The 60,031-nt window shown below is 46.7% G+C and overlaps 1 protein-coding gene and 1 long non-coding RNA gene across 2 annotated transcripts; one reads left to right on the top strand and one right to left on the bottom strand.

The window, feature by feature from the left end:
- Window positions 1-258: 258 nt before the first annotated feature.
- LOC137537788 (piggyBac transposable element-derived protein 4-like) lies at window positions 259-2,082 on the top strand. The gene has a single exon (XM_068259751.1). It carries the CDS (start codon window positions 259-261, stop codon window positions 2,080-2,082), a length of 1,824 nt encoding a protein of 607 aa, XP_068115852.1.
- Window positions 2,083-7,451: 5,369 nt separating this feature from the next.
- On the bottom strand, window positions 7,452-44,290 carry LOC137538262 (uncharacterized). The gene is made up of 5 exons (XR_011024727.1): window positions 44,222-44,290; window positions 43,644-43,679; window positions 43,542-43,570; window positions 10,023-10,099; window positions 7,452-7,968 (listed from the first exon to the last, which is right to left on the bottom strand). It is a non-coding gene; the product is annotated as an uncharacterized lncRNA (long non-coding RNA).
- Between the last annotated feature and the right edge of the window lie 15,741 nt (window positions 44,291-60,031).

Here is a 60,031-nt window from a genome sequence, read left to right as displayed (position 1 = left end):
TCTCTGTATACATTATCGTATACATCTCCGTATACGTCCCTCCCTAAGCTCCACACTTTCTAAAAAAAAAAAAAAAAAAAACTAAAGAAAAAAAAAAAAAACAACCCTATCCATCTATCTATCTATCTATCGATCGATCAATCTATCGATCGATCAATCTATCGATCAATCAATCTATCGATCAATCAATCTATCGATCAATCAATCTATCGATCAATCAATCTATCGATCCATCTGTCTGTCTATCCAGGTGGCACAATGGCGAAAAGGCTTTACACCGTTGAAGAGGCCTGTGCCTATTTGCAGCAAAGCAGTGAGAGTGAGGAGGGGTCATCAGGCAGCGAGTGGATACCTTTCACTGACTCCGAGCTTGAGTCGCTGTCGGACAGTTACTCAGAGTCAGAGGAGTCAGAGCCGCCAACTCGCAGGGTGAGGGTAGAAGGAGAGGCACAGCTTGGGGACAGTAGTTTGGCTAGTGAGCAGCAGCCAGGTCCCAGCAATGAGGCTAGTGGCAGTGGTCAGGGGTCAGCCAGGAGGAGGCCAAGGGTAAGCCAATTACCACCAGAGATGATTAACGCCCAGTGGTCGCCTCCATGTATGGTGCTGCCAGACATCCCTGCTTTCACAGCAGCAAGCGGTATTTTAGTGCCCACCGAAAATCTGCAGCCTGCTGACTTTTTTGCTCTTTTTATAGATGAGAGCATTTTACAGCATATTGTGCAGCAATCTAACCTATATGCTACACAGTATATCTCTGACAATCCTACCACTCGTTTTGCTGCGAGATGGACCCCCACGAATGTGCCTGAGCTGAAGGTATTCATTGGCCTGACGTTAAACATGGGCCTAGAAAAAAAACCTCAGCTTTGTGACTATTGGGCAAGAAACCCCATCATCTGCATGCCCGTTTACGCAGCAACTATGAAGAGGGAACGCTATGAAATGCTGATAAAATGTTTGCATTTCAATGACAACACACAACATCTGTCCAGGGACGATCCAGCGCATGACCGCCTTTTCAAATTGAGGCCTCTTTTATCCCATCTAAGTGATAAATTCAAAGAGGTTTACATGCCTGGAAAGAATATAGTGGTAGATGAGTCCCTTATGTCATTTCATGGCAGGCTTGGCTTCAGGCAATATATCCCCAGCAAACGTGCCCGGTATGGGATTAAGTTTTATAAACTGTGTGAAAGCGGTACAGGCTACACATTTGACTTAAGGGTTTATGAAGGCAAGGACTCTCATCTGGAAGTTGCTGGGTGCCCACCGTACATGTGTAGTACTGGCAAAATTGTTATTGACTTGATAAGTCCCCTGCTGAATAAAGGGTACCATTTGTACATTGACAATTTTTATGTCAGTGTTCCGCTGTTTAAATTTTTATATGCAGCACAAACCGTAGCCTGTGGAACCGCAAGGCCAAATCGCCAAGGTCTGCCCCCGGAGGTCGTCAACAAAAAATTGAAAAAGGGAGAGGTGTGTAGTCTCCGCAGCAATGAGCTCCTTGCTCTAAAGTTTAGGGAGAAGAGGGATGTGTTGATGCTGACAACCATCCACAATGAGGCTACCACGACAGCACTGTCACGGAGAGAGGAGATCCAGAAGCCCGTGGCTATTGTGGAATACACCAAAAATATGGGAGGTGTTGATTTGGCAGACAAAATGTTGGCTTTATACCAAATGCAGAGGAAGCGAAAGGCATGGTACAAGAAGGTGGCAATGTACCTGTTCCAGATAGCCATGCATAACTCTTTTGTGGTTTACAAAAAATCTGGCAATAAAGCCTCATATCTAAAATTTCAACGAGCTGTGATAGCATCCCTAATTTATGAATCAGGATATACATCTCAGCGCACAGGCCAACAGGATTCGGAAGAGGTAATGCGACTTTGCGACAAACATTTTATTGCCCCACTGCCCCCAAATCCTGGAAAACAGAACCCCCAAAAAAGGTGCAGAGTGTGCGCAAGACACCAAATAAGGAGAGACTCACGATATTACTGCCCAACATGCCCATCACGACCAGGACTGTGCCTTATTGGGTGTTTTGAGGCCTACCATTCAGTGCTGAACTATTAGACTTTTTTTTTATTTTATTTTTATTTTTTTATTATAATTATTACTTATTATCCCTGACATCTCCTAAATATTTGCATAGAAGAACAGAACCTGAGAGAACATACAAACTCCTTGCAAATAATTTATTTGCAATAACTGAACCATTGCCCTAACATTGCAAAGCAAGACTACTAGTTTCTTAGCCTCTTTCTGCTGACCATAATCTGGACTTCTGACCTTGGCTGATTATTTTCCTTGGCTACCACTGGCTACCACTACCTCCTGCGACTGGCTTTTGGATCGACTCCACTACTCCTCTACTACTGAATTCGCTGCATGTCAGACCTCCAAGGGTGAGTCCCAATATGTTTGTCATGCTTGTTATAGGGAAATAACATAGGCCTTGCTGTAATCATCCTTTGGTGAAAGCTGAGAGAATGAACTTCATTTAGAGTGGGCCTAATGCTAACAGCAAATACATGCCCTCAGTATATTTTGCAGAATTGCTCATTAAAAACAAATGCACACCTTAGAGCTAACAATCTACTACAGGCCCAACTAGTTTTGAAATTAGCCATATGTGGCACCATTTTAACCATGAGTATCACGTTAATATATTTTTGGGCGATATAAAGCTTAGGCCTATGTCATATAAAAATATATTTAGTAACAAAGTCAATCTAACATTTTGCAAAATGTGATTTTTAATTTAATGGTCAAGTTTGGGAAAATGTTAGGAATACTACACGAGTCGGCAGCTTACTAAACACCCATATTTGAATAGCCCTGGTTGTTAGCTTTCCACAATGGTGACATGTGTGGCCTTTTTCTCATGTACTGACTCTTCTGGGGCTATGGAAAGAAAGTATGGCGCTATAACAATTCTTGCAAAAAATGAACTGCAAAAACGCCATTGATGCACCTTGAGAATAATTGCCTGCTGTGCATCCAGATTGTTTTCAAATAATGCATATGTGGTCTCATTTTTATCATAACGAGTTGTCGAATACATTTTGATGTGTCTTATAGCTTGAACCCATGTTACATAGAAAATAGGTAGGGACATACTCAATGCATCAAGAAAAATAATGTAATTTTCAATATTATGATCAAATGTGGGAAAGTTTCAGCAAAACTACACGAGTCGGCAGCTTACAAAACACCCATATTTAAATAGCCCTGGTTGTTAGCTTTCCACAATGGTGACATGTGTGGCCTTTTTCTCATGTACTGACTCTTCTGGAGCTATGGAAATAAAGTATGGCGCTAAAATATTTTGTAGAAAAATTGCCCTGTACAAAGCCACAAGGACACTTCGTCGTTAATGGCATGCTAGATGCCCAGATAGTTATCAGATGACACATATGGGGTATCCTTTTAAGCATGACAAGTTGTAGAATAGATTTTAGGTTTTTTTTGGGTTGAGGCATGTGTCTTGTGAATTACTTTTAGTCACATTCTGAGCCAAAAGCAATATTTTTTTTATTTTCGTATGTTCGGTACCAAAATATAAAGCTTGTAAAAATAAGGCAAAGTTACAGAATCTAAAACAGACTACATAAATAGTTACCTTAGGGTCTCAGCTTTTTAAATATGTATGCCATGAAGGTATATTACTGTTATATTTGCATATAAAGTCTTGCAGTTATTGCAAGGAAACAATGAGAGAACAAAAAACACAATGTAGAAAAAATACACCCTTACTTCCAAATAATATATTATACTCATACATTGCACTAGGGACATAATGTAAATGTTGAGTTTACCAGGACAAATGGGCAAATAAAATGTGTGTGTTTTATGTACAGTATCATTATTTATTTTCAAACCATAGTGGTTGGAAATGATGAAATAGCGTATTTTTTCATTTTTTTCCTATTTTTTCCCTTTAAAATGCATAAAGAATAACATCATTACAAAAAAAAAATATCAACCACAAAAAGCCTAATTGGTGGTGAAAAAAACAAGGTAGAGATTATTTTGTTATGATAAGTAGTGATAAAGTTATTAGGGACTGAATAGGAGGAGTGCTGAAATGTGAAAATTCTCCTCGTGCATAAGGTGAAAACAGCCTGCGGGCTGAAATGGTTAAACCCCCCAGGCAGCAGCAGAGCGAGATCGGAACAAAACAGGAATCCCCGGAATACCTTAGGCTGTGTGGCTGTTTAACCTCTTGGGTACCTGTTAGAAACTAGTGGGAAAAATCACCCAAGCAAGACGTGTGAAGTTTGTTGGAAGTTAATCTAAGTTGTGGAAATGAAATAGAATGTTAAGAAAGACTAAAATACAGATTCAGAGCAAGCAGAGGCAGTATAACAAAATCTGTACATCTAATTGGATGTCCGGATGCCTCACAATGCCCACACTGCACGGAACAGCTTGTAATGAGCTTTTACCGCAAAGGTGTTTGTCAAAGGGCTTCGGTAATTTACCCCATATTCTATCCCACCTGTGAACATTTTTATAAATTAAGACGTTTTGAATCAGGATGATACCATTTATTGGCTAACTTAAAAGAATAAGAGTAAGCAAGCTTTCGGCTGTATAGCCTTTGTCGGGTTTCAATCCTGTTTGGCTATACAGCCGAAAGCTTGCTTACTCTTATTCTTTTAAGTTAGCCAAAAAATGGTATCATCCTGATTCAAAACTTCTTGCCTATACTGATGGCCAACACGGTACAATACCCTACTGCTACTTTTATGAATGAACACACAAAAGTCTAAAATACCGAATACTGAATGCGGTATTTTCCCGACAAAACTTTTCTTTCACACAGCCTTTTATGAATTGACTCCAATGTAAAGAGGTTCACAGACAGCAAACTATCAGGACCTTGGTCATGACATCACACTGTGGGAGGGGTTTCACCTCAATATCAGCCACACAGACCCACTTGATGATCTATTTGAGAAAAGGTAAATATTTCTCTCGGGAAAGGGGGTATCAGCTACTGATTGGGATGAAGTTGTTTAATGCTTGCTGGGTTTAAGTTCCTCTTTAAATGTTATGTATATACCACTATGCCCCATAATTGTGGCAGTAAATAGTGGAAATTCCATTTGCTATCTCTTATATTTCTTCCTTTACGTTTTCAGACGGGCGAGGCTGCATATATTTCTTGAAATGGACATTCTATGCTTTTATTTTGCAGTGGATCTATCTCTTTGTGAATTTCCATTTGTAGTTTTCCTGTGGAACACGGAGGCGGCGTGCCTTGACGCACAGCGGACATACATTCCTTGTGATAAATGCTATTTTCTTGCCTATGTCTTCCTGCTGGGAAGTGGCTGAGGGCCAGCTGAGTACATGCAGCTCCGCGCAGAGATCTTCCTCATTACCCCGTATTCAAGCTGAGGGGCTCCGAATCCAGCCCGTCGCACTCCCGTCTCCCTCCGCCTCGCTTCTGGGTGGCAGCGGTAATGAGGGTAGTTTGTGCTCATAACATATCAAAAGGAATAATAACAATAAAACTCAGCACTGCTGATCCAGACAGGAGATCTTTGAAAGAAAAATGCTTTTCTGTCAGAGTTCAGCGAAACTAAAAGCATTACTTTTACAGTTGGCCAGCTATACAAAAATATATAAAGATTGTGAAGTATGGAGCGATGGAATAACATCACATGGCATTTGCTGAATAAAACACCGTCTCCACAGCATATACGCTTCAGGAACTGAACGGGCCTTATTTCTTAAAGCAGGAGGATTAGCCATACTATGCCAGGGAAAAAAACACATATATAAGTAGATAAACACTTGATCTACTTCCATAACACTTGTATGTACTGTCCACATTTTGATTTCAGTGAATTTTATATAGCAAATGAAGAGAATTCTGTTCCTGGTGGTAACCATGTCTTTTGCCCACAGTTTGAGGCTAAATACTGATGTCATTTCCACCCTTAACTTTTATTATTTTTTCCTCCAATCGCTGAGTCACCTCAGCCTTGCTTGTAAACACAAGTGAGCAGAGGATCATGTTTCAGATAAGCAGCTAGGCAGGGAAATAAAGACAAGAGGAGGAATATATTATAGATAAAAAAGAACCTCCAGCATGCAACTGAATGGCAATGGCTATTAAAGGGCCAGTGCTCCTAAGGTATGTGATAACTCCAAACCATAACAGCAGAAAAAGGTTTGAATGCAGGATTAGCACCTTAATCACTTAATACACTCAAAACAGTTGCTGTTGAAATTTGATTTTTATGGTGACAATCTGCAGAGGTCTCCCAGCATCTTCAATAGAAATATCATAAGTCTTACAGCAAATCTGCTCTGGATTAAGTAACAGTTATCTATTACCCCCTGCATCGTCACAGCAGCAGCGCCGGGCGCGCTGCTGTGATCACTTATACACAACATGAGAGGGACATCACGGATTAAGAAGCGGCTGCCTAAGGAGGTAATAGCAGCGGCGGCCGCGGGGGGGGGGGGGGAGGGGGGGCACGGACCACCAGGAAAGACTCTCATACAAGCCGACCCCTAACTCTTGACCCCCTTTTTGGGGGTCAAAAATTTGGCTTGTATGCGAGTATATACGGTAGTTTTAAAAAAGTATTTTTTTAACAGAAGATGGACAATTGTCTCCTAGGAAAAAACTAAGAAGAAAAGGTGAATTGCATAAGGCCCCTTGTCAATAAAATTCCTTTTAAACCCCCCAGCAATCAATAAAATGCAATTAACAGTATTTTTTCTAGTACTTGTGGTACTTTTTAATTGCAAAATGCTGATGAAAAGTCATTTTAAAGAACAAATTAAAAATGATCATTTAGGAGAAAACTTAGGAGTAAAAGTGAATTGCATACGGGCCCCTGTATCTGTAGGGCCCCTGTATCTGTAAAGGGAGCTGTGAATAAAACGTGTTTGTATTCTTGGGCTCATATGCAATTAACTTTTTCTCCTGAGTTTTTTTTTTCCTAGGTAATATTTTCAAACCTTGTCATTAAAGGAGTCATTAAAGGATACCCGAAGTGACATGTGACATGATGAGATAGACATGGGTATGTACAGTGCTTAGCACACAAATAACTAGGCTGTGTTCCTTTATTTCTTTCTCTGCCTGAAAGAGTTAAATATCAGGTATGTAAGTGGCTGACTCAGTCCTGACTCAGACAGGAAGTGACTACAGTGTGACCCTCACTGATAAGAAATTCCCCTTTTTATCTCTTTCTTGCTCTCAGAAGCCATTTTCTGCTAGGAAAATGTTTTCTAGTTGGAATTTCTCATCAGTGAGGGGCACACTGTAGTCACTTCCTGTCTGAGTCAGGACTGAGTCAGCCACTTACATACCAGATATTTAACTCTTTCAGGCAGAGAAAGAAAAAAAGGAACACAGCCTAGTTATTTGTGTGCTAGGCACTGTACATACACATGTCTATCTCATCATGTCACATGTCACTTCGGGTATCCATTAACCATGAGGCTGATTAATTTCTGTTTCTCCTGCATTCTACATTGCTGCACACTAAGAATCTTGATCATATTAGCCTTCTAACTGTTACCTATGTGCATTTATGGCTGTATTATTTTATCCACTTAAGCTTTGTAATAATAATACTTATTGTGAGTGGGACCTGAATTAGGAAGGAATCATAGACATTGGCATCCATTGGCAAAGATTTTCTCCTGCCTATATTAAAGATGAACTGTAACAACATACAGTAGAATGCAGTGAATATTAGTATTCAGGATACCCACTTGTACATTAAATAACCTGGTTTCAGCATCAGAAACCCTGCCTGTAGCTATATATTGCTGTATATCGGTATGTAGCCCTGTCCTCCCGGCTGTGGCTTAGCATAGGCTGTTTAATATTCAGAATCCCTCCCGGCATCTTTTCAACTGGCTTTAGAACTCTCAGTAAACCATCATTCCGCAGAGGTAACTTGCCAGTGCTAAAGGTGTTGGAACCTGTGATAAATCAGGGAGAAAAAAGATTTATAAATAGATACTGTATAAAAAAACAACAACAATTTTATTCATTATGTCATTTAGACTATAGGTCTTCTTGTTATCAGATTGGCGATAAATGTTGTATTCACTAAATGATTTACTGCATGCCCCCCAAAGCTTAGGATTTGTTGATAAGAGAACCCCGGGGCGGATGTATCAAACCTTAAGAGGACCCAGAGGCATCATCATGTGTGCAATGACATGCCTCTGTGTCTCTCTATTGCACAGCAGCCCCCCCCCCCCCCCCATTGAATGTATCGATAAAACCTTCAATAAATCTGTAACACCTTAGTGAATTCAAAATTAGATTTTACCCATGAGGTAAATTATCAAACGTTCGGTAAAGTGTTTGGTAAATCTTAGTGAATTGAGGCCACAGTGTGTGGAAAATACAAAAAGATGCTTTTTTAGGATTGTGTTTTTCTATGCTAGGAAGACATTTAACTCCAGATGGAAACAACCCTCCATTCCTACAGTAAATTATTGGATAAATATGGTTAACAGTACTCTACCACTATATAAGGTAATTTATCAATCCAGGTCACAATTTACTATGGAAAATTTAATATGGAATATCTAGGTAGAATCATCAGACATGGTCATCCCACATCTGGACATTACCGCCATGGTGCAGGATCTCTATTTGTAAAGTATTGCTTACACCATATACTGTTTGGATTGTACTTTTACTGTCTATCTCATGATGCCTTGCACTTCTGCTGTATTGACTAAGATGGGCCTATTATGCCATTGTATATCTACTGAGGATCTTATGATTGTAATTTTCTACATTTGTTGATAGTTGATTGATGGTTATGGGCGGTATGCTAACAGTTTTCCATCTTAAATATAACCCATTACCACCACTCTTTGCGAGGTGTCAAAAAGGGGTTAATATTAAGGGGGGGGGGGGTGTAAGGGTTAGGCACCAGGAAGGAGTTAATGATGGTGGGAGGTTATGATTAGGTTGGAGGGAGGTTTGTAGACATTAACCAATTAAGTACCAGCGGTCTCTGCCCCCTTAAGGACCAGAGACCGCTGGTACAAGAAACGACAGAATAACAAGAATACCGATGATTTTCTGCACATACCCGCCACAATCACCATCCACGCCGCACGTCGGGAACCTCAGCCACCCACTCTGCCATCTCTATGACGGCAGAGTTCCTGTGAGCCAGTCAGGAGCTGCTTTCATTGACTCCTGACCCTACCTATCAATGTAAGCCAATGGGAGCTTCTTACGTTGGTAGACACGGCCAGGAGCCAATGAAATCGTCTCCTGACCCGCTCACATGGATCTGCTGTTATAGAGATGGCAGAGCCAGTGAGCTGCGGTAGGGAGACATCGGCGAGATCATCGGGAGCGACAAAAGCGGAGAGAACGCGCAGCGTCGGTGTATTAAAATCTACGCACTGGCAGCCAGATAGCCATCAAAACAGGGCGTAGATTTCAATTAGTGCAGTCCTTATCTAGGTAAGGGGAGATTAGGGTAAGGTGTTATGAAGTCAATTTAAGGTAACAGGGATTGGTTAGCATTTGGTGCCTTGTGGGGGGTTCTAGCCCTGAAGCACTGATGTGAGTTGCTAGAGCACCATTACCTATCTGCAGAGGAACAGTGGCTGCTAGGAGTCTTGTCAGGTGGGAGAGACAAAGGGAAAATGAGTATCCCTGTTCCATCAGTTAACAGACAAGAGTTCTCAGACATTGATAAAGCGGCATTTCTGGGCATTTTATTTACACATAGTTGGATTGTGAGTTTTATTCTGCTGCTGGTATATGTGAATGTGTATTGCAGTAGCAGATTTTCTGTAATGATAATTTCAGTAGATATTTGTACCTGGCTGCTGGCTGCTGCAGCTGTTCACTATCATTTCCAGCAGAAGTGATGCCAGATCCTCACCAGAGCCATATTCCAGACAAAACACTGCACAGCGGCCAGAACCAGCCTGAGTCCCAGCACGGGAGTGTGTCACATGGTAAATAGGATTATATCTGTTTGCTGTCCGCTCACCTGCCAGCCAACCCGTTGGATGCCATCCAAAATGGCCGCCGTTAGGGACCCGCAGCCAGCCCCTGCACACGTCTCATCTGTGGGAGCGCAGGAAGTTTACTACACGGCTCTAAATTTCTAGACAGAGCACATTTCTTATAATTGCATTTCATTGAAAAGCAGCGGTGAACAGTTATGCACTCAAAATTATATTGTGCAAGCATTTTGTTTTTACAGTATAGAATTGTAAACTTGCTGCAGATGTTTGTGCTGGCAGTGGCTGCGTCTGAAGTGCAGCTGCTCATGTGTAATCATGTGATCAATGTGATGGCTTTCTATGTCTCTGATTGGCCGAGATAACTTCCTGCTGTAGGCCATACAGGAAATAGAAGCGAGGCGTGATTGTCACTAGCAGGGGTGTAACTAGAAATCACTGCCCCCCCCCCCCCCCCCCATACACACACACACAAAACTTTGGATAACCCCGATACAGGAATTGGAAAAGCAAGCAAGGTGGGATATAAAAAAATAAATAAAACAAAAAACATAAAAAAACATACTTACAGTAAAGGTAGCCAGCTATAGGTGCCCCCAGTATAGGTAGCCAAGCTTAGTTGCCCCAGTATGGGTAGCCAGGCATAGGTGTCCCCAGTATAGATAGCTAGGCATAGGTGCCTCCAGTATAGGTAGCCAATATAGGTAGGCAGGCATAGGTGCCCCAGTATAGGTAGCCAGCTATAGGTTCCCCCAGTATAGGTAGCCAGCCATAGGTGCCCCCCAGTATAGGTAGACAGGCATAGGTGCCCCCAGTATAGATAGCCACATATAGGTACCCCAGTATAAGTTATAAGTTGGCCAACTATAGATGCCCCCCAGTATAGGTTAGTCAGGTGTAGGTGCTTCAGTATAGGTTAGCCAGCTATAGGTGACCCCAGTATAGGTTAGTCAGGTATAAGTGCTCCAGTATAGGTAAGCTAGGCATAGGTGCCCCCAGTATAGGTTAGCCATCTATAGATGCCCCCAGCATAGGTTAGTCAGGTCTATAGGTGCCCCCAGCATAGATTACACAGGTCTATAGGTGCCCCCAACGTAGGTTAGTAAGGTCTATAGCTGCCCTCAGTATAGGTAGCCTGGAGGGGGAACAATCGGCACACAGCAGCGGGGCCCAACTCCCCTCCTTCCTCACCTCGGATCCCCCCCCTCAGTGCTCCCGGCTCCCCCCTCCAGAAATTTTAGCGGTGGCAGTGGGCAGGGAACTCACCTCTTTCTGGTTCCAGGTAGTGAGAGGAGCTCTGCGTGCTGCTGACTTGTACATCTCTAACGCCGCTGACAGGAAGTGAAGTCAGCAGTGTTGGAGCCATACAAGACGGCATTGCGCAGAGCTCTGTTGCTGCCTGGAACGCAGAAGAGATGAGTACCCCATCTGCTGAAAACATTTCCGGAGAGAGGAGCTGGTTAGGCTGAAGGGAGGGTCCGACATGAGGGGGGGAGCTGGGCCCTCCTTCCCACTGCTGTGTGCCCGCTGCCCCCCCTTACTGCACTTACCTCCTGCCTCTTAAAATGGCCCTGGTTTGTGCTGCTCACCCCTTGATAATTGATTATAATTTTCACCTTGTGAGCCTGCATAACCACGCCCACCTCTAGCACAGTTAAGCATATAAATGAGTGCATTGCACATGTCCAGAGAGTTCGTTTGGTAGCTAGTGGAAGGTGAGGTGTTTTTCATTTCCTTTTCTCCCATTTAGTTGACTCTTGGGTTTTTGGATTAGTTCCCACTAGACTGCTGATAAAAACTAGCATTGTATGGTTAGAGTAGGACTCACCAGATCGGGGACACTTTGGCGCAGTTGGTGAGCTTAAGCACGTTAAAGCGTAACCAAGAGCCCCTGTTACTGTTTTTCCTGTTGTGTGCTGCAGCCCCCCTGTATGTTATATATATTTTTTGTGGGGATTGGGGTCTCCACTGCTGCGTGCATACTTTGCAAAAAATTGCATTAAAAGATGGTTTGTGCTGCTCACCCCTTGATAATTGATTAAAATGGCCCTGGGGCGCCCCTTACCAGGCTTCAACCCCCACGGGCCCCCCTGAGCCTGCATCCTTTGCAGGTGTGATTATTACGCCCCTGGTCGGAGGCTAACAAATCAGTCACCTGATGGGACTGATCACCTGCTTTTCTGTGACTTCTGCTACACACAAGTGATTCTGATCTGCTACTTCTCTGTGACTTCTGCTACACACCAGTGGCTCTGATCAGCTGCTTCTCTGTGACTTCTGCTACACACATGTGACTCTGCTCTGCTGCATCTCTGTGAATTCTGCTACACACGTGTGACTCTGATCTGCTGCTTTTCTGTGACTTCTGCTACACACGAGTGACTCTGTTCTGCTACTTCTATGTGACTTCTGCTACACACGAGTGACTCTGATCTGCTGCTTCTCTGTGGCCTCTGCTACCCTCTGCTCTGCTGCTTCTCTGTGAATTCTGCTACACACGAGTGACTCTGCTCTGCTACTTCTTTGTGACTTCTGCTACGCATGTGTGGCTTTGATCTGCTGCTTCTCTGGGACTTCTGCTACACACGTGTGGCTCTGATCTGCTACTTCTCTGTGACTTCTGCTACACACGAGTGACTCTGATCTGCTACTTTTCTGTGACTTCTGCTACACACGAGTGGCTCTGATCTGCTACTTCTCTGTGACTTCTGCTACACAATTGTGACTCTGATCTGCTACTTCTCTGTGACTTCTGTTACACACGAGTGACTCTGCTCTGCTACTTCTCTGTAACTTCTGCTACGCATGTGTGGCTCTGATCTGATGTTTCTCTGTGATTTCTGCTACACACGAGTGACTCTGATCTGCTGTTTCTCTGTGGCTTCTGCTACACACGAGTGACTCTGCTCTGCTGCTTCTCTGTGAATTCTGCTACACACGAGTGACTCTGCTCTGCTACTTCTCTGTGACTTCTGCTACACACGAGTGACTCTGATCTGCTACTTCTCTGTGACTTCTGCTACACACGAGTGCCTCTGATCTGCTACTTCTCTGTGACTTCTGCTACACACGAGTGCCTCTGAAATGCTACTTCTCTGTGACTTCTTCTACACATGAGTGGCTCTGATCTGCTACTTCTCTGTGACTTCTGCTACACACAAATTTGACTCTGCTCTGCTGCATCTCTGTGACTTCTGCTACACACGTGTGACTCCGCTCTGCTGCATCTCTGTGACTTCTGCTATACACGTGTGTCTCCGCTCTGCTGCATCTCTGTGACTTCTGCTACACACATGTGGCTCTGATCTGCTACTTCTCTGTGACTTCTGCTACACACTTGTGACTCTGATCTGCTACTTCTCTGTGACTTCTGCTACACACGAGTGGCTCTGATCTGCAGCTTCTCTGTGACTTCTGCTACCCACGAGTGACTCTGATATGCTGCTTCTTTGTGACTGCTGCTACACATGAGTGGCGATCTGCTGCTTCTCTGTGACTTCTGCTACACATGAGTGACTCTGATCTGCTACTTTTCTGTGACTTATGCTACACACGAGTGACTCTGATCTGCTGCTTTTCTGTGACTTCTACTACACACGAGTGACTCTGATCTGCTACTTCTCTGTGACTTCTGCTACACACGAGTGGCTCTGATCTGCTACTTCTCTCTGACTTCTGCTACACACGAGTGACTCTGATCTGCTACTTTTCTGTGACTTCTGCTACACACGAGTGACTCTGATCTGCTACTTCTCTGTGACTTCTGCTACACACGAGTGGCTCTGATCTGCTACTTCTCTGTGACTTCTGCTACACAATTGTGACTCTGATCTGCTACTTCTCTGTGACTTCTGTTACACACGAGTGACTCTGCTCTGCTACTTCTCTGTAACTTCTGCTACGCATGTGTGGCTCTGATCTGATGCTTCTCTGTGATTTCTGCTACACACGAGTGACTCTGATCTGCTGCTTCTCTGTGGCCTCTGCTACACACGAGTGACTCTGCTCTGCTGCTTCTCTGTGAATTCTGCTACACACGAGTGACTCTGCTCTGCTACTTCTCTGTGACTTCTGCTTTGCATGTGTGGCTCTGATCTGCTGCTTCTCTGTGATTTCTGCTACACACGAGTGACTCTGATCTGCTGCTTCTCTGTGGCCTCTGCTACACACGAGTGACTCTGCTATGCTGCTTCTCTGTGACTTCTGCTACACACGAGTGACTCTGATATGCTACTTCTCTGTGACTTCTGCTACACACGAGTGCCTCACGATCTGCTACTTCTCTGTGACTTCTGCTACACATGAGTGCCTCTGAAATGCTACTTCTCTGTGACTTCTTCTACACATGAGTGGCTCTGATCTGCTACTTCTCTGTGACTTCTGCTACACACAAATGTGACTCTGCTCTGCTGCATCTCTGTGACTTCTGCTACACACGTGTGACTCTGCTCTGCTGCATCTCTGTGACTTCTGCTACACACATGTGGCTCTGATCTGCTACTTCTCTGTGACTTCTGCTACACACTTGTGACTCTGATCCGCTACTTCTCTGTGACTTCTGCTACACACGAGTGGCTCTGATCTGCAGCTTCTCTGTGACTTCTGCTACCCACGAGTGACTCTGATCTGCTACTTCTTTGTGACTTCTGCTACACACGAGTGGCTCTGATCTGCTACTTCTCTGTGACTTATGCTACACACTTGTGACTCTGATCTGCTACTTCTCTGTGACTTTTGTTACACAATACTGACTCTGCTCTGCTACTTCTCTGTAACTTCTGCTACGCATGTGTGGCTCTAATCTGCTGCTTCTCTGTGATTTCTGCTAAACACGAGTGACTCTGATCTGCTGCTTCTCTGTGGCCTCTGCTACACACGAGTGACTCTGCTCTGCTGCTTCTCTGTGAATTCTGCTACACACGAATGACTCTGCTCTGCTACTTCTCTGTGACTTCTGCTTTTCATGTGTGGCTCTGATCTGCTGCTTCTCTGTGATTTCTGCTCCACACAAGTGACTCTGATCTGCTGCTTCTCTGTGGCCTCTGCAACACACGAGTGACTCTGCTATGCTTCTTCTCAGTGACTTCTGCTACACACGAGTGACTCTGATCTGCTACTTCTCTGTGACTTCTGCTACACACGAGTGGCTCTGATCTGCAGCTTCTCTGTGAGTTCTGCTACACATGAATGACTCTGATATGCTGCTTCTTTGTGACTGTTGCTACACACGAGTGGCGATCTGCTGCTTTTCTGTGGCTTCTGCTACACACGAGTGACTCTGATCTGCTGCTTCTCTGTGATGGCCACCATTAGATATTATCTGCATCACTGCCAACAGTGCTAAGGGCGACTTCTATCTTTACATTATCCATCTATCCATCCATTATCTATTTATCTATCCATCTATTATCTGTTTATCCATCCCTCTATCCATCCATTCCTCCACCCATCAGATGATCATCCATCATCTGTGTATCCATCCATCCAACTATTATCTTTTATCTATTCCTCCATCCATACATCTATTATCTGTTTATCCATCCCTCCACCCATCTTCTGTTCATCCATCCATCCATCCATTATTTGTTTATTCATCCATCCATCAATCCATCCATCCATCATCTGTTTATCCATCCCTCCATCAATGTATCATCTGTTTATCCATCCAATCATCCATCTACAGTATTATCTGGTTATCCATCCCTCTATCTATCTATCTATCTATCTATCTATCTATCTATCTTCTATTTATCCATCCTGTTAACTATTTATCTATCTATCCCTCTATCTGTCCATCTATTATCTATTCATTTATCTAACTATCCATACATCTGTTTATCCATCCTTCTATCCATTATTTATATATCCATCTATTCATTATTTGTTTATCTATCTCTCTTTCCATCCATTGTGTATATATCCCTCTGTCTATTATGTATGTTATCCAGTGGCGTAGCTAGGGTGTTTTACACCCGGTGCGGATAATTTACCGACACCCCCCACCCCAAAGCGAAGCGCGCAGCGGCAAAAAATGGGTGTGGACATGACATCACAAGGGTGGGGGTAGCTGTATTAGTAAGGCAGTGGGCTAATATAGGTAGCCAGAATAGTTGCCCCCAGCATAGATTAGAATGGCAGGTGCCCCCTGTATAGGTTAGTTAGGTAGGTGCCTCCAATATAGGTAGTCAGTATAGTTGCCAACTTGCCACCAGTATAGGCTAGCTAGGTAGGTAGGTGCCCCCAATACAGATTAGATAGGTAGGTGCCCCAGTATAGATTACATAGGTAGCTGCCCCCAGTATAGTTTAGATTGGTAGGTGCCTCCAGTGTAGGTTAGATAGGTAGCTGTCCCCCAGTATAGGTTAGATAGGTAGGTGCCCCCCAGTATAGGTTAGATTAGGTAGATGCCCCCAGTATAGGTTAGATTAGGTAGGTGCCCCCCAGTATAGGTTAGAGAGGTAGCTGCCCCCCAGTATATGTTAGATAGGTAGCTGCTGCCCAGTATAGGTTAGATTAGGTAGGTGCCTCCCAGTAAAGGTTAGATTAGGTAGGTTCCCCCGAGTATAGGTTAGATAGGTAGGCGCCCCTCAGTATTAGGTAGGTGCCCCCCTAATGGAGGGGAGAGCCGCAGCCACAGGAAGGGCAGCCTGACCTCTCCATCTCCCAGGGCTGCCCTCCGTGCTCCCCCCTCCAGACTGCAGAATAATGCAGCAGGGAAGCCTGTACTAAACTACTCACCTACCTGGTTCTAATCGCCGCTCAGTCGCAGCTGGTCTTCTCCTCTCTGCATACGCTGATATACACGCTGCTTCCTGTTTAGCCGGAAGTCGGCTAAACAGGAAGCAGGGTGTATATCAGCGTATGCAGAGAGGAGCCCGGTGGCTAGTGAGCAGCGATTGGAACCAGGTAGGTGAGTAGTTTAGTACAGACTTCCCTGCTGCATAACTCTGCAGTCTGGAGGGGGGAGCACGGAGGGCAGCCCTGGGAGATGGGGAGGGAGAGGTTGGGCTTCCCTCCCCGTGGCTCCCCCTCCATTACAGCGCACCCCCTCTAGTGCGGCTGGGGTCACCCCACCTGGTGCAGGTCACACCCCCGTCACGACGCTAGTGGTGTTATCTATCTATCTATCTGTCGGTCTGTTTGTCAAATTATCCATCCATTCCTCTGAGTCTCTCTCGCTATGTACACTGCCCTCCTGTAAGATGTAGTGTTGTCTGAGGAGCACCCAGTCTAGTCACGCTGTTTTGGGTGCCAGTGAGGCTTATGAGTAGCACAAGCTGTATAATAGGCTGTATTTGGCTGGGCAGGATGCTGTGATGTGAGCAGTTGCTGCAGATTTGATATGACAGGTGCAGCCAGGAGACATCTGCAGTATGAAGCGCTCGGGAATCTGACACACCACATTACTGTTATTACGCTTGTAATTATTTTGGATAAGGAGGCAGCTAAACACAAACAGATGATTTTTATTGAACGGAGGAATCTGCTTCTCCTGACTACTCACATCTGTGAGACAATTCTTATGGAGATGGCATCATGTCGCTATTGTTTTACTTGAACATTTCTGACATCTTATGGTGAATCAAAGGTGAAAATGCATTTAGATGCCACAGGCAGCATTCCTATATGTATGAACAATTAGGCAGCTGCCTATGACACCCCCGCTCAAAGGGGCAGGGCAAGCATGGATTTACACTGACTTATACTTTTATAACCATCATTCTTAATAAAATAGTTTCCAGTTGGATACAGTCTTATGCTTTATAGGTGGACAAGTACATAACAGGAATGTGTTTGCTTGCAGACAAATAAAAGCTACCGTAATTAACTCCTCTATTTGAATACCATGCCAAGTACAATTCTGTCTTAAGAGACATCCGAGGTGAAAAAAAAATTGTGAGATAAACATATCATCCTTGTCCTAAAAATGACTTTTTTTTTAGTTATCCCACAGTTTTATTTTAGATTTAAATCTAAGTTTTAAGTTTTTGCTGTTTCATGGCCTCTTCTCAATGATACATTCATTGAAGTATGCCAGAGCTAAAATCTATGAACTATTGCCCCTTTTGATCTCTTTTATGCTCTCAGAAGCCATGAAAGTTTCTTATGACTAAGTCCTTATCAGTGAGGGTTATGCTGTAGTCTGACCCAGTCCCTACCCAGACGGAAACTGTGACTTGCATACCTGATGTTTAACTCTTTCGGACAGATAAAGTAATAAAGGAACACAGCATAGTTATTTGTGTGCTTGGTATTATACATACACATGTCTATCTCATCCTGTCACATGTCACCTCGGGTGACCTTTAAAACAAGCGATTTCAAAGTAACCAGCTGCACATGAGCAAAAAGTGGCCCTTAAAGTGTACCTGAGGCACATATCAGTGAGGGTTATGCTGTAGTCTGACCCAGTCCCTACCCAGACGGAAACTGTGACTTGCATACCTGATGTTTAACTCTTTCGGACAGATAAAGTAATAAAGGAACACAGCATAGTTATTTGTGTGCTTGGTATTATACATACACATGTCTATCTCATCCTGTCACATGTCACCTCGGGTGACCTTTAAAACAAGCGATTTCAAAGTAACCAGCTGCACATGAGCAAAAAGTGGCCCTTAAAGTGTACCTGAGGCACATATCAGTGAGGGTTATGCTGTAGTCTGACCCAGTCCCTACCCAGACGGAAACTGTGACTTGCATACCTGATGTTTAACTCTTTCGGACAGATAAAGTAATAAAGGAACACAGCATAGTTATTTGTGTGCTTGGTATTATACATACACATGTCTATCTCATCCTGTCACATGCAGTGGCGGCGCTACACTGGGGCTTACCCAGGCTTAAGCCCCAGCTGGCAACTCATTAGCCCCCCTCAAAGCCCCCCCCCCGCTGCCGCCGGCTGTGTCCGACCCGACCTGGCTGGCTGGCTCGTCGTCTGGGCTGGCTGGCTGCACTGCAGTGAGCGAGGGCTGCCTCAAGTCTGGGAGGAGGGCGACTGGGCAAGGGCTTGGGCTGGCACCCACCCCAGCAGCGATCCCACGGACCCACCCACCCTGGCCGGCCGACATGGCTTCCGTTCTGTTCTGGGCCGGGCGCAGGCTCAGCTGAGTGAGTCACGCAGAGCGGCCCGCCCCAGGGGTAACGTCGTGGTGGGTGGCGACTCGCCGGCGCCGCGTATAGCGGCGTTATAAGTGTGACTGCTTCACAGTCAGACTCTCTCTGCGGGGCGGCCGGGCTAGTCACGCTGCCTGTGTGTGACACAGACACGCCACCGACACACGGACAGCGGCAGCGGGGCTGGACTCTCTGGACCTCACCTGACACACTGACACAGCCAGGCAGCAGCAGGAGCAGGAGGACTTGAAGTCGTTCAAGTCGGAACCGCGACAACTCAAGGTGGGTGCGGTGGGCGGTGGCTGTCCTCTCCCAGAGTCCCAGTCAACTGCCAAATTGTCTCTTTCTGCCGCAGCCCCCCCAGGCCTCCTGAGTCCTGAGCCTAGCACCAGCAGCACCACCACCAACAACAACCCCCAGGCCCCAGGCCTGACTCTGGGGCCCCAGTCCACCAGCCAGGCCTGGCTGAGCTGCCCTGGGGCCCCCCATCCCACCACCACCAGCCAGGCCTGAGCTGCCCTGGGGGCTGGGGCCCCCCATCCCACCAGCCAGGCCTGAGGCCTTCCCACCAGGCCTGAGCTGCCCTGGGACCCCCATCCCACCACCACCAGCCAGGCCTGAGGTGCCCTGGGCCCCCCATCCCACCACCACCAGCCAGGCCTGAGGCCTTCCCACCAGGCCTGAGCTGCCCTGGGACCCCCATCCCACCACCACCAGCCAGGCCTGAGGTGCCCTGGGCCCCCCATCCCACCACCACCAGGCAGGCCTGAGGCCTTCCCACCAAGCCTGAGCTGCCCTGGGCCCCCCATCCCACCACCACCAGCCAGGCCTGAGGTGCCCTGGGCCCCCCATCCCACCACCACCAGCCAGGCCTGAGGCCTTCCCACCAGGCCTGAGCTGCCCTGGCACCCCAATCCCACCACCACCAGCCAGGCCTGAGGTGCCCTGGGCCCCCCATCCCACCAGCCAGGCCTGAGGCCTTCCCGCCAGGCCTGAGCTGCCCTGGGGCCCTCCATCCCACCACCAGCCAGGCCTGAGGTGCCCTGGGCCCCCCAGCCCACCACCACCAGCCAGGCCTGAGCTGCCCTGGGGCCACTAGACCACCACCAGCCACGCAGGCCTGAGGCCTCCAGCCCACCACCAGTCAGGATTGAGGTGCCCTGGGGCCCCCAGCCCACCACCACCAGCCTGACTACATATACTGGGGACAGCTATACGCCTGGCTACATATACTGGGGACATCTATACACCTGGCTACCTATGCTGGGGACACTGTCTGTCTGTCATTATGTGCATTTACTGGTGAAAATTTGTCTCTTATGTGCATTTACTGGGGAAATGCTGTCTGTCATTATGTGCATGAACTGGTGAAAAGTTGTCCCTTATGTGCATTTACTGCGGAAACGCAGTCTGTCATTATGTGCATTAACTGGTGAAAAGCTGTCCCTTATGTGCATTTACTGCGGAAACGCAGTCTGTCATTATCTGAATTAACTGGTGAAAAGCTGTCTCTTATGTGCATTTAATGGGGAAACTGTCTGTCATTACATGCATTAACTGGTGAAAAGCAGGCTCTTATGTGCATTTAATGGGGAAACTGTCTGTCATTACGTGCATTAACTGGTGAAAAGCAGGCTCTTATGTGCATTTACTGCGGAAACGCAGTCTGTCATTACGTGCATTAACTGGTGAAAAGCTGTCCCTTTATGCGCATTTACTGCAGAAACGCAGTCTGTCATTATGTGCATTAACTGGTGAAAAGCTGTCTCTTATGTGCATTTAATGAGGAAACGCTGTCTGTCATTACGTGCATTAACTGCTGAAAAGCTGATTCTTATGTGCATTTATTGGTGAAAGGCTACCTGTCATTATGTGCGTTTACTTCATTTTTTTTTTCATGTAACTACGTTAGCTGGTACAACTACATTAAAGTTAGTCCCGCCCACATGACATCATGACCACGCCCAAATTTTCAATTGCCCCCCCCCGAGCCCGGCCTGCCAGCCCTCGTGCCCCCTTTCAGCCGCCCCAAAAATCTGAAGCTGGAGCCGCCACTGGTCACATGTCACCTCGGGTGACCTTTAAAACAAGCGATTTCAAAGTAACCAGCTGCACATGAGCAAAAAGTGGCCCTTAAAGTGTACCTGAGGCAGATTTAAAATTACTAATGGGACACAGAGGCATGTTCTTTGCTTATTGGTATCATTATTTTTATTATTTAGAATTTATATAGCGCTGACATCTTCCGCAGCACTGCACAGAGTGTACTGTCTTTCCACGTAACTGTCCCTCAGAGGGACTCACAATCTAATCCCTACCATCGTCATATGTCATAAGTCATATCAACCCTCACTTGCCCAAGCTTAACCCCCCCCCCCCCCCCCACCACCACCAACACTGCCTTAACTCGTGCATAACATTATCCTCCCCCCTACCTACACCTTACACTAACATCCGCTCTTCCTATATCTAACCAGTATACCCCCTCGCAATAACCTAAGTCTCAGTGCCCACTGTAGTTCTGACACCCAAACTAACTTCCCTGGTGCCCGGGTGAGAGGTCCTCCACCAGAGGTGGTACCACTTCCCAGATGACAGGTCCTCCACCAGTGGTGGTACCACTGCCCAGGTGGCAGGTCCTCCACCAGCTGTAGTACCACTGCACAGGTAACAGTGCTCACCAGCAGTGGTACCACTGCCCAGGTGACAGGTCCTCCACCAGCTATAATACCACTGCCCAGGTGACAGGTCCTTCACCAGTGGTGGTACCACTGCCCAGGTGACAGGTCCACCACCAGAGGTGGTACCACTGCCCAGGAGACAGGTCCTCCACCAGCTGTGGTACCACTGCCCAGGTGACAGGTCCTCCACCAGCTGTAGTACAACTGCACAGATAACATTGCTCACCGCCGGTGGTACCACTGCCCAGGTGACAGCTCCACAGTCAGTGGCAGTACAGGATGAGGTGCTGAGTTATAGAAGCAGCATACTTGTCTGAGTCCTGGATAAGCTGTGTTTGTATGTGTCTCTCCCGTCAGAGGAGTTGGCGTCACATTACAGCAGAGGAAGCATCTGACAGCTGAGAGCCAGCCTTTGAACTAGAAGAACGTCTCTGAACTGTGCTGATCACTCAAAATGTTTAATCTCAGCTACAAGTAAAATCTTCTGCCTTCGAGATATACCTGTTCCTGTTCACACACAACAGTCTAGCTTTCATCATGAAACGGCATGCTTAAACGCAAACGCCTGTCTCAAAAACAAGGAGAACAAGGACCAAACTACAATAAACTGGATGTAAATCAGATGAGTCAAAATAAAAACAGATCCATGACTGCATACCCCATCATGCAGTGTGTCATTGGCATAACCTGTGTGCATGTAGCCCCCTTGAAAATGTTGCGGGATGCTTAAAATAAACCTGCCCCTCCCGGCTCTGTACAGACTCCATATCCTGTGCCTTGACAAAGGGGACCCTTAGTGGCCCCAAAATGATTGTTGGCTAGTATGGTCAGATGGCATGTTGTGTGTGCAGAAGCAGGAAAAAGGGCGCATATGGCTAATGGACGAAAAAGGGCGGTGCAATGCAAAATATCGGCTATTTGGGCGCCAGAGAAGAAATAAGGGTGCCCGACAAATAGCGCTGCAGGGACCATAACAAAAATGTTCATTTACAGAATAAGGTTTATGACAAATATCGTTTACAAATTCATTTTGACTTTTTGTTTAACTTACTTTATCATTTTAAAATTTTGCTTTCAGTCGTGTAATGAGTACATTTTCGTTTTCACTTATTTTATCGTTTTAAAATTCGTTTTCATAAGTATAATGCTTAAATAGCGCTGCGTAATATGTTGGCGCTTTATAAATACAATAAATAAAATAAATATCATTTTCAAGCTTATTGTATTACAAATATATTGCTTTTGGTATTAACCTTGTATTTATGTGTAAATTATAATTTTCAGATTTATTATCTTACTAATATATCGCTTTTAATATTACCATGATTTTGAGATTTTTTTTAATGCGTACGTGATTGTAAGGCTATTTATTGAAATATGTCATTATAAATATATAACTTTTTCTATTTATAATATTTTTAATGCGTACGTGATTGTAAGGCTATTTATTCTATTAAAAATATATAAATTATTCTATTCATGTTATTTGTAGTGAAGTATTTTACGGTATAAAATATATTATTGTTTCTATGTGTGTAAGGATGTTTGTGCAGTGGGGATGGTTAGGGTTAGGCACCACAGGGGTGGTTAGGGTTACGCTTAGGTGATAATTAACACCCCAAAAGGTTGCTTTCATCCAGGGGAAGCCAAAGTATGCTAGCTTCACAGGGGTCCACTGAAGGGCTCAGACACAGTGGGTGTTCTGAGAGAGGTGCGCTGGGGGGCAGATTTCAATGCATGTGGTATGTGATTTTTGTCTGTTAAAGGAAAACCGTGTATAGCACAGCTATGAAATTCATATAGTCTTATTCGTTAAAATCTGCCCAATGTGCTGATATAAAATTCATAACAATAACCCGTCCGGTTATTGAGGTATTCACCTTCTCGGTGACAAGACCTGATACAGCCTTCATGAAATATGTCATATGAATCGGTATTTTCTAAGGAATATGAATCGTGACTGTTATGTGCATGCAGGAAGCGTAAGCCGAGATATGAAAATTGTCATATTTGGTGGGCACTAGGAACCCACCCAGGATGTTTACCGCACCCTGTCCAGCCCCTGGGCTGAACCTGAGACTCCACCCAAAATTGTGGTTCATTCAAAAGTGTTTGCCAGGGCCTCCTCCTTCATTCCTCCACTTCCATCTTCATGTGAGCCTGCCGCTGCTTTGAAGAACAGTAGCGGCCATCTTGTCTGAACTTGGCTCCTGAACTGAAACAAAGAACTACACGTGTTTTCCCAGAAAGGACATATTTCCACGAACTTAAGTATTTTCTCCCTTTTTATTTTCATACTGTCTACTAATGTTTCTATAATTGTTGATTTTAATGATTTTCTGTATATATTAATTATTTATAGTGCATTTTTAATAAACGACGCTAACGTCATTTATTTGTTCAGCTACACCTATTCAGCAACACAAAACTGAACCCTGGCTTCTGAAGAGTCGCTACTATTGTGGATAGCTAGATAAAATAGAGTGTGTTTAACCGTTTTCTATTTGCAGGTCTAGAGTCAGCCAGTCAGTTGGTTCCTCTGTCCCATGGTAACAGAGGTGGTGGCAATTATACCCTGAAATAGTGTGTAAATTGTATTACCGTAACTCACAGGCTTCCTTCTAGTCGGTCTGCTGCCAAAATCCTGCGCACCGATTGTGATCACAGATTGCATGGTCTGTGGGCTGAAACCGATTGGAAGGCATTGTGCGGTCCGGCCACTAGGGGGCTTGTAACCAGAGTTGGGCTGAACCTCCGATTTTAGGTTCGCGAACCGGGTTCGCGAACTTCCGCGGAAGGTTCGGTTCGCGTTAAAGTTCGCGAACCGCAATAGACTTCAATGGGGATGCGAACTTTGAAAAAAAAGTGATGGAAAAGATGTTTCAAGGGGTCTAACACCTGGAGGGGGGCATGGCGGAGTGGGATACACGCCAAAAGTCCCCGGGAAAAATCTGGATTTGACGCAAAGCAGCGTTTTAAGGGCAGAAATCACATTGAATGCTAAATGACAGGCCTAAAGTGCTTTAAAACATCTTGCATGTGTATACATCAATCAGGTAGTGTAATTAAGGTACTGCTTCACACTGACACACCAAACTGTTCACTGAACAGAACAGGTATGCAGTGGCGGGTTCACTGAACAGAACAGGTATGCAGTGGCGGGTTCACTGAACAGAACAGGTATACAGTGGCGGGTTCACTGAACAGAACAGGTATACAGTGGCGGGTTCACTGAACAGAACAGGTATGCAGTGGCGGGTTCACTGAACAGAACAGGTATACAGTGGCGGGTTCACTGAACAGAACAGGTATACAGTGGCGGGTTCACTGAACAGAACAGGTATGCAGTGGCGGGTTCACTGAACAGAACAGGTATACAGTGGCGGGTTCACTGAACAGAACAGGTATGCAGTGGCGGGTTCACTGAACAGAACAGGTATACAGTGGCGGGTTCACTGAACAGAACAGGTATGCAGTGGCGGGTTCACTGAACAGAACAGGTATGCAGTGGCGGGTTCACTGAACAGAACAGGTATACAGTGGCGGGTTCGCTAACCAGAACAGGTATGCAGTGGCGGGTTCACTGAACAGTACAGGTATGCAGTGGCAGGTTCACTGAACAGGTATGCAGTGGTGGGTTCACAGAACAGGTATGCAGTGGTGGGTTCACAGAACAGGTATGCAGTGGTGGGTTCACAGAACAGGTATGCAGTGGTGGGTTCACTGAACAGGTATGCAGTGGTGGGTTCACAGAACAGGTATGCAGTGGTGGGTTCACATTACAGGTATGCAGTGGTGGGTTCACAGAACAGGTATGCAGTGGTGGGTTCACAGAACAGGTATACAGTAGTGAGTTCACAGAACAGGTATGCAGTGGTGGGTTCACAGAACAGGTATGCAGTGGTGGGTTCACAGTACAGGTATGTAGTGGTGGGTTCACAGAACAGGTATGCAGTGGTGGGTTCACAGTACAGGTATGCAGTGGTGGGTTCACAGAACAGGTATGCAGTGGTGGGTTCACAGAACAGGTATGCAGTGGTGGGTTCACAGAACAGGTATGCAGTGGTGGGTTCACAGAACAGGTATGCAGTGGTGGGTTCACAGAACAGGTATGCAGTGGTGGGTTCACAGTACAAGTATGCAGTGGTGGGTTCACAGAACAGGTATGCAGTGGTGGGTTCACAGAACAGGTATGCAGTGGTGGGTTCACAGAACAGGTATGCAGTGGTGGGTTCACAGAACAGGTATGCAGTCAGGGACAAGCTAAGCCTAACTAATCTTTCCCTATGAGAGACAGTGCAACAGCTCGCCCTACTCTCACTAATGCAGGCAGGCAGTGGCACACGAGTGACCGTAATGGCCGCCGCTGCCTGCCTTATATAAGGGGGGTGGCGCTCCAGGGGCTAGTGTAGCCTAATTGGCTACACTGGGCCTGCTGACTGTGATGTAGAGGGTCAAAGTTGACCCTCATGGTGCATTATAGGGCGAACCGAACTTCCGCAAAAGTTCGCCTGCGGGACGCGAACGCGAACCACGGAAGTTCGCATGGAACCGTTCGCAGGCGAACCGTTCGGCCCAACTCTACTTGTGACACCCCTATCTACTCACTGGGAATTACCCAATCATGATTGTTCTCTTTCATGCTTCACAACTGAATTTTATCTCATCCTTCAAAAAGGTATTATTTCTTACAAAACGTTGTTTTTTTTTCTACCTATATATCTCATCCTTCAGAAATGAATTTTAGTCCATTCCCAGCTCTCCAGATTCTCTGTTGCCGTGTAGTGGACATTATTATAGTGTGTGTGTGTGTGTGTGTGTGTGTGTGTGTGTGCGTGCGTGCGTGCGTGCGTGCGTGCGTGCGTTTTTGCTTATAGTCCTTGATCACTGTAAGTTTTCATTACGTGGGACACACACTGCATAAAACATAAGATACGCCTTCTCCTCGTCTTGTTCAGACAAGCATCTGAACCAGCAGTGCGGCATCTCGCTCAAATGCTTTTCTGCTAGTGTTTTGACCCCTGCAGGGGACATGGAAGCGATACGCTTAGCCAATCCTGGGCGCATACAGGCGTTAGCGTTATTGACGGTAAACAAGGGTACCGAGTGCTGTCCACTCATTTGATTGGACAGCGCTTGAGGAACGAGCGCTACAATCATCGCTTAATGCTGTTCAGCACCCATCTGAACTGGCCCTTATCCTCTTCTACTCCCCTCTTTTGTTATTCCTTTTTTCTCTCCTCACCTGTCTCTCTACTTTTCTCTCCCCTTTGTGTTCCTCACTATCTCTATCAATCATATCAAATGTAATGAGTTTTTAATGGTATGACCGAGCATTGCCAAAGCAAAGAAAAGGTGGGGTAAATAAAAGGGACTGAGTCCTGGTGTGTAGGATAGAGGTATAATGAATAAGCATTTTTAGGCTTAGAGTTTGTACTAAGTCTATGGTACGCTGTGACATAGTGAGCAGCGATTGTCACTGTGAATTTCTCCTCTCAGTCTGTGGCATGCTGTGACGTAGTGTGCAGTGATTTTCACTGTAGATTCCTCCTCTCAGCCTGTGTGGCATGATGCGATGTTGTGTGCAGCGATTGTCACTGGGAATCCTTTCTCTCAGTCAGTGGCATGCTGTGATGTAGTGAGCAGTGGTTGTCCCTGTGGAGTCCTCCCTTAACAATAGAATTTGGAGTTTTCTCTCATCCTCAAATGTGTAAAAATCTGGCAATTTCATAAAGTAGGTGTCCCTGGTTCCTTTACAGACACAGGATATAATAAAAGACCTTTGCTACTTTAACACTGCCACCATGTGGTTATAGCTGGTGGTACGTCTTATACACATAATAGACTGTTGTTGCTAAATACATTTTCCACTCTCCCCCAAACCTCTTTTCTCCCCTCTCTCTGCCTTTCTATTCTCTGTCTCTTTTTTTCTATAAGACAGTATTCCATAAACTTTACAGAAACATCTATCTTTTTTTTTTTACCTTAAAAGTAAACGTAAATTAAAAGAACATTAACAACAATAATCATCTCCCCTTGGAGAATCTCCGGCTCCCCCCTGAGCCCTCGTCCATCACTGAAAGCCTGATCTCATATTTGAGCTGATATGTGGCAACTCATCACAAACCTTCATTTTCAGCATTTCTTTAGCTGAACTGAGAAAGCGATTCCAGGACGTTCAGAAGCTGAAGGGTGTTTTATGTGTTTGTGGTGCTCTGATGACTCCCCGGTTTCCCTGCCAGGTCTGCTGACCCTTCCCTGCTACCTGCAGCTGACCCCCGCCCTCTCCGCACATTACAGCCTCATTACTGGCTGCCACTGGCCTCTTCAGCTGCAACACTTCATTATGGAGACCAGACCTTTATTCCTTCACAGGTTTAATAGCCGCAGATGTTCGGAGTTCTAGTAGTGCTCTCTGGGTCATTTTATAAGTCCACTTCTCATTGCCTATTCAGGGCCTGCAGCCATTTTGGCCGGCCTCATGTTTCATGTATAGACGGCATCTGGATGAAACGAGCCCTGTTTCTGGCAATGAATAGATATATCTGCTAAGAGGAGCGTCCGGACGTACAGGACGTTCCAGCATTGTAAGTAACGAGGCCTCCTCACCAGATCTCACGCCGTACAGCCGAGGACAAAGCCAGATTAATCATCGTGGCCCAGATAAGACGCTGACAGCCCCGTGACCTGGACTGTGTGTTCAGGCGCCGCCAAACAGGTAAAAACTTTCACATTTCCATTCCTCGCAGAACTTTTTGGGGTGCCTGTCAATCACGGTGCATTGAGATGCGGCGGGAGTGATTGACAACCTGCGCCGCAGCCTTCGCCACCCTCATTATTCATCGGGATCACAAGGAAGCTCTAACAGAGGACCAGAACATTACAATTCCTGCCCAAATGTCACTGTGCCCTTGTGGTAAAAAGCATTACAATAATCAGTCCCCGGCCTGCTCGCCCCCGCAAGAAGAGCGTCTGAGCAACGCAGCGAAGAGCCAGCATCCCCTCACCAGCAGCCGAGGTCACATTCCTTACACTGTCTCCCTAAATGGCAAAAGAAGCGATGAACGGAGCTCATTTGGATTACTTTATATTAAAGTGTCATTTCACATTTTTCTTAGTCAGAGCCGTTTCTGGCTATTTTGGCACTTAGGGAAAGGCAGCTGTTGCCTGCTCCACACCCCCTAAACTTATTAATAGGAAGTCTGTAGCTTACATTAACCAGTTCACCACTAAGGGGTTTTTCCACAACGAAATGATCTATATCTTGTTTTGTTTTTGCCACCATGTCACAGGAGCCCTCAGTGGCTGACCGCACTTAGCCTTCTAAACGGTGCCAGCGCACAGATCGTGCGAACTCTGGTCGCAGTCAATGCGCAGGAACCGTTAAGAATTAGCCGCAGACAACTCAGAAGGGAGCCTGTGAGACACGGGTGATTACAACGTCACCTACTGGTTCAGAGTAAACTGCCACCACCGCGGTTACTATGGGACCGTGGGGCCCACTAACTGACTGACTAATCCTGCGAATAAAACGGTTAAACACACGATATTCTGTCTAGCCAACAACAAACAAACAGTAGCGTATCTTCAGAGACCCGGGATCATTTCTGTGTGTGCTGATAAGCAGGGTAGCGGAAAGTGAATGACTTGGGGAAGTCGTTTATTCACGCAATATAAATAATTAATATATACAGACAATTATGAAAATCAACAATTATGAAAACAGTAATAGCCAGTATGAAAAATAAAAGAAGGGAGAAAAAATACTTAGTTCCTGGAAAGATGTCCTTATTGTGGGAAGAATCATAAAGTCCTGGGTTTCAAAGTCCAGAGTTCAGAGTTCAGACCAGGTGGATGCCAGCATATCCTCAAGCTGGCATCTGATGAGTGCAAGATGTTTCAGTGTGGAGGACCCAGCCCGCCTGCTGGCTCTGTGCTTTTGATGAAGCTGGTTTGGGGGTGTGGCAATGCCAGCCCCCTCTGAGCTACCAGCAAATGACAGTTCATTCCCTCTGAGAGATTTTAGAGCTAAACTTATGAATTGCTGTAACTCCTGAACCATACACGTTACATTTAGGGGGGTAACAGCTTCATACTTGGAGGAAAATACAGATTAATATGATACCTGACATGGCTAGTGCATCAGATCAGGGTCCTGAGTAGATTCATACCTGGGTCGTAGGGGCCCCGGGCCCCTCTCGACTGGTATCAAGAGATCCAGCATGACCCTACGGATCCAATGATACCGCTCTCATAACCACCATATTTATTGTATTCTGTAAATGGGCAAAAGATTATATTGTACATTCATTTCTTCCTGCTAAGGCCGGAGTCAGCCTGACTGGAGTCCAGCTGTGTCTGCTTCTTGTCTATGAAAAGGCCCTGTTGGCTCCTTCAATTAACATCTGAATGTCAAATCTGCTTAGACAACTTTGAGTTTACACCTCTGGCTTGATCAGCAGTCACAGGGCCAGTCTTCCTGCCAGCTGCTTGTCACCTTATACCTGATGGATGGGCCATCAGCACAGCTTGAAGCCAGGGACTCTCTGGGCCCAGGCTCATTAGCATATCAAAAGAGCCATCCTGCAGTTAAGGTGATGCTATTCCTCTGCTAAGAAGGGACTGCAGACCTCCTACACAATAAATCCAGATTCTATCGATTTGAAGCGCAATCGACGCAGAGAATCGAGTGCGATCGCTTTTCTTCACGGGCGGTTCCAGGACGCGCCTGCGTCCCCGCAATCGTCCGTGACAGCCCCCCCCCCCCCTTGTCCGTGGCTTAGCCACTCATCCGCAAGATGTGTGGCGGCGCCGCTAACCTGGCTGACGGGTCTCGAGTTGCCGGTACGGCGGGAAAACCTATTGGAGCCTGTGGCTCGGTTCCCCTGGACCGGTCGCGGTCGGCTACCCTCAGGGTTGACCCAACATGGACCGTTCTGGACAGGGCGTTTGCGCCACTGCAGTCGGACGTGGTGTCTGCCGGGACTGCGGACAACGGGCAGTGGGTTGGTTAGGTCAACAGCCAGCCCACGCAGGGTTCCCCTGCTGAGTGGCTGTGGACCTAAGGGAACCCCGCGGGAATCCCTGGACCTTCCCAGCTCCTGACAGACGGCACATGCCCTGCAGTAGTTGGCTACATCCCTGTTCATCCGGGGCCAATAAAACTGTTTCCGAATACCGGCGAGTGTCTTGCGGACACCCGAGTGCCCGGTCAGAGGATTACCATGTGCGGATTTCAGCACATGTCCCCTAAACGCACTCGGGACCACAAGCCACTTGGTATCCGCGTGGGATCTACCTGTAGGGGGCTGTACAGACTCACTGTACAGTCTCCCACCTTCCCAGTACACCTTGAAAGCGGCCCCGTCTGCGAGGGGCTCAGCGGCTTGCTGCCTGAGCACCTCCAGGCTTGGGTCACTTTGTAGTGCGGCTGAGAATATGGCGCTGTCAGTTTCAGCCAACTGGCTCATGTCACACGAGGCCAGCGGCTGAAAGGTCTCATCCCTGTGGTCAGAGGAGGGGGAGGAGGCCGGAACCCCCTCCACCTGTCCTGAGCTCGGGTTCTGAGCAGTGCAGCTGTGCGGTACTGCTAGCACCGGTACACTGTCAGAATGGCACAGACGGACATTACTCAAATCATCATTGCATGCAGTAATGACATTGACAGGTATAGACATTTTTTCATTACAGACAGGTTGTACAGTAAACTCAGGTACAGTTACAGCATCATCACAACAGACAGTCTGTACATCAAACTCAGGTGCCTTTGAAGCAGGCACTATTGAACCTGGTACCCTTGAACTGGGCACATTCAACCCACCTCCCCCTGGTGCTCCCCCAAGTGTATAAAGTACCTGGTGGTGGGTGGAGAGTCCGTCTCCTTCCGTGAGCGACAAGGCGGTCGTGGCAGGTTCATAGTAGGACACAAGCTTGCCCAAATCAGTCCCTAGCAACACAGGGACTGGGAGATCCTTCATAACCCCAACAACCCTTTCGTGGACCCCTCCCACTCCCCAATCCAGCTTCACTCTGGCATGGGCTATGTGGAAAAGGGTGCCCTCTACTCCAGTAAGGGCAAGGGATCGGCTGGAGCTGATGCTCTCCTTTGGCACAAGATGTGAGTGAACTAACGTGATGTCAGCTCCGGTGTCTCGAAATCCGGTGACAACTTTGCCGTTCACTCTAACAAGTTGCTGCTGGTCGGTTCGGTCGCGGATTTCCTTTCCGCGGGCAAACAGGACAAAATCGGATGATCCAGGCTGTGGTTCGCTGGCGGGCTGCCTCTGCTGTGGGTGAGGTGCAGGTGATGCAGATGATCCAGGTGCTGGTGGTGTCTGTCTCCGCTCCGGACAGTCGAATTTCATGTGTCCGGGCTGGCGGCAGTAGTGACAGGTGACCTCTCCAGGGGCTGCAGCCCTGGGTGCAGCAGCTGCGCTGGGTGGCCTCTGTGGCGGACGGCTCACAGGGGCAGGAGGGTCTGCCGAGGTATTGGGCTGACCTCCTCTCCAGCTGGATGGGACAGTTCTGCGGGTATCAGCCACCCGGGTAGTTGCAAAAGTCTCAGCAAGGTCTGCAGCGACAGTGGCTGAAGCCGGCCTGCGTTCTAACACAAACTGTCGTACATCAGCAGGGCAAATGTTCAGAAATTGTTCGAGGACTATCAAGTCCTCCAGGACGCCATAAGACCCTTTGGTGAGGCCTAGCGTCCACTGGCGGAGTGTGGTGAGCAAGCTGCTGGCCACATCTCGGTACGAATCAGAAGGCTTTTTCTGCCAGGCCCTGAACTTTTTCCGATAGGCTTCTGGCGTCAGCTGGTACTTAGTAATGATAGCGTCTTTTATAGCAGCATAATCATTATCCTTCTCCGCAGGCAATTCTGCGAAGGCATCAAGCGCTTTGTAGCGCAGCAAAGGTGTCAGATGTCTGGCCCACTGGTCTTGGGACAGACGATACTGACGGCATGCTTTTTCAAAAGACCGCAAAAACAAGTCAATGTCAGTGTCTTTTTCAATATTAGCAAATTTAAATTTTGCACTTACGGGTGCTGCAGCTCCTTCGGCAGGGAGGCTGGGCGGTGAACTCCGGCTGGCCTGTTGAACCTTTGCCATGTTGAGCTCATGCTGTCGTCTCTCCCGCGCCTCTGCGGCATCCCTCTCCGCGTGGCGTTCAGCAGCAGCAGCAGCAGCTGTGCGTTCCGCAGATTGGCGTTCCTCAGCCGCCTTGCGTTCTGCAGATTGGCGCTCCTCACGCATGTACTGCAGGTACTTGTCCAGGTCAGTCTCCATGAGCTTTTGTAATGCCTGCTGCATTACCGGGTCAGCACCCATGGACAGTCCAGTACTGGCCAGTTCCGGGCGAGTACTGTCAGAAACTCTGGGATTGGGGTCCACACTGACATTCTCCGGTGTAACTGTTGATGCAGGGCCCTCAGGATGCACAACCTCTGTACGGTCCGGAGTCTCAGTCTCTGGTTCCCCTCGATTGTCAGATGGGCTGGTATCCACCTCAGCGGACACTCCCGGCTCCCGCAGTTGCTGGGTATCCCATCTGGACAAGTCGGCTATCAGGTCCCATTTTGTCTTGCGGAGGATGCCAATGCCCCTCTCTTCGCAAAGATTTTCCAGGTCTGCTAGGCACATGTTCTGGTAGTTCCCGGACATTTCCATGCCAAATAAAATAAAACTTTGGGGAGGGGTACTGGCTACACAGTCTCTCTGTATATATAAAAAATATATTGCCTTCCAGCTACACCAACGAATTAGTTCGTTTCTCGATAGCGCTAGCGCTATCGTAGATACTTTCAGCACAACACAGGTCCCAACCGCTGCCTAACACTGTCACAGGAGCCCTCAGTGGCTGACCGCACTTAGCCTTCTAAACGGTGCCAGCGCACAGATCGTGCGAACTCTGGTCGCAGTCAATGCGCAGGAACCGTTAAGAATTAGCCGCAGACAACTCAGAAGGGAGCCTGTGAGACACCGGTGATTACAACGTCACCTACTGGTTCAGAGTAAACTGCCACCACCGCGGTTACTATGGGACCGTGGGGCCCACTAACTGACTGACTAATCCTGCGAATAAAACGGTTAAACACACGATATTCTGTCTAGCCAACAACAAACAAACAGTAGCGTATCTTCAGAGACCCGGGATCATTTCTGTGTGTGCTGATAAGCAGGGTAGCGGAAAGTGAATGACTTGGGGAAGTCGTTTATTCACGCAATATAAATAATTAATATATACAGACAATTATGAAAATCAACAATTATGAAAACAGTAATAGCCAGTATGAAAAATAAAAGAAGGGAGAAAAAATACTTAGTTCCTGGAAAGATGTCCTTATTGTGGGAAGAATCATAAAGTCCTTGGTTTCAAAGTCCAGAGTTCAGAGTTCAGACCAGGTGGATGCCAGCATATCCTCAAGCTGGCATCTGATGAGTGCAAGATGTTTCAGTGTGGAGGACCCAGCCCGCCTGCTGGCTCTGTGCTTTTGATGAAGCTGGTTTGGGGGTGTGGCAATGCCAGCCCCCTCTGAGCTACCAGCAAATGACAGTTCATTCCCTCTGAGAGATTTTAGAGCTAAACTTATGAATTGCTGTAACTCCTGAACCATACACGTTACATTTAGGGGGGTAACAGCTTCATACTTGGAGGAAAATACAGATTAATATGATACCTGACATGGCTAGTGCATCAGATCAGGGTCCTGAGTAGATTCATACCTGGGTCGTAGGGGCCCCGGGCCCCTCTCGACTGGTATCAAGAGATCCAGCATGACCCTACGGATCCAATGATACCGCTCTCATAACCACCATATTTATTGTATTCTGTAAATGGGCAAAAGATTATATTGTACATTCATTTCTTCCTGCTAAGGCCGGAGTCAGCCTGACTGGAGTCCAGCTGTGTCTGCTTCTTGTCTATGAAAAGGCCCTGTTGGCTCCTTCAATTAACATCTGAATGTCAAATCTGCTTAGACAACTTTGAGTTTACACCTCTGGCTTGATCAGCAGTCACAGGGCCAGTCTTCCTGCCAGCTGCTTGTCACCTTATACCTGATGGATGGGCCATCAGCACAGCTTGAAGCCAGGGACTCTCTGGGCCCAGGCTCATTAGCATATCAAAAGAGCCATCCTGCAGTTAAGGTGATGCTATTCCTCTGCTAAGAAGGGACTGCAGACCTCCTACACAATAAATCCAGATTCTATCGATTTGAAGCGCAATCGACGCAGAGAATCGAGTGCGATCGCTTTTCTTCACGGGCGGTTCCAGGACGCGCCTGCGTCCCCGCAATCGTCCGTGACACACCAATTCGGCTTTCTTTGCATCATTTCTCAGTTTTTGGCCATAATAGTTTTAAATTAAAATGTGCTTGTAACTATCTGCTCAGCTGCCTGCTGTTTGTCCATTCCTTAAGTCTGAGGGCTGCAGTTCTCTGGAAAAGAGACCTGCCTGTGCTTTGCAAGTTACAGACCTGCTCTGCTGCTGAGCAATTTGTATACACTTGTCATGCAAACGGCCTAGCTGCCTCCTTTGAAGGCTTGCAGTATAAATACCATGTGATCCCAGAATCCTTTGCTGCTCATAGAGGTTTGTTCCTGCTGGACTCACCTGGAGTGTCAGCCACTGCTATCTTAGTATAGTTAATTCTTGGGGAGTGCTCCTTGCATTCCTAGTTAGTGCAGTCAGTTTGTGTATAATTTGTACTGCCTATTCTGTCCCTTCTTGTCTGTCGCGATTGCGCTGTTGCCAGCGGCGGTTGATAGCGAATCGCTCTGTCTTGTTTGGATCACACTAGCCTCTAGTGGTAGAGGCTGTGGATCCTTCTGATCTGTATTCTTGGAGTGTAAGCTGAAGCAGTGGTTGCTACTGGCTACCTCATCTATCTGTCTTGTTTGGATCGCACTAGCCTCTAGCGGTAGCGGCTGTGGATCCTTATGATCTGTGTTCCTGGAGTATAAGCTGGAGCAGCGGTTGTTACTGGCTACCTCACCTGTCTGTCTTGTCTGTTTGTGCTCATTTGTGTTACTTGTGGCTAGTTAGGGTGGCACGCTTATCACTGGGCACCTATCGCACGGTGATCGCGTCTTAAACGCGTTCGCTGTTGCGAATGAGTGCGGTGTTCACGTTTAGCTAGAGTTTGTTATTTTCCTTATCCTCTGATTGTTGTTTGCTGTGCCTTTGCTACTCTCGTGCTCTGTCCTGCTCAGTCTAGTGTCACTATTTGGCAATCGCCATTCTTGCGATTGCGTTCCCACTTCGTTTCCGCTGTTGTGTGTTCACCGTCACTGGGTGGCGACTAGTTTGGTGGACACACATTGATTCTGTCTCTGTGCTCTCTCTCTTTGGGGGCTATCTTACCTTGTGTTGCTTCTCTTCGTACAATTTCCATCTGGCATTTGTGGCAGCGCAGAGGGTTTATTCCTCTGCACTCCACAGCTCCATCTGCCGGTGGGAATTCCCCTCTACCGGTGCTTGCACCAAAAGCTGGGTTCTATTATTTTGACACGCTTGTGGAGGACCTCCGCAGTGTCAGCACACATCTTGTGCGCTGATCATGGAGATATCCCACAACTGTTACAGTGCTACTGTGGATAAAACCCACACATAAAACCCTAGGTTATTACAACATTTAAAATTTGTCTTTAGTACAATGTATGGCGACAATATTTTATTTGGAAATAAAGGTCACTCATTACAAGCCCTTATTTGCAAAAATAACAGTAATATACCCTCATGACATACATATTAAAAAGTCCATAAGATACCTATCCATGTACGAATATTCTTGCATATAAGACGACTAGGTGTATAAGACGACCCCTAACTTTTCCAGTTAAAATATACATTTTGGGATATACTCACCCTATAAGACTACCCCTCTTGACTCTTGGACATTTGTATACTGTACTGTATGTACTGGTGCTATACTGTATAAACAGGTACAGATACTGGTGCTGTACTGTATGTGGTACCTAGTATACAACAATCAACCAATCACAGCAAGCAATGTACCTTACCTGCGATTGGCTGGTTGTTGGATACAAAGCCTGTGATAATATAGCAGCCATCTTTTGAACCTGTATTTCATGGAAGCCATATTGTATCTCGTGGAAGCCATATTTTCACATTTTCTGTCTGCTGTGTATTATGTCATATGTGTATGTCTGTTAGAAACCGTCTGGCTTTGGAAATAATTGTCACCTGAACACTGGGTCAATTAGGAAGCAATCTTGAAAGGGGAAGTCTGCATTGAATAGACCAGTTGAGTTGAATAGCCCACCTGGCCATTGTGTGATATTTAGTCAGCCTCTAGCAAGGAAACTCTTAATTAGACAATTACCCAACCAGTTGGGCTGGAAATGTTTGCATCGCTTTGAAGTCTATACATGTAAACAGCTACCTGTTGTTCTCAATATACAATCGGAGTGACTGAGTCTGGAGCGTTGAATGCTAAAACAGGAACCTTTGGAATTTGCATATCACAGCAAGCAAGGATGTTCTGTCAAAACCTGAGGAAATTGGATTATTTCTGGATCTGAACATTAAATGGCCTCGAGCTACAGATCGGCCTATATAAGTCAGCATAGGACATTCACAACTTGTCTTCTCCTGTTGGTAGCACTCCGCTAGAGATGATCCTGGTCTAACCAGAGAAACCGTGTCCTTCCACGACTAAGTTGGACCTTTGCACTGGTAAAAGTTAAATTTCTGTTTTGATTCCCGTTTTTATTTTTGCAAACTGTCTTGTTGTGTGTCTTTGTAATTTTTACCTTGTTTTTATAAATCTTTTGTATATATTCCTTTCTGCACTGTTCCACTTTTTGGAATATTATATATTTATTTAATAAGCCTGATTTCTGATGTACTAACGGAGCTCGTAGTCCTAGAGAGATAGAGAGACTGCAGTGTAATTTGTGTTACAAGTTCAGTGCCTGTTTGTACTGCTGGGATTGTACCTTGCTACTGTGTGATTGCATTGTGTGTGTGGCGTTCCCGTATTTTGGCTTAAGCGCAAAACTGACCCAAATACGAAAACGCTGGACTGAGTCAGGCCACTCGACAGCAAAGTGAGAATTGTTGAAGTGTCTAGCAGCAGCTAGTGGTGGCAGAGTGAAGTGCAGTTGAGGGAGACAGCTTTGTGTTAGCTTGAATAGGGCTGCTTCCCCCTCTCGATCTGGTCAACCCCCAGTCGGGAACCGTCTCTTTAGGCTTGCCGTGGGGCCGGTTCCTGACAAAGCCTGCTTGGATTGGTCAGCTATCCCTGTTTCCAAGACTATCAAAACAGTAGCACAAACATGCTTCTTTCACCCGTCTGGCCGCCCTTGTATGTCACACATGCACGCCTGCACCTCTTCACTGCAGTCCTCAGGAGTGAGATCTGAGAGGCAGAGAAGGAGGTATGGTAATAGGATACAAAGGCAGGCCAGATGGGTGAAAGAGGCGTGTTTTTCAGGTCACAGCGCTGCTCTCTCTCTTTTTTCCATACCCTGGGCATCCTGGACGCCTGTAGCTTGCTCCGCTCTTTACTAACACCTTCCCAATGAGGTGCCCCCTCACCTCGTCATCGGGACCGCATTAAGTCACTTCTTTCCAGGAATCCTGGTGAGTGGATTTTCTTCTACCATACTTCTACAGCACCGCCCTAGCTGCTTTCATTCGGTCACCGCATACAGCATTGATGAATTAGTAGGTTAGATACAAAAATATTGTTTCTCACAACAAGGATTTATAAAGGATATCTGCATTATTACCAGACCAGATACACCTCCCTGGCCCAAACTCACTTCATCCACATAACAAACTCTTCCTATAAATGAGTAAGAGAGGTGTGAAGCCACTTTCTAAAAAAAAAAAAAAACAGACTGTTGGTGTGAAGCCTTTGCAGGTTGGAATATTGTCCTAGAAGTGAAATCCTGAAAAGTAGCAACAATCAATACAGACCAAAACAACAAACACCTTAATTAGCTCATGAACAGCACCTGAACACTACCTACCATTCATTGAAATGCTTTTCAGGCAACCTTTGTTATTTCTTTTTGCATATGTGTATCAGCGCCAAGGAAACAAAGTGGCTGCTGCTGAGACAAGAAAAATGTCCAGAGTTCCCAAACAGGTAAATTATAAATAATCAGCGCAGAGTCCAAAAACAGAAGACGAGTCTTCAACAAAGAGTTTTCAGCAGCATTACCTAAGCAGCATTACCTAAGGACGTAAATTTTTTTTTTTTTCTCTGACTTAGGATGCAGTATGACTGTCCAAACATCTACAATAAATTGTAAAACTCATTGATGATCATGTGATTACCCCACCGCATGCTATGCTAGTGAATGATTCAAATTGTTTTTATGTAACTTGATGGATTAATAAAAATTGAATGACATTGACAATTATTTTGTGGTCTGGTGCGGTATTTTGACCTCTTGGTCTCTTGCTTTGATCAGACTGAGATCTGCAGAATGTGGAGGCCAAAAGTAAGGAGGTCATCAGACCACACCACCTTCTTCCATTGCTCCATGGTCCAGTTCTAAGGTAACTTCCCATTATAGGCTGTTTCAGGGATGAACAAGAGTCACATGGGCACTCTTACTGGTCTGCAGCTACAAAGCCATTCATACACAGGAAGTGTGTTCTGGCTCTCCTGTATGATATAAATAGACAGGTAGACAACCCTCCCATTTATCTCTGGTGGAAGGATTTACCCGCTTCCTGGCAAATAACATCTACCAGGGGGGGTGGGGGGTGGGCACAGACAACACTTAAAGGACACCTGAACTGACAGAGATATGGAGGCTGCCATATTTATTTCCTTTAATTAATGCCAGTTGCCTAACTGTCCTGCTGATCCTCTTCCTCTAATACTGTTAGCCATAGACCCTGAACAAGCATGAAAGTCAGATGTTTCTGCCTGAAGTCCGACTAAATCTAGTCGAACTTTAGTTGCAAGCTACATGCTTACTTCAGGTGTTTGATCCAGATACTACCTGCAGCCAAAGAGATCAGCAGGAAAGCCAGGCAACTTATATGGTTTAAAAGGAAACAAATATAACACCCTCTATATACCTCTCACTTCAGGGCCCATATGCAATTCACTTTTTCACCTGAGTTTTCTCCTAGGAGATATTTTTAAACTCATCAATAACATGCCTTTTAAGCCACCAGAAAGCAGGAAAATTCTCAAAAATAATTTTGATAGTACTTTTTCATCAACTTTTTGGTACTTTTTTAGTTGAAATGTGTTGGAAAGTTATTTTAAATCAAAGATGAAAAATTATTTCCTAGGAGAAAAATCAGGTGAAAACGTGAATTGCATATGGGCCCAGGTGTCCTTTAAACCACAAGTTCTGTCTCGTGTTGATCGAACACCCAGGTATTCGGGCTCGGGTCGGCTCGGCCTAACATGGTCCAGATGTTCGGGATATTCGGCCGAACACTGAGCCTAATTGAAATCAATGGGAACCCGAGTATGCCTGCTTTGCAGGCCAGAAAAAACGTGCAAAATAAGGGAAACTTCTGCAAAATTGTTTTTTTATGGGCACAACTGTTCCCAGCTGGCACTGAAAGTAATGTTTTTTTTTCAGCAATAAGCAAGAGTAAAATGCAATAAAGTGTGTTTATTTTATGGGCACAACTGTTCCCAGCTGGCACTGAAAGCACAGTGGCTGCTGGCAGTGGCTGCTGGCAGTGCCTGCTTGCAGTGCTGAGGCAGGGGCACTGTGGCTGCTACCAGTGGTGAGGCAGGGGCACTGTGGCTGCTACCAGTGGTAAGGCTGGGGCACTGTGGCTGCTGCCAATGCCTGGCAGTGGTGGTGAGACTGGGGCACTGTGGCTGGCCTGGCTGGCAGTGCTGGCACCTACCTAACCGCTACGATAGCTGTCTCCTACCTACCCCAAGCTAATCCCCAATGCAAATGGTGGAGCCAGCCGTGCTTTCGGGTATTTATATACCTGAACACGTGACCCGCTCGGCCAATCACAGCTATGGTCACAGCCAGCTAGGCTGTGTGACCATAGCTGTGGAAAAAGCATTGTCGCCGCTTATTGGCTGCCTGCAAAGGCGCCAATAAGCGAGGGGAGGAGACCAAACAGCGCGGACGAGCACCATGCGGTGCTCGGCTGTGCTCGACCCGAACACCCTAATGTTCGGGGAATAACGAACAGTGTCGAGCGCTGTTCGATCAACACTAGTTCTGTCCTCTTTCCAGACTAACCAAAATGAAACTAATGTTTCCGAGAGATTTGCTTGGATGGAATCTGTAGATTTTTATACACCTTGTGTTATTATATTAGTATATACCATATATACTTGCATATAAGCCGACCCGCTTATAAGCCAAAGTAACCACTTTTCCCTCCGACAACAAGAAAAGTAATTGACTTGCATATAAGCTCTCTCCCCAGTATAGCCCCCTGCACAGTAGCCAGATGTGCCCCAAGGATGATACAGCTGTGTCTAGATGGTTAGATGGCATCATAGATATGAGAATTCCAGTACAATTTGAATAATCCGGTGCACAGGTCCTTAATTATTAGTCCACCCAGTAACACTGAGGAAGGCAGGTCCACAACCAACAATCATTGCAATCTATCTAAGATCGGCCGATGTAGATTGTATGCATGGTAGTGTGGTGTGATTGGTGAGTGTAAAAGGAGCGCTCCTGCTGGTTGTACCTTGTGCAGTTTTTTATGGGGGGAGGGTTATGCAAGAAGGGGGTTACCAGATATGGAGTTACGTGAATTTGACCAATAAAGTTTTGTACATTTATAGTCCATGAGTGGCGGTCACTTTGTAACATTATCATAGATATGAGAGAAACAGAGATTGCCACACAGGAAGAATCCCCGATCATTGCACCGCTGACACGTTGCTTGCACGCTCGGCACCAAAGGCCAGAAGATACAGGTAGTCTTGAGCAGAGCACACTGCACACCATGTTGCAGGGGTTGGGAGGAGGCACAGACACAGCAGGGAGCCAGCTGGCAAGAGCAGCGTAGCCAGTGTGTGGGGACCGGTGGGGCTTGAATGGCTGCAGGGAGAAGAGGGAGCGAGTGCACGCGTAGCTATTGACGCGTGCACTCCTCCAGGTTGCTAAACAACCATGATGCCGGCGGCGGGGAGGGCTGGTGCACTCGTGAAAGGGAGCAAGAGAAAGAAAGGGGACGCACAAGCAGGGAGTGCGCAGGTGAAGCATTACGTGTGCACTCCTCTGAGTTGCTAGGTAACCAGGACGCGCGGGGTGGAGGCTCAGGGAACGTGAGTGTTGCTTGCGCGAATAGGGCGAGCCGACAGGAGGGAGAATAGGCGTGCAGGGAGCAGTTGTGAGGGGAAGACAACGGCTCTCTGAGGGGATGTGGCGCAGATTGGATGTGACCGTGAGAGGGAGCAGACGGGCACAGCAACGCAGCGAAACTGAGGCCTTAGGGACACGGAAGGAAGGTGAATCTGCAGCTAGCCTCCTCCACCTCCAGCCATCCTGCAATGCCGAGCTGGGTCAGAAAGGAAAATATATGTAGAAGTGTCCTATAAACCTGTGAGCCAGCATAATATATATATTTTTATTTTTTTTTGCTATCCAGCCAGCCAGAGACAGAAAGAGAGGAAGTATTTGACGCATAAGACCCTGGGAAGCATTTGGGGCAGCGTTTCCAAACAGAATATTTTTTTTCTTGGTGAACAGTGAAATAAGACTTGCTTGTTTACTTCGGAAGAATTATTTCATTTTTTGAGGAACTCATTTTCTTGTATATACATATATATATATATATACAGGGCCGGATTTGTACTCTTTACCGCCCAAGGCCGCTGTCACCAGCCGACCCCTTCAGTATAGGTAGCGAGATGACCCCTTCCCTCTAGTATAGGTAGCCAGATGACCCCTCCCCCTTCCCTTAATCCCTCCTCCCTCCCCCTTCCCTTTTCAGTATAGGTAGCCAGCTCTCCTTCACACCGCAGCAGCCATCAGTGTCACGCATTTCTCCACTCGTCTCCAGTGCAGAAGCTTCCTCTTCCTTTCCATCTCCAATGCTGCCCAAGTACATAGCCACCGGCCTCAATGCAAACGTGCACAGAGAGCAAGGTGGCCGCTGCACAGGCTGCTAGCAGCAGAGTACCGCATTCAGACGCTTGCCTGATCGCCCTACATTGCAGCATTTGCAAGCTTGCAAATGTTGAATCAGTTTAGCCTGCTGCTTTGGTGCCCTTGCTCCTGTGGTGCCCTAGGCCATGGCCTAGGTGGCCTTTGCTTAAATCCGGCCCTGTATATATATATATATATATATATATATATATATATATATATATATATATATATATATATATATATATATATATATATATATATATATATATCTTTTGTGGCAGTTTTTGGCGTACAGGACTGTGTGAAAGTTTAAGAAATATTTTTTTTGGTGTTGCTCTTGAACTCACTAAAAGGACCATTATCCTATCCAGAAAAGGCTGGTAACCTGGCTGAGAACTGATTTTTACTTATCCCCTGTTGAACTGCGTATACCCTAATTACTGTACATAAGAGGGTCATATCTAGGAGGCCATATGAAAGGTGGCTGTAATATGTCCCTGTACTAGTATAAGAAGCTAATGCTGTGTCCCGTTTGCTGAAAATATTTTGTATTACCTCGGGTGCCACATCCTTATTTCCAAGAAAGTGAATCGGTTTGATGTGTTGTCTTTCTTGGTTTCATGAATAATATGATGCAGTGATAATTAGAAATAAAAGGAATGCTCACCGGTTAAAGGGGGTCTTCCATCCGGGTTCCTGAAAGAAAAAAAAAAAAGAAACAATTAACACGGACATTTATCAGTATAACTGGATGCTATGGCCTAATTACCTGTTAAGTTACTCCGCTGAAGGTTTCTGGATTGCCCTGCATAGAGAAAAGAGAACTGTCATTTTTTTAAATAACAAGTTTACACACAGAGAACACAAGAACTTATTTTTTTTTATTTATAAATCTGTATGAACAAAGGATAGATTTTTTTTTTTAGTCCAATCTAATTTTTTGTTGTTTATTGACTATTTATCAATTTTTTTTCAATTTACTAACCATATTAACTTTCTTAATTTATGTATGTATTTAATTAATTAATTTATTTCATTTATTTATTTATTTATTCTATTTATTAATTTATCTATTATCCGCAAGTCCTCTGTTACCTATAAGAATAGTTTTGAAAGTTTGGGGGTGGTTCTCATGAAATTGGGCTTTGGCTGTATTTTTGCTGATCAGCAAAACTAGAGGTTTTTTTGTGCTATATTTGCAACCAAGTAAATTGTTGGTATCACCAATGACCTGTTTGATTTTAACAAACTGTTTATGGTACATTTTCACATGTAAAAGAAAATAGGAATGTTTTTCATATGTACTTTGGAACAAAAAGAGAGTAGTATCTTGATTTATATACTTGCCAAGGGTTAAGAATTGTTTAGTTAGTGTTTACTTGACCTTGTATTCCTTTCCAGCTTCAAGAAGATTATCTAGAAAGAAGAACAAAGATTTCAAGAAGATTGTAGTGTTATAGAATTTAGATTGTATACATTTTAATTGGTTGAGAGAAGTAGCGATTTTTGTGAACATTTAATTATTTTTCGAAAAAGATTGAACTTCATTATTTTCTGCGTCGTTGGTTGCTGAGTCTCTTTCAGTTGGCATCTAAACTGGTTACAGCAGGATCACTAGTGCACGATCCTTACGCTCCTCTGCCAGTAACAAAACCTGCTACACCACCCATTCTGCTCCACTGACTCGCATGTAAGCCAAGGGGGTAACTTTTCAGCACATTTTTTGTACTGAAAAATTAGGCTTATACGCGAGTATATAAGGTAATACATATATACTGTATATAAAACAGTATGAGCTCCAGAGATGCTTTTACTGCTGTTACCTGTCCTTGCTGTGGCTTTTTAAAAACAAAATCACAAAATGTATTGTAGATCCGTTCTTCTGTGAAATTTCATGTCACTTATCTGCTTGTAAATCAGTCTGGACGATACTATAAATGGCATCATCATGTTGTTTTACGAGAGGCGTTCAGGTCTGCTACACAGAAAATATAGAGAGAACGCAGACGCTGCCTGTAAACTCGGGAAGACCATAAAAACTGCAATGTGATAATGTAATGTAAGTATCCTGCAGCCAGCCGCCATCACAGGTGCAGAGCAGCGAAAGCAGAAGTTCCTTGTGGACGCTCCTGAAAGCTCCTCCCCCACCAAGGGTGGCCCAACATCTGTAAGTGACGCCTAGTAATTTTGCATGATTGTAAATTTGTATCCTAATTCGAAATTATTGATGTAAAAGTGTAATGTAAATTTCAGGAAAATTATAACTAATTTTGTTTGTAACTGTAATTAAAGGGGCACTATGGCGAAAAATTGTAACATGTAAAATATGTGCAAACATAAAGGTGATAAAGGTGAGGTACTGAACACTTTTGTGACTTAGGCAACTTCTTTTCTCAGTGACAATGCCCCCAGCTGCGCTGAAGGTCCTTTCTGATAGGACGCGTGAGGCAGGGCAAGACAAGTTGGAGGGCAAATTGTGACAGTTCTGGACACAGGTCAAGCCTGCGCAGCCAGTAGTCCATTGGTTCATCGCTGCTCACAGTGTCTACATCCACACTTAAAGTCAGGTAGTCAGCTACCTGCCAGTCCAGGCGTTGGTGGAGGGTGGATCCGGAAGGGCTAAGGCAAGGCGTTGGACTGTCTGCATTTCCAACATCACCATGAGATCGCTGGAGCGTCCTGTCCTTGCCTGTGTGGACATGGGAGAAGGATTACTGGCAGTGGTACCTTTATTACGTTGTGCTGTGTCATCACCCTTAAACGCATTGTAAAGCATAGTTGTCAGCTTGTTCTGCAAGTGCTGCATCCTTTCTGCCTTCTGGTGATTTGGAAACATCTCCACCACTGTTTTTTTATACGGGGGTCCCTCAACAGGCTGGACAGCATTAAAGAGGCCATCTGCAAAAAGTTGGATGCAGACATACTATCCATCTCCTCTTGCTCTTCCTCAGGGACATCAGGTAAATCCTCCTCCTCCCCCCAGCCACGAACAATACCACGGGAACGTTGAGCAGCACAAGCCCCCTGCAATGCCTGCTGCGGTTGTTCTTCTGCCGTCGCCGCCTCCTCCTCCAAAGAAACACCTTCCTCATCATTCGAGTCTGACTCCTCTTCCCCACACGACTCTTCCTCCTCCTTCCCCCTCTGTGCTGCCGCAGGTGTTGAGGAAACATCTGGTTCTGATGAGAATTGATCCCACAACGCTTCCTCCTGTAACTGTTCCTGTTCACGCTCCTCCACAGCTTGATCCACCACTCTACGTACCGCACGCTCCAGGAAGTAAGCGTATGGGATCTAGTCGCTGATGGTGCCTTCCCTGCGACTCACCAGGTTAGTCACCTCCTCAAACGGCCGCATGAGTCTGCATGCATTTCGCATGAGTGTCCAGTTGTTGGGCCAGAACATCCTCATCTCCCCAGACTGTGTCCTTCTACTGTAGTTGTAGAGGTACTGGGTGATGGCTTTCTCCTAGCAGGCGAGAGAACATAAGAAGGGTCGAATTCCAGCGAGTCGGGCTATCGCAAATCAGGCGTCTCACCGGCAACTTGTTTCTCCGCTGAATATCGGCAAAGCGTGCCATGGCGGTGTAAGACCGCCTGAAATGCCCACACTACTTCCTAGCCTGCTTCAGGACGTCCTCTAAGCCTGGGTACTTTGACACAAATCTTTGAATGACTAGATTCAGCACATGTGCCATGCAGGATACATGTGTCAGTTTTCCCAAATTCAAAGCGGAAATGAGATTGTTGCCGTTGTCACACACCACGTTGCCGATCTCCAGCTGGTGTGGGGTCAGCCACTGATCCACCTGTTTGTTAAGAGCAGCCAGGAGAGCTGCTCCAGTGTGACTCTTCGCTTTAAGGCAAGACATGTCTAAGATGGCATGACACCGTCGTACCTGGCATGCAGCATAGGCCCTGGGGAGCTGGGGCTGTGTAGCTGGAGAGGAGATCACAGCACCAGTAGAGTTGAACTGCCACTCAGCCAAGGAGAAGGAGGATGATGACAGCGAAGAGGATGTAGCAGGAAGAGAGGAGGTGGCAGGAGGCCTGCCTGCAAGCCGTGGAGGTGTCACAAGTTGGTCCACTGCACAGCCAAGTACTCCCTGCTTGTCAGCGGTCACCAGGTTGACCTAATGGGCTGTGTAAGTAATGTACCTGCCCTGACCGTGCTTGGCAGACCAGGCATCTGTGGTCAGGTGGACCCTTGACCCAACGCTGTGTGCCAGAGATGACACCACTTGCCTCTCAACTTCACTGTACAGTTTGGGTATCGCCTTTTTAGAGAAATAATTGCAGCCTGGTATCTTCCACTGTGGTGTCCCAATGGCCACAAATTTACGGAAGGCCTCAGAGTCCACCAGCTGGTATGGTAACCGCTGGTGAGCTAACAGTTCCGCCAAGCCAGCTATCAGATGCCGGGCAAGGGGGTGACTGGCAGAAATTGGCTTCTTCTGCTCAAAGATTTCCTTTACAGACACCTGGCTGCTGTGGGCAGAGGAGCAGGAACCGCTCAAGGTCAGAGGCGGAGTGGAGGAGGGTGGCTGTGAAGGTGCAAGGGAGAAAGTGGCTTAAGATGCTGCACCTGAAGGAGGAAGAGGAGAAGGAGGGTGGCTTTTCTTTTGTGTGCTGCTTTCCTCTCGTGCTCTTCCCATTACAGTTTTTGCCTTTTCTGCATGTGCATGTTTGTAAGGCAGTTGTCCCTACGTGTTTGTTGGCCTTTCCACGGCTCAATTTTTGGAGGCAGAGAGAAGAGATGGCATTGCTCTGATCTGAGGCAGACACATTAAAAAATTTCAAAACCGCTGAGCCCCCCTGGGGTGATGGCACTATGGTGGCATCAGCAGCTGACGTTGAAGGACATGTTGGCTGGCTGTCCATAGGTGGCGATACATGGTGCCGGACACTGCCACCAGCTGTTTCTGATGACGAGCTCCCCCTGCTTCTTTCAGCAACTCGTCTCTTCCTGCTCCTCTCTGACTCCCTCTTTGCTTGCCTCAGACACCTCCAAACCTCCAAAACTGCACCAACAGCAGGTATTTCATCATCCTCCTCCTCACACAGTGTCGCCTAACTCAGACATATGAGGTGGTGTAACTTGCTTAGCGCCTTCATCTTGTTGTAACAATAATGGCTGTGCATCAGTGATTTCCCCACCAAATAACTCCTGCAAAGTGTCAAATGCAGCGGATGTGGTGCTTGTACTAGAGCTGGTGGCTGCGGAAGATGAGGTGTTCTGTGTTAAATAGTCAAACACGTCCTGACAATCTTAGGAGTTGATGGGACATGCCTTCTTTTGAGCACTGTAATTTGGTCCAGGGCCGCACAAAATCACATCAGCACAGCCTCGCATAGACCTGCCGGGTGGCCTTTCTCTGGGTCTGCCTCTACCTCTGCCTCTACCTGTTTTGTGCGTTTTGTCCATATCGGGGGGGATGAAGTGAAAGGTATGCACTGACTTGACTAATACAATGTGCAGTCACACAGGTGCATTTAACAGGTATGCACGGACCAAAAGTAGTTAATATGTTCTATTGACTGTCTTATCGACACTGACTTTCAATAAAAATGAATGTTGCAAAAAAAAATTCCTTTGCATTTGTAAATTCAATTTTTTCAAAAACTGCGTGGTCTTTTTGAAAATCCTTTTTTTTCTCTTGTTTCCACTCTTCTCCTTTACATGTGTAGCAATTTTAGTGGCAATAGCATGTATGGGGGCTTTACTATTAACCGATAAATTTGGCACAAAATGACGTAAAAACAATGCAAAAATTATGCTAGATTACGAATGGATTACACAAAATCGATTGAATTGCCAAATCATAATTATGTATGGGTGTAATTGCAAACATTTATGCTAAATTTTGCGTAATCGTAATTAGCATATTGCGATAATCACTAGTTACACCCCACCCTTTTCACACCTATAAGTGGAATGTGTTTTCCACAACCTCAGGGTTCAACAAGAGTCCTGGGAGTCCAGAGGGTCTTGGCCAGTATCTTATCTGTTACCAGCACTGTCCTCATCTGGAGAGTCAGCCAATAAATGGTGTCATCCTGATTGAAAACTTGCTAACTTAAAAGAAAAAGAGTAAGCAGTGTGGCTGTGCATGTTGATGGACGGGTAAGTGGCCGTGAATTTCCAGAAGATCCCAGCATCCAGCGGTGGTCCGGAGGAGGACGTGAGAAGCCTGGAAGATCCAGAGGTTTTCCTCTACCAGGTTAAGTATCTGAATTTCTCTCCCATTAATGGTACAGGGTTCCTTTGAAGTGGACCTGAACTCTTGCACAGGGCAGAAGGAAAACAGAGAGAGATCCACCCTGTATATATTTAGAGAGTTTAGCCCTCATCTGTGACCAAGCCCTTATTTACCTCACAGGAGCCTATAGGCACAGATGTCCTGGCACCTTAGACTCCACCCTCCATGAACCTACCAAACCCCACCAAACTGCACCACAAGTGTGCTGGCTGGCCCAGCTGTCACTCCTCCCTTACTTCCCTTGCCTGTCATAAGTAGCTACAGGTGCCCCTTAGTATTAGGTAGCCAAAAATACCCTGAATAATAATTAGCTTGGGTGCACCCAAGTATTAAGTAGCTAGAGGAACCTTAGTATTAAGTAGCTAGTGGTGCCCCCGACTGAAGGGAGATCTCATTAGTTCAATGCAGAGAGCTGGGTGAGTAACCTCTCATTTACACTCACTTTCATCAGGACTAAGCATAGGGAAGGGGGGGAGGAGCTGATGAGGGGAGTGAGCCGCCTTTCCATCATCAGGCGCCTGTAGGTACGTGCCTACAGTGCCTTATGGTAAATCAGGCCTTGTCTATGACTAATCACAACTGTAATTTGTCCTCTCAGCTGTGTCAGCACAAGAATCTCGGCAGCCACAGCAGAGCATCTAATTTGTAAACGTAGGATGTTAACCTTATGTCTGTTTCCATGAAAGCAGGAAGTAGACACTGTCATGAATGATGCGGAAGTCGAGATGATTATCGATTCCGTATCGTTCTGCAAAGCAGAGCAGAATGCCAGTCTGGTTTAAATGTTCAGCAGATGTCTTTTTTTCCCTTCACACTGAATTAGAGCCCCTCACCCATCCACTTCCTCACTAGCTCTTCACACGTACATGAGAGCAAATGGCCATTCCCTTAGTGACAGAGATTGTCCAAAGGCAGTTCAACATTTTCCCTCTCAAAATTGTCGACAGACAATAGACAAACTTCATTTATGAATAATTCAAGATGTGATTATCGCAGACAAAAGACAAATATATTTTCTGGTTCCTAAAAATCAGCCTAATAGCTCATCCGAGTTATAGAAATACAGCTGCTAGGGAAAGAGAGCCATTTAACACTCGCAGACCACATGTGCTAATCAGAATCAGAATCAGTTTTATTTCGCCAAATACAGCAGAGCTGTAGTCGGAATTATTTGTGGTACACATGGCATAGGTGACGTAGGCAGACATACTACACATACAGTTATAAAAATGCAGTAGACAGTTATAAAAATGCAGTAGACAGATAAAATAAAATGCTGTTAAGGGCCCCGAGTCCATATTCGGATAGGAACAAGGCAGGCAGCGTCCGGGGCCGGCTAACCCGGCAGTTAGAACAGCAGGCCGGGCCGGGGGAGGTTGGAGTTCAGTGACCGTACAGCTTGGGGGAAGAAGGTATTCTTCCGCCTGGTGGTTTTGGATGGAATAGTCCTATAGCGACGTCCCAGTGGGAGGAGCTTGAAGTAGTGGCTGCCAGGGTGGGAGGGGTCACGGGAGATCATGGAGGCCCTCTTCCTCAACCTAGCGGAGTGGAGGAGATCAAGAGGCGGAAGCGGAGACCCGATGATTCTCTCTGCATCAGTTATGACTCTCTGCAGTTTCTGTTTGTCGCTGGCCGTTGCGCCCCCGTACCAGACAATGACTGAGGAGCAGAGGATGGATTCTATAGTGGCAGTATAGAAGCTGGTCAGCAGTTCCTTGGGCATGCCGAATCTCTTCAGTTGGCGCAGGAAGAACATCCTCTGCTAGGATTTCTTCTGAATTTTGGTGGTGTTGTGCTCCCATTTCAGGTTGTTAGTGAGAGTCGTGCCCAGGAACCGGACCGATGACACAGTAGAGACTTCTGTTCCTCCAATGATGACCGGACGGAGGGGGGGGGGGGGATTCCTCCTGAAATCTACCACCAGTTCAACAGTCTTTGCTGTGTTGAGAACTAGGTTGTTGTCTCTACACCAGTTGTCTATTCTCTCAACCTCGCTACGATATTCCTGCTCCCCGTTGCTTCCAATTAGGCCAATGATAGTGGTGCCGTCTGCGAATTTTATGACTTTCACAGAGTTAGCGTATGAGATGCAGTTGTTGGTGTACAGGGAGAACAGTAGAGGTGACAGAACACAGCCTTGTGGAGCCCCGGTGTTGGTGGTACATACGCTGGAGTAGTAGTTGCCAAGCTTCACCTGTTGCGTTCTATTTGTCAGGAAGTCCTTGATCCATGCTCGGAGAGTAGGATCAACTCCAAGTTGCGTCAGGTTGGTGATCAGGATGTCTGGGCAGATCGTATTGAACGCCGAGCTGAAGTCTAGGAACAGGATCCTGGCGTAGGAGGCCGGGCTGTCTAGGTGCTCAGTGATGTATGCCATGCTGACATTGATGGCATCCTCCACGGATCTGTTTGCCCTATATGCAAATTGGAGCGGGTCTAGAAGGGCGTCCGTGGACCCCTTCAGGTGGGCAAGGACCAACCGCTCGAGGAGCTTCATGATGTTAGAGGTTAGGGCCACTGGTCGGAAGTTATTGTGCTCGGTACTGCCTGGTTTTTTTGGAACTGGTACAATTATAGACCTCTTTAGGCAGGAGGGGACTGTACCGTCAGATAGTGACTGCCTGAACAGGGAGGTGAGCACAGGGGCTAGCTGATCGGCGCAGGTTCGCAGGCAAGTAGACAACACACCGTCCGGGCCGGAAGATTTCCTGGGGTTCAGCTTCCGGAGGTGCCGGAGTACAACCGATTCCAGAACAACGCTAGGAGCCAGGGCGCCGAGTTCGCCAGAGGGAGGGGTCGATGCTGGATGACCCGCGGGCTGGTTGTGGTGTTGCTCAAACCTACAGTAGAACTCATTGAGCTCCTCCGCCAGTCGTTGGCTAGGGGTCGCCGATTGGGATGCTGGTTTGAAATTCGTGGCTGCTCTCAGGCCTTTCCATACCTCCCGTGTGTTGGTAGACTGGAGGCAGAGCCCCAGCTTGTCGGCATAGGCCCTCTTTGCCGCTCGCAATTCTTTTTTCAGAGTGAGCCTGGCCTTTCTGAATTCCTCTGGGGAGCCAGACCTGTACGCTTCCTCTTTGCGTTTCCGAAGTCGGCGAAGCTTGTCGTTGAACCACGGCTTGTTGTTGGGGTAGATTCTGAAGGACTTGGATGGAATACATGCATCTTCACAGAAGCTAATGTAGGAGGTGATATTCTCAGCCCATTCATCAAGGGTGGGTGCCTCCAGAGTTCCCCAGTCGGTGGTTTCAAAGCAAGCTTGGAGCTCCAGTTTGGCATCTGCTGTCCACTTTTTAATAGTTTTGGTGACGGGCTTTGATCTCTCCAGGAGCCTCCTGTAGGTGGGGATCAGGTGTATTGTGTTGTGGTCAGAGTTCCCCAGGGGGGCTCCTTGGATGGCCTTATAAGCGTTCTTGTGGACCGTGTAACAGTGGTCCAGGGTGTTACAGTTCCTGGTAGGGCAGGTGATGTGCTGCTTGTAGAGGGGCCTCACGTACCGAAGGTTTGCCTTATTGAAGTCGCCCAAGATGATGAAAAGGGCCTCAGGGAGGGCTGTTTTCCACCGCGGGATACAGTCGTTGAGTACTTGCAGGGCAGTCTATGTGCATGCGTCAGGGGGAATGTAGACCCCAATGAGGACAAGGGAGGAGAACTCCCTCGGGGAGTACCGAGGCCTGCATTTTATGGCAAGGAGCTCAACATCTGGGGTGCAGGCCTTGTGGAGAGTGGTGGTGTTGGAGCACCAGGAGGTGTTTATGTAAAAGCAGATACCTTCGCCTCTCGTTTTCCCTGAGAGGGCTGCATCACGGTCTGCTCTTTGGAGGTCGTAGCCAGGTACCTGTAGGGAGTTGTCAGGGATGCTGTCGCACAGCCAGGTCTCGGTAAAACAGAGAACATGGGTGTTCTTGCTGATCTGGGGTTTGCTGCCGAGTAGGAGGAGCAGCTCATCCAGTTTGTTGGGGAGTGAGCAGACGTTTGCTAGTAGGATGGCAGGGACAGGGGAGCTAAGGCCTTTCCTTTTGAGTCGGACCTGGGCCCCCGCCCTCCTTCCTCTGTGGCGGCGTTTGCTAGGTGCACACTTGGCGGAGAGATCTTTGATGTGTGCGGTGACGGCATTCCACAGGGAAGAGCCTGATGGGGGGTTCTGGCTGGCCGGGGGTTCCCATTTAAGAAGGGCTTCTCTGGAAAGGATGGTAGTCCGTACTGCACCCATGGCATACTTTCCCCAGTACATAGCACAGTGTGCGGGCCGGTAGGTGGGATGAAACAGGCAGCACAGTATATGAAGCAGCCAGTACATGTGATGCGAGGCAGGCGGTGGTATGGTGCAGCGGCACGGCCCAGACTATAGCACAGATAGATGGTATGGAGCAAGCAGAACGGCACAGTGGTGCGAGGCAGGCGGTGGTATGGTGCAGCGGCACGGCCCAGACTATAGCACAGATAGATGGTATGGGTAGCACAGGTAGATGGTATGGGAGAATAGCAAACAGAACGGCACAGTCAGTGGCACAGGTAGATGGGAGGGAGCGGGCAGTACAGCACGTGCTAAGGCACACAAGATGGTATGGAGCAGGCACAAGGTGGTGTGTGGCAGGCACAGATGGCATTGAGCAGGCACAGATGGCATGGAGCAGGTACAGATGGCATAGGGCAGGGACAGGCACAGATGACATGGAGCAGGCACAACACAGCACAGTCTATTTCAGTCAGACAGAGGATGGGGGGGGACGAGCATCAGAAGCTCACCCAGGGCAGAACTCACCGAGGAGAGGCTTGTGGCATGGAGTCCTCCAGGCGGGCGATGTGCTGTCCCGGAGGCCAGGTTGATGCTGTGCAGGCCAGTGGAGCGGAGCCCTTCCTTTCCCCCCTAGGCGGGATGCAGCCCCAGAGTTGCTGGTGTGCAGGTCGGCCCACGTGGTTGCTGGTGTGCAGGCCGGCCCGCGTGGATGCAGGCCAGGCCACGTGGGTGCGGTAGGGGGGGGGGGACGCTCCCGCAGATGGATGGGGAGCAGGCCAAGGAGGTGCTTGTTTGTCCGGGAGGCAGCCGAAGGCGGCGAGCAGGTTGCTGGGGCCGCAGAGCAGTGTCGGGATCTAGAAGCTGGCAGTGCTGCGACAGTCCGGGAGCCAGAGTGAGCTGGGGATGCGGCCTTTGGGAGCGCAGCAGGTTTCCGGGGCAGCGGCAGGCTATGTGGGCGGACACCGAGGAGCAGCGGACACGTTGCAGGAGGCTGGGGGTACCGACAGCCAGGATCCGGAGAGTAGCAGCTGGGAGATCCACTGGGTGCAGCGACGGGCTGTGTCCAGGAGCTGCCGGGAGTCAGGAAGGAGCCACCGAGTGTCGAGAGCAGGAGCGCAGGAGGTACCCGGTGCAGTGGGAGGCAATGTGGGCAACCAGAGGAGCAGCGGACAGGTAACAGGAGGCTGGGGGTACCGACATCCAGGATCCAGGGAGTTGCGGCCGGGAGACACTGGGTGCAGACCGGAAGCCGCCGTGTGCCCGGAGGCGGGAGCAGAAGCGGCAACAGGTACCAGGAGAGCCTGTGGCTAAAAAACTGCTAACTAAAACTAAAACATAACTAAAAAGTATCTAAAAGTATCAAAAAACAACTAAAAACATCTAACATTGTCGGAGCCATGTGACCGAGGCGACCTGCATGGGCGCCATCTTGGTCTGATCTAATCTGCCATTGTTTGGTGTCATTCGATAAAGCATCGCTGGCTGGTTCCAAATCTGGCCACAGGTCCTCGGTAAGGCAATCCGGGGAGAAATCGCAATACTGCACTTTCTGCTTGTGATCTGGGGCTGCCCCTTTTGCTGGCTGGGGGGTAAACACACCTACTTTCCAGGTAGAGCCATCCCCAAAACTCAGATCCTATAAAGGTTTGGGCGCTAACAACCCCACCCAGTCTCCAGATTTCCATCCACTAAAGATCTTCACCCACGTGCTCCAGGAGACCAGAGCGCCTGGAATACCATCACATGCTTTGTTTCAAGGACTCTGATATCAATGCCTGCATTTGAACTGGACTTTATTTGCTTCTATTCCACACAGACAGCATTCAGCTAAGTACATTTTTCACCGTTATCCCCTTTTATTTTAAGCTTTGTGTTTGTATGTTAATTAGTGTATATAAATGTGTGCAATGCATTTTTGTTATTAAAACGTTTAAAAAATCGTTTTACAGTTATAACCTGTTCCTGAACATACACAATCGTACTTACTCCTCCAAAAACTTTACCTTGTGTCCTATAGTATCTTGTATGTACAACCCGTATGTTTGAATCGGGCGCCGATCCCTACATACAGCTAAGGGTTAAGTTACAGTGTTCTCAGTGTGTTAAAATAGGTACAGTCGTGTGCTGACTCACACGTGGTGGCAAGCATTTGAATTGTATGTGTGTGGGGCATCCTTTGGAGTCAGAACACTCCTCTCGGCTAGTCGGATTGCGAATCCACATATGGGCATCTATGCGCAAAGTGACAGCGAGACCGAGTGTCTGACCCAATCAAGGATCAGCCCTTGCGGTTCATGACAGACACACTACAGATTTATTGCAGGATTTCAATCAGCTGTAACAAGGAAATGTTTTTCTTTAAAGGCTATTATACTGTTGCTTATTTTTTAGAGCAAAGAGGAAGTTCTAAGTTCAGGCCCGCTTTAAAGGTTTACATTCACTTCAGGTACACTTTATCTATACAGCTATGTGAATCTGTGATATTTTATTGTTCAAGTGCTAAATACACCATAAATCCCATACAAAGATTCCTTATGGAAACAAATGCAAGACATCTGGCAAAAAAATGTCCCCCGGAATGATTGTAACACCTCAGTATTGCCAGACTAAAGTGATTCAGACTGAGGACATCATACAAATTAATGAATTACTACTAGAGGAGAGTGTTTGTTGTGGAAATATTTATGTTTCTCTTTTCAGGCAGTAAACATTTAGCTTATATTGTTATTCTCTCAGTTCAATTTCAAACCAAATTAAACATGGGAAAATAATATTTATTGTATTTTTTGCACCCGGCACTGCAAGCTGGACTTTATATCATACCATTAAAGCAATACAATAGCAAGTCACAGGGAAAAAAGAAACAACAAAAGCAGAAAATGATTGCCTAATGCTGCTCACCAATAAAAATGTGCATTTCACAGATTGCAGATATCAGACAAAGGCCTGGTGCACACCAGAGGAGTTTTTCTGAGCATTTTGAGTTTTTAAATCTGCTGCTAATGTTATCCTATGTGTGGCCCACTGCACACCGGCCGGATCCGCCTGAAAATCTGTGTGGCTAATGTATCTCTATGGACTGGTGCACACCGGCGGTTTGAGTTTTTTTACCAAGCCGCAAACGTGCCTCTTGCTGCACGTTTGCGGTTTGCTAAAAACCTCAAAAGGTCGGTGTGCACCAGCCCATAGAGATACATTAGCCACGCGGATGCTGATGCGGATGCGGCCGGCGGATCTCATACAAAATCCGCTCTGTGTCTTAAAGAGACACTATAAGAAGAAAAACGTCCCCTGGGGGGTACTCACCTCGGGAGGGGGAAGCCTCCAGATCCTAATGAGGCTTCCCCCGTCCTCCTCTGTTCCACGGGGGTCTCGCTGCAGCCCTTCGAAGAGCGGCCCAACAGACCCGACAGTCTGTTCAATATTTACCTTTCCAGGCTCCAGCGGGGGCGCTGTTGCAGCTCTTCTGACGGAGATAGGCGGAAATAGCCGATCTCCGTCGGGTCCGCTCTACTGCGCAGGCGCAGGATACTTGCGCCTGCACCGTAGAGCGGCCCGACGGAGATCGGCTATTTCTGCCCATCTCCGTGGGAACTTGGAAGGAGCGGATACTGCGCCTGCGCTGGAGCCAAATGGCATATTTACATCGCCGCCGCTCCGGGAGGATTTTCGCCGCCACCGTGGGACCGAGGAGGACGGGGGAAGCCTCAATAGGATCCGGAGGCTTCGCCCAGCTGAGGTGAGTACCCCCTAGGGGAGTTTTTTTCGTTACAGATATTCTTTAACATGTGAACAAAGTATTTGAGGTTTAATAGCAGTATCAGCCCATCTAGTGAACACTCTGACCTTATTTCTTTAAGTACTGACTGGTGTCTAGAGCAAAGGAAAATTTATTGATGTTGATGTTAGATCTGGCAGTCTATGGAACTCTCAGTAGCTTTCTCCACATCCACAGTTAAAAAGCATCAATTATTCTATAATTCACCTTATTTTTAGTCCAACTTTCAAAGCCATGTGTTACTGCTGGGAAGACCAAAGTTTTACTATGCTGATCATTGTTGGTAAAGTGATATCTCTATCCTTAAAGAGAACCTGAGGTGTGTTTAAAGAATGTTATCTGCATACAGAGGCTGGATCTGCCTTTACAGCCCAGCCTCTGTTGCTATCCCAAACCCCACTAAGGTCCCCCTGCACTCTGCAATCCCTCATAAATCACAGCCGTGCTGTGAGGCTGTGTTTACATCTGTAGTGTCAGTCTCAGATGCTCCCCCGCCTCCTGCATAGCTCCGGTCCCTGCCCCCGTCCCTGCCCTCCAATCAGCAGGGAGGGAAGGGATGCAGGCGGGACTGGAGTTCTGCAGGAGGCGGGGAGAGCAGCAGACTGACACTATAGAGATAAACACAGCCAGCTCTGACAAGCTGTTTGTCAGCAGCGTGGCTGTGATTTATGAGGGATTGCAGAGTGCAGGGGGATCTTAGGGAGGTTTGGGATAGCAACAGAGGCTGGGCTGTATAGGCAGATCCAGCCTCTGTATGCAGATAATATTCTTCAAATCCACCTCGGGTTCTCTTTAAGTATCTTGTCTTGTGGTATCATCTGCATATCTCAGATTATTATTATTACTAGTAAAAAGGTCTGCCCGTTAAACAAACGGGTGTTAGCAGGGCCGGCGCTACCATAGAGGCAAAGGAGGCAGCTGTCCCAGGGCCCCAGAGCTTGTAGGGGCCCCCAGTGGCTACAAGAGGAAAAAAATTTTCAAATTGACCTTATAGTTTTTGAGAAAATTGATTTTAAAGTTTCAAAGGAAAAAAAATACACATTTAAAAACCAGCCGACTTTAATGGTTAATAGCAAATCCACCTTAAATTCTAGAAACCATAAATTTGCAGGATATGTTAAGGAGATCATTGGGAAGAAGAGGAAAAAAACAATTTTTCAAAAAGACCTTATAGTTTTTGAAAAAATCGATTTTAAAGTTTCGAAGGAAAAAAGTATACTTTTAAATGCGGTAAATGTCACCTTTAGTACCGAACGGTAGTGTAATTTTACATGTATCAAAAGAAAGAGCAATAAATTTCCTGATGGGGTTTCCAGGGGGTCCATACGCAGCCGCAGCGCTTTGGCCAGGGATCGCTATACAGCCGCAATATGGCTGTATGAAGATCCCTGGCATTTTTTTCCTATTTTCCCTATTTTTTTTTTTATGTTTAGAGTGTGGGAATTTTTTTTAAAAAAATTATGTGGGGTCCCCCCTCCTGAAACTTTTTAACCCCTTGTCCCCCATGCAGGCTGGGGTAGCCAGAATGTGGAGCTACGACCGATTGGGGCTTCAAACCCTGACTATACCAGCTGCAAAAAAGGTCCCTTAATGCCAATTTTTGCTCTGGGGTATCTGTTGGGGGGCCCCCCAGGTTTATTTTGCCCTGGGGCCCCATTGTTGCTTAAACCGGCCCTGGGCGCTAGGCCACGGCCGCTACCAGCCGCAATGCGTGCACAGACGTGTCCCACTTGCTCATCCCCCACCGCTGTCCTAAGTATATGCACATTGCATGCTGCTTGCTTGGCAGTTGGAAAAAGCTGTTAATGTGGCAATGTTCCACCAGAAAATAAACATAATGCGGAAGAGTTTCACCAGAAAATAATTGTAATGCAGAAGAGTTTCACCACTATAATCATAATGCGGCAATGTTTTAACAGAAAATAATCATAATGCGGCAGCATTTCACCAGAAAACAATCATAATGCTGCAGCATTTCACCAAAAAATAAACGTAATGCGGCAGCATTTAACCAGAAAATAATTGTAATGCGGCAGAGTTTCACCAGAAAATAAACGTAATGCAGCAACATTTCACCAGAAAATAATAATAATGTGGCAGAGTTTCACCAGAAAATAATCATAATGTGTCAGCGATTCACCAGAAAATAACCGTAATGCAGCTGAATTTCACCAGAAAATACACTTATTGCAGCAGTGTTTCAGCAGAAAATTATGCATTTAGGCGCCTCTTTTTTGTACCCCCCTTCATTAATGCCCTGGTGCTAGTGAATATATCTATATATATATATATCTATATAAAATCGGATGTGTGTGTGTGTGTGTGTGTGTGTATGTATGTGCCGCGATCACTCGAAAACGGCTTGACCGATTTGAACGAAACTTGGTACACAGATCCCTTTCTACCTGGGATGATAGGTTCTGGGGGTCTCGCGGCCCCCCTGCACACCTGGGCGGAGCTACAAACAGCAAATCAGATTTCACCCATTCAAGTCAATGGAAAAAATGTAAAAGGCTGCCATTCTCACAGTAATCAAGCCACAGTCCCCACACTTGGCACAGGTGGTCACTTGGTGACCGAGGTTACAAATCCAGGAAAAGTGGGCGGAGCATAAAACAGCCAATCAAATTTCAGCCGTTCATTTTAAATGGGAAAATGTAAACTGCAGCCATTCTTAGAATGTTAATCGCAGAGTTCTCAAACTTGCCACAGTTGGTCACTGGGTGAATGCGATTAAGATTCAAGAAAATGGGTGGAGCCTACAACAGCCAATCAAAATTCACTTATTGATTTTCAAGGGGAATATTTAAACTGCTGCCATTCTTACACTGTTAATGGCAGAGGCTTCAAACTTGCTACAGTCGTCATTGGGTGACTGGG

The sequence above is a fragment of the Hyperolius riggenbachi genome, chromosome 11 (assembly GCF_040937935.1).
Source record: "Hyperolius riggenbachi isolate aHypRig1 chromosome 11, aHypRig1.pri, whole genome shotgun sequence".
NCBI classification, from domain to species: Eukaryota; Metazoa; Chordata; class Amphibia; order Anura; family Hyperoliidae; genus Hyperolius; species Hyperolius riggenbachi.
The sequence above is the reverse complement of the archived record's forward strand: the minus strand, read 5'-3'. Positions and strand labels throughout refer to the sequence as shown.

Coding starts and splice junctions, on each gene's coding strand:
- LOC137537788 (XM_068259751.1), top strand. CDS start 259: ATGGCGAAAAGGCTTTACACCGTTGAAGAGGCCTGTGCCTATTTGCAG.